Source organism: Triticum aestivum, chromosome 7B, assembly GCF_018294505.1.
Source record: "Triticum aestivum cultivar Chinese Spring chromosome 7B, IWGSC CS RefSeq v2.1, whole genome shotgun sequence".
Classification (NCBI taxonomy): domain Eukaryota; kingdom Viridiplantae; phylum Streptophyta; class Magnoliopsida; order Poales; family Poaceae; genus Triticum; species Triticum aestivum.
In genome coordinates this window covers 185,132,864-185,204,952 of record NC_057813.1, presented here as the reverse complement: position 1 = coordinate 185,204,952, position 72,089 = coordinate 185,132,864, and positions in this window count along the sequence as shown.

Genomic DNA, 72,089 nt, shown 5'->3' with positions numbered 1-72,089 from the left:
CACCTCAAAGAAGAAGGTGATGAAGAAGGAGTATGGCAGTGCTGTAACCACAAAGCCAAGCATGAACAGGAAGGCACCTGCCAGGAGAGTGCCCACATCCAAACCAAGGAAGGTTGCCACAGGTGAAACTATGAAGTTCACCATTGTGTCTGAAGAAGAAGCTGCTGGTGAAGACAAGAAGAAGAAGGGCAGGAACAACTACTGCCAAAGTTCTTGGCAAGCCCTCCATGAGGAGAGATTCTGATGAGGAAGATGAAGAGGAAGAGGATGCTGCTCCAGCACCCAAAGCTCAGAAGCTCATGGTAGATGCAATTAGATCAGGGGCTGCTCCATCTAAGCCCAAAGATGCTCCCAAGGCTGCTGTTCCAGCTCCAAAGCCTAAACCCAATAGGAACACCAGAAGTATACCTTCTGAGGAGAAGAACAAGGCCACAGTGCCTAAAGCTGTAGAGGAAGATGATTCTCATGTTTTGAGAAAGCTGAAATCCAAGATCCCTGACCACAATGATGCTCATCCTATTGCAGAGAACATGAAAATCAGGAAGGATTCAGGACTGAGATTATGGAGATAGTCTGATCCATATGCTGTCAGGAGAAGAACTGCTGCAGACTACAGATTTCAGACTAAGGAACAACAAGACTTTTATGAGACAGTTTTTCTTGACAAGAAGCCTATTGTCTGTGACATGAGATGGGTCAACTGGGAGTACATCAAGGAGAATGAAGATCACTATCCAGGTGTATATGACATCTTCAAAGCATGTGGAGTTGATGCATTTGTTGCCCAGAAGCTCATCAAGTGGAATGATGACCTGATCATGCAGTTTTACTCCATTGCCCACTTCTACCCAGATGGGAAGATCATCTGGATGTCAAAAGGTACTAGGTAAGAATCCTCTGTGGAAGAATGGGCTCAGTTGATCAATGCTCCAAAAGAAACTGAAGATGACTTGGATGTTTATGCTGAAAAGAAGAAAGACCATAACACTATGGCACATATGTACAAAGAGATCCCAGATGATGCTTTGGAGACTCATAAGTTTGGATCTGTCCATTTCTTGTTGTCAGGTCTGCCTACCATCAACTGGATCCTCAGGCACACATTGCTTCCCAAGTCAGGTGATCACAAGATGATCAGAAGACATGCTATCAATCTCCTAAATTTGTTTGATGTGCCCCAGAAGTTTAAAGTCATGAGTCTGATTGTGGAGACAATCAAAAGAACAACAGCTGATCAGAAGAGATCTTGTGGGTATGCCCCAAAAATTCAGGAGCTCATCAACTCCAAGATGGGCACAGCCAAATATTTATTGGATAAGGAGCACCTGCCCATCGACCGTGAATTTGAAGATAACACTGTTGTTATGAATGAGAATGAACCATCATCAGCTCAAGCACATGAGAAGAGAGAGAAGGCAAGGGCAGAGAAAGCTGCAAAAATGCCAACTACTGAAGAGGCATCTCAAGTATTCCTGAAGAGCAAGCAAGATCAGCTTGGCTATCTGATTGCCTCCACCTTGAGGATTGAGAAGGGCTTGGCCACCCTGACTCAAAACCAGGAGAGCTTGGAGAGGATCATTGAGCAGAAATTCTATGCTCTTGATGTCAAGGTAACTGAGATCCAAACTGTAGTTGAGCAACTTCAGGAGGATGTGGAGGAGAAGAAGGGAAAGTCTACTACATATGCATTTGCCACAACGTCTGCACCAGCTGCTACAGCTTTAGTGCCACCAGCTCTAGCAGCCACTCCACCAGCTCCAGCTACATCTAGAGACGCTTTCGTCCTTGGAGTCATCTCTACACCACCTCATGAAGACCAAGCCTGAGAGTCGTTTAGCACTATGCATCTTTTAAACTTTTTCGTAACTTGTTGCCAAAGGGGGAGAAAATGTATAGATCATAGGCTTCGAGAGACAGTCTTGCTTTTGATCTCTCTTGTTTTTGGGGGTTGAACTTCTTTATCGTGTGCTTGCTTGATACATGATGTCTTTTGTGAGATACTTGGATGATCATGTGTTTGATCATATGCTACCCTTAATGCTTGTTGGATGATATTACCTCTTATATCCTCATATAATCATTCACTTTGCTTGGTGATGAGTGCATGTGTTCAACTAATATCATTTTGAGCACTCCACCAAGATGTATGTGTCATGAAAGAGTAACCCATGATCCTAACACATTGTGCATTTAGGGGGAGCTCTTGATTATCACATACTTCTCAAAAGCGACGATGTTTTTCAATCTTATTATCATTTGTCGAAGCTTTGATCTATATGTTGTCATCAATTACCAAAAGTTGGGAGATTGAAAGTGCAACCACCCCTGGGTGGTTTTGGTAATTCCTAACAACATATAGCTCATTGAGATAATGCTATTTCAAGATAAATATTTCAGGAAAGCTCAATGATTGGCATGGCATGGATGAGAAAAGTGGACCCCTCAAAATGCTAAGGACAAAAGGATTGGATCAAGCTCCAAGCACAAGACTCTACATTTTACTTTTAGTGATCCAAGATCACATTGAGTCCATAGGAAAAGCCAATACTATCAAGAGGGGATGAGGTGTTGCTTAATGAGTTTCTTGCTCAAAGTGCTTAGTGATATGCTCCAAAGCCCTCAACTACTTTCTCACGTCCACATATGTCCCAGACCTAAAGTCAAATTCGGCCCCACCGAAACCTTCTATCCGGCGCCACCGAGTTTAATTGACATAGCCATTGCCGGAAACCCTATTCTTTTCGGTCTCACCGATAGGGATCTCGGTCTCACCAAGATGGGATTGTAATCTCTTTGTTTCTCTTCGTAACATTTCGGTCAAACCGAGATGAGAGATCGGTCCCATGGAGACTGCAATGCAAACTCACTGTTTCCATTTCGTAACGCTTCGGTCCAACCGAGATGAGCGAATCGGTCCCACCGAGTTTGCCTGACCAACACTCTATGTGTCTATTACCAAAATTGGTCTCGCCGAGTTTGTGTAATCGGTCTCACCGAGATTATGTTATGCCCTAACCCTAACCATATCGATCCCACCGAGTTGACATATCGGTCCCACCGAAATTCCTAACGGTCACATTATTTACTAAATTGGTCTGACCGAGTTTCACGGTTCGGTCCCACCGAGTTTGGTAAGTTGTGTGTAACCGTTAGATTTTGTGTGGAGGCTATATATACCCCTCCACCCACTCTTCATTCATGGAGAGAGCCATCAGAACAGGCCTACACTTCCAACATACATTTTCGGAGAGAGAACCACCTACACTTGTGTTGAGGTCAAGATATTCCATAGTACAGAAGCTCCTCTGCCTCTGGGCGTTAGATCGGATCATAATCCAGATTCAGCTACTCCCACCCACCCAGACTTAAACCGTCTCTCCCATATTAGACAAGGCCCCAAAGAGACAGTACATCGCTACTGGGCCAGATTCCTCCTTGTGCTAAACAGGGTTAAGGACTGTCGTGAGGAAGACGCAATCTCACTTTTCTGCAAAAATTGCACGGACAAAGGGATCCTTAATGCAATAAGTCACCATGACATTATACGCTTTGCCGACTTAGCAACCATAGTACATAAGTATTGTGCGATGGAGAGGACCTAGACAACCCAAACAGACTTCTGGGATAATCCGGCTCTCACTAAATCCTTTGTCCGAACTAAAAGGGCAAACTCTCGTAAGTTACCTGATCCAATTGCCAAAAAACCAGAGTCCACTCCAAGGCATGGAACCGTATTGGAAGAATGGCTCAATGGGCCATGTAAAATTCACAGCACGCTGGATACTACGCCAACGCACAGCCTTAGAGCATGTTGGATACTTCGGCAGGTGGCAAAAAGTGGCGAGGATCTTCTGGTAAGCCACAAAGAGAAACACCCCGCCGAAGATAGCAATGCGGTACTGACAGTCTTCGAGACTTTCGCCTCAAATAATAGGTGCAAGCGAGCTCATCGAAATTTCGCTGAAATCTGCCACGTGGAAAAAATAAATGCGTGGAACGACATTGCTATAATCTTTAGTGCCAGTGACGAACCTCGATTCCAGACAGTTCGGGCACTAGCGGCTTTGGTCCTTAGCCCGATCGTGGACGGCTTTCGGCTCACTAAAGTACTCATGAACGGCGGAAGCGGATTAAATTTGATCTATGAAGAAACACTCAACAAGATGGAAATTGATAAAAGTCGCATTGAGCAAAGCAGCACAACCTTCAGGGGAATCATCCCTAGTCGGGAGGCACGTGTGCGGGAAAAAACACACTCGATGTGTTATTCGACAGTCCGGAGAATTACAGGTCCGAAGAAATCACATTCCAAGTGGCCGCTTTCAGCAGCGGATACCACACCCTTTTAGGGCGGGACGCATTCACAAGCTTTCAAGCTATACCCCATTACGGGTACATGAAGCTCAAGATGCCCGGGCCCAATGGAATCATCACTCTAGCTAGTGATCCAGACGTCGCACTCCACATCGAAAATAAAACCGCAGCACTAGCCTTGGAAGCATTATCCGAAGCCCTAGCGGCCGAAGAATTAACAACGCTGCGCACCATAGTGGACAGGGACGACATGATAATCGACAAACAACCCATGTCCACCTCATTCAAACTCGCATATGAACTAGTCAAATTCCAGGTCCATCCAACGGACCCCACGAAGACAGCTTCCATCGGGACACAGTTGAGCCCTACAATGGACGCCGCACTACGAGACTTCCTACGCGAGAATTGGGACATTTTCGCCTGGCATCCTTCAGACATGCCGGGCATCCCACGCAGACTAGCCGAACACAGCCTCAATATATTGAAAGGATACAAGCCAGTCAAACAGACTCTTAGGCGCTTCTTAGAGCCTAAACGACAAGCCATGGGAGAAGACCAAGCCAAGCTAGTCGAGGCCGGATTCATCAGAGATATCAAGCATCCGGATTGGCTGGCAAATCTGGTAATGGTACCGAAGAAGGACAAATCCTGGCGCCTATGCGTCGATTTCAAAGACGTCAAGAAGGCTTGCCCCAAGGATCCCTTCCCCCTCCCTCGCATCGACCAAATCATCAACGCCACCGCAGGACACGACTCGCTGTGTTTCCTCGACGCATACTCCGGATACCATCAAATAAAGATGGCAGAATCCGACCAAGCTGCAGCGGCCTTCATAACGCCATACGGTCCTTTCTGCTTCAACACTATGCCTTTCGGGCTTAAAACTTCCGGCGCAACCTATCAACTCATGATTCAAACATGCCTGGAAAAGCAAATCGGCAAAATAGTGGAGGCATATGTGGACGACGTGGTCGTAAAAACAAGACACATCGTAACCCTAATAGATGACCTAAGGCTTACGTTCGATAACCTCCGAACAAACGACATCAAGCTAAACCCAGAAAAGTGTGTTTTCCGCGTACCCTCCGGGAAGGTGCTCGGCTTCATTGTTTCCAATAGAGTAATTGAAGCAAACCCGGCCAAAATTCGAGCTCTGTCACAGTTGCCTATCCCAACAGACCTCAAGCATATCCAGAAACTAGCTGGATGCATGGCTGCCTTAAGCCGCTTTATCTCCCGATTAGGAGAGAAGGCACTACCTCTTTATCGCCTTCTTCGACGCACCGAACACTTCGTGTGGACGGATGCAGCCGCGGCCAGACTGGATGAAATAAAGACCTTACTGGCCAGTAATCCAGTCCTGACAGCGCCAAATATTGGCGAACCTATGCTATTATACATAGCTGCAACACATCAAGTTGTAAGCGCAGTGCTCGTCATCGAACATGAAGCAGACTGTCGGTGTCAAAACCGGCGGATCTCGGGTAGGGGGTCCCGAACTGTGCGTCTAGGCGGATGGTAACAGGAGATAAGGGACATGATGTTTTTACCCAGGTTCAGGACCTCTCAATGGAGGTAAAACCCTACTCCTGCTTGATTAATATTGATGATATGGTTAGTACAAGAGTAGATCTACCACGAGATCAGAGTGGCTAAACCCTAGAAGCTAGCCTATGGTATGATTGTTGTTCGTCCTACGGACTAAAACTCTCCGGTTTATATAGACACCGGAGAGGGCTAGGGTTACACAGAGTCGGTTACAATGGGAGGAGATCTTCATGTCGTATCGCCAAGCTTACCTTCGACGCCAAGGAAAGTCCCATCCGCACACGGGACGAAGTCTTCAATCTTGAATCTTCATAGTTCGGGAGTCCGGCCAAAGGTCTTAGTCCGGCTAGCCGGACACACCCTAATCCAGGACTCCCTCAGTAGCCCCCAAACCAGGCTTCAATGACGACGAGTCCGGCACGCAAGTTGTCTTTGGCATTGCAAGGTGGGTTCTCCTTCAAATTCCCTGTATCCATCGAATAGTGTTCGGCTTCTAATGTGTGTTATCTTCCTCGGCTTCTGTGCCCCATAATGACCATCTTCCACGCGTCAAACGAATGCGAAAAGACAGGGGATTTTCTTTTCACTTACCCCCCTGGTTGCGTTAATGAGCCGCCCATAAAAGAGACGGGGATTTAGATCCAATTCGCACCATCTTCTCTCCGCGAGTCTTCATCAGAGCGCCTCTGACAGAGATCCATTCCATCATGGCCAGTCGGTGCCGCTCCTCCTCTCGCCCCTCCAGCCCTTGGCCTGGAGATTGGGGGCGGTGTTCCGTCCCGCATAGCGAGTTAGTAGTGCTTCAGTCCGAGGGGCTTCTCCCCTCGGCATATATGGTCCCAGTTCGAGCCGGGATTGCCGCCTATAGCGGCGGAGAGCAGGCGGAGGGCGTCCCCAATCCCTCTCAAGGAGAGTGTGTATCCTTAGTCCCTTATTTGATGAGAGGACTAGGATTTCCGATTCATCCATTTCTCCGAGGGTTGCTGGAGTTCTACGGCCTCCAGCTACATAACCTCACGCCTGCCTCCCTTTTGCACATCGCGGGCTTTGTGGCCCTCTGCGAGCTGTTCTTCGATGTGGAGGCCCATTTCATGTTGTGGAAGAGGTTGTTTTGCCTGGTGCCCCGTTCTCAGGAGGCATCTATTTATCAAGTGGGCGGAGCCGAACTATGGCGCATCATCGGGACCGGATATCTATCCGGTACCCCAAAGAGGGCGTCCAAAGACTGGCCCTCGGAGTGGTTTTATATAGATGACGTACCCCTGCTGGACCCTGTACGGATCGGCCTCCCCGTTGAAGAAGCACCTGAGTTGGCACCCGCGGAACCCTCGGAGGGAAGCTGCAGGGACGTCTTGTACCTGATGAGCCGGATAAGGTTGTTGGCTCATTCCGGACTGACCATGATCAAGGTCATGGCCACATGCATTACGCGAGGGGTGCAGCCGCTTCAATACAGAGGCCAACCCATGTGGGATTTCAACGGGGAGGATGACGCTACCCGGTGCGGTTGCAAGGGGACGGATTCGGCCGCCACTTTAACGAGAATCTTATCCGCTTTGTACAAGGGGGAAGAGGAAGAATTCCTCCGTGTCAACCCGGAAGGCGGATTCTCCATGTACAATCCACCTAGTTGGGTGAGCGGACACTGTCACTTGCCTATCCGCTTTTGAAATTCCCGTGGTTGAGTACTTAGTCTAGTAATGTTTAAACGCAGGAGCTGCACCAGGCTGTGAAGGAAATAAACAGCCCTGCTCCACAACCCGAGGACCCGGAATGGTCCCCCGATCCGGACTCTCAAGAAGATCCGGACTTATGTGTGGAGTTGATTGATGGAGTATTTCATCAATTGAGCAAGGATAACTCCTTGGTGGCCATCACGGCCGACTATCCCGGACTAGTTCCAGCCTCCAAGGTAACTAAGGCCGAAGTCCCCGTATTCTCATGCTTTATCTTGCATGTCGTAAACTAGTAGCGTTTTGCAGGGTAAATCCTTGAGGTGGAAGGCTGAGCCCACGGTGAGCAGCCAAAAAGGGCTGCCGAAACCAGGCGGGCCAAAAAGAAGTGCGGACCAGATCGAGATTCCGGCGCAATGGTATGGCGTGCGAATCTGACGCCTAGGGTTTATGCCCTTGAGTCTTACTAATGCTCATGATTTTCTTAGAAAGAAGAGAGCCCGCCGGACTATGTCCGCCGGCCATGGTTCGAGGCCGGGTCTGGAAGCGGAGGTGGACATGGGACGCGCCTCGGGTGCTCCTCCGACAGAGGACGCCGACGGGCTATCTGCCACCAATTCAGAGGTGGAGAGTGCCCTGAACCACAGGCGTCGCCGGACTGTTCTTCGTGACGCGTGTTTTGCCCCAGGAGATGCGTATCTCCATGCCGCTCAAAATGGTCTAGCCAGAGCCACGGAGCAGTATGTGAAAGACATACAGGTGAGTAGAATTGAAGGTTATATATGTCAGTAGCCCCCGAGACTTGAAACAGTGAAGATAACTGTTTGAAGGATCATGTGCTATGCAGTGTCTTACAAAGAAGAATACGCAATTGTCCCAGGAGCTCGAAGGGTGCAAGGCCCAGCTCAAGGCCGCATTGGCCACTTCAGAAAATGTCACGGGGATGCCCGCAGGTAATATATGCTTCGAAAGATACTTCCGTTTTGAAATGCGGCAGGCGTGCAACCCTGACGATAATAATGCAGATGAGGCCGGAGTAAATCCGGACAAGCAACAACTCCTACACCAACTAAAGGCTGGCGAGAGCGTGCTGACGAGGGTGAGACAAGAGAAGAACAAGCTTCAAGACGCCAATACCCAGCTGGGCAAGGAACTGAAAGATGTTCGCATTCAGCTGTCTTCTTCCGTGAAGGAGAATCGGCGACTTCGACGCTGCATTTTTAGTAAGTGCTTGAATGAATCTTCGAAAAAAGAATTCGGCGAGGAAGTCGATTAACAGAGCTATGTTTGTAGGTCTGCTGACGGGTCGCCCTATGGAGGAAATGCCCGGTTCAACGGGAGACCTTCTTCCCGAGCTGTTGCAACTACACGAACGAGTTTGGCAGGCAATGCAAAGCGTCATCCAGGCTATGTGGCCATCCCTCTCCGTGCCCGAAGGCCTTGAGGAGCTTCCAAAGAAGCTTGAGGGAGTGCGGCAGCGCTTCCGGTTGTGGAAGATATCGGATTGCCGTCAAGGTGCCAGGGAGGCCTGGGCCATGGTGAAGACTCGGTACATGAAGGCTGACCCAAACCACATGGCCGAGGTCGGCCCGATAGGTCCGGACGGAAAGGATATCCCAGTCAGCTTAGCATATGGCCAGGTGGAGCTGGCTGCAAAGTATTCCCAAGAGGACTGTAAATTAGACCGCCTGTTGGATGGTATTGAAGAAGAATATGCCGAGTCAGATTGACTCTATAAAAATGACATTAAAAAATGCCTTCTAGCCGGACTGTAGATCGTTTGTCATTGCGAACCTTTTCGCTTCGACCTCTGGACCCTATAGTCCGGAGTGTGTCTGAATACCCTCTCGATTATGTAAGAACCGGGGCATGCATGGAGACAAGGCGTAGGGGTCATAAGTGCTTTAGCAGACAAGTGCCCAACTAGTTATGTTATATTACATGGTTAGTAAGAAACATCTTCCAGGGAGAATAGTTCCATTAGGGGTTCCTTTCCCTGGGAGGCATGCCCTAAAGTGCATGTCCGAACTGCCAGAAAGAGCAGAAAAGCATCTGGGGGCGAATGAATAAATACGAAAGATCATCTTTTAGTTCACCGACCGAATATTCCCTTAAGAACGCTAGCTTTCGGCTTCACCCAGTCTGAGGTACACATCCGGCTGATCCGGCAGTAACAATCGCAGAGGTGCTCCCTTTACCACCTAGCCGAACGAACGGGAACGTAGGGGTAAGCACAGGAGCCAGGCAACCCAGCTTGGCCAAAACTTAAGTCATATCGATGCATATAATGGTGTATAAAAGGTTCATGCGGAAGCATCACACATGTTTTGGGCATGAGGCCCGTTTTATATAAACTTCTTGGTAAAGAAGCCCCCAGGTATTATGAGCGCAGGTAGCGCGTCGGGTATGTGCGAACAATGCACAGGCAAGCCCCTAAGGGCTTGTGAGAAAAAAGGGGGTAGGGCGAAGGAACAAAATCCTGGACTGTCAATAAAAAATAAAAATAGAAAATAAAACAAAAGGGACGGAGGAAGGAAACGAACATGGAGTCCGGCACTGGGCGTAGAATCTTCGTAGGCGTGCTACGTTCCATGGGTTCGGCTCGAGTTGGTTATCCGATGAGTTTCGCAGACGGTACGCTCCGCCGGTCAGTACTTGGTCGATTATGAAGGGGCCCTCCCATTTGGGCTTTAATTTATCCTTTTTCTTATCCGACAGGCGTAGAACGAGTTCGCCAACATTATAGGTTTTGGCCCGTACTTCTCTTCTTTGGTATCTTCGAGCCTGCTATTGATAGAATGCGGAACGGGCTTTTGCCACGTCGCGCTCCTCTTCCAATGCGTCCAAGCTGTCCTCCCGATCGAGCTCGGCTTCTCTTTCTTCGTCCATGCGCACTCGAGGTGAGTCATGGATTATGTCGCATGGCAGTACTGCCTCTGCACCGTATACCATAAAAAATGGTGTGAATCCAGTAGTGCGATTCGGCATGGTCCGCAGCCCCCAGAGTACGGAGTCAAGCTCCTCTACCCAGTGCGTGTTAGATTCCTTGAGGGATCGCACTAGTCTGGGTTTGACGCCGCTCATAATGAGACTGTTAGCCCGTTCGACTTGACCGTTAGTTTGAGGGTGATAGACTGAAGCATAGTCGAGCTTGATGCCCATGTTTTTGCACCAAAGTTTGACTTCATCGGTCGTGAAGTTTGTGCCGTTGTCGGTTATGATGTTGTGGGGGACGCCGTAACGGTGTACGACCCCGGATATGAAGTCTATCACTGGTCCGGATTTGGCCATCTTTACAGGCTTGGCTTCTATCCATTTGGTGAATTGGTCCACCATGACCAGTAGATATTTTTGCTTGTGGGTTCCTCCTTTAAGGGGTCCGACCATGTCAAGCCCCCAGACCGCGAAAGGCCAGGTAATGGGTATAGTTTGTAGGGCGGTAGGCGGCATGTGGCTTTGGTTGGCGAATAACTGGCAACCAACACATCATTGCACTAAGTCCTGAGCATCTGCCCGGGCTGTTGGCCAATAAAATCCGGTACAGAAGGCCTTGCTTACAAGGGCCCGGGCTGCGGCGTGGTGCCCGCCGAGTCCGGCATGAATTTCAGCCAAAAGGTCTCACCCTTCCTCTTCGGAGATACACCTTTGAAGGACTCCGGTTGTGCTTTTCTTGTAAAGTTCTCCCTCGTGGACTTTGTAGGCTTTAGATCGCCGCACTATGCAGCGGGCCTCCTTTTGGTCCTCGGGAAGTTCCTGCCTAGTTAGGTAGGCTAGGAATGGTTCTGTCCAAGGGGCAATGACTTCCATTATTGCGTGGGCTCACGGTGTTGTTTCATTGGCGGAGCCCCCAACTGTGTCAGAATGTTCGGTGGGGGCGGTGTAGTTGTGTCCGGGCTATTGTTACCGGATTCTCCTTCCCATAATACGGATGGCTTAAACAGCCTTTCTAGGAAGATGTTGGGAGGGATAGCCTTGCGCTTGGCGCCAATGCGTGCCAACACGTCTGCTGTCTGGTTATTTTCCTGGGCTATGTGATGAAATTCCAGCCCCTCAAACCGAGCTGACATCTTTAAGATGGCATTGCGGTAAGCTGCCATTTTCGGATCCTTGGCGTCGAAGTCTCCATTTATTTTGGATATTGCGAGGTTTGAATCCCCGCGGACCTCTAGGCGCTGAATGCCCATGGAGACTGCCATCCAGAGGCCATGTAAAAGGGCCTCGTATTCGGCTGCATTGTTGGAATCCGCGTACATTATCTGAAGTACGTATTGGACTGTGTCTTCGGTCGGGGACGTCAGAACGATGCCAGCCCCCAGGCCAGCAAAAATTTTGGAGCCGTCGAAGTGCATGATCCAGTTGGAGTATGCGCCGTACTCTTTAGGGAGTTCGGCTTCAGTCCATTCGGCGATGAAGTCGGCCAAAACCTGTGACTTAATAGCTCGCCTTGGCTTGTAGGTTATGTCGAACGGGAGGAGCTCGATGGCCCATTTGGCAATCCGGCCCGTTGCGTCGCGGTTGCTTATAATATCGTTGAGGGGTACTTCAGATGCCACTGTTATGGAGCACTCTTGAAAGTAGTGCCGCAGCTTCCGGGATGCCATGAACACCGCGTACGCTATCTTTTGATAATGCGGGTACCATGACTTGCATGGAGTTAGTACAGTGGATATGTAGTACACTGGTTTTTGGAGGGGAAACTTGTGTCCGTCCGCTTCTCGTTCGACGACGAGCACCGCGCTTACAACTTGATGGGTTGCCGCGATGTATAATAGCATTGGTTCGCCCGTGTTGGGCGCGGCCAGGACCGGATTTGTTGCCAGTATGGCTTTTATTTCTTCGAGTCCGGCCGTGGCGGCATCCGTCCACTCGAAGTGGTCGGTGCGCCGCAGGAGGCGATAGAGGGGTAATGCCTTTTCTCCTAAGCGGGAGATAAAGCGGCTTAGAGCCGCCACGCATCCTGTCAATTTTTGTATTTGTTTGAGGTCCTTTGGGGTATCCAATTGTGACAGAGCTCGGATCTTGGCTGGGTTTGCTTCAATTCCTCTACCGGATACGATGAAGCCCAAGAGCTTTCCGGCTGGTACGCCGAAAACGCATTTTTCCGGGTTGAGCTTAATGTCATATGTTCGGAGATTGTCGAACGTGAGCCTCAAGTCGTCTACTAGAGTATCGACGTGTTTTGTTTTGACGACCACGTCATCTACGTATGCTTCAACTGTTTTGCCGATCTGGTTGGCCAGACATGTCTGAATCATGCGCTGATATGTTGCGCCGGCGTTTTTGAGCCCGAAGGGCATCGTGTTGAAGCAGAATGGGCCGTATGGGGTGATGAATGTCGTTGCGGCTTGGTCTGACTCTGCCATCTTGATTTGGTGGTAGCCAGAGTATGCATCGAGGAAACACAATGAGTCGTGTCCTGCGGTGGCGTCGATGATTTGATCAATTCGGGGGAGTGGGAAAGGGTCCTTTGGACAGGCCTTGTTTAGGTCTTTGAAATCGACACATAGGAGCCAAGATTTGTCCTTCTTTGGTACCATCACCAGGTTTGCTAGCCAGTCCGGATGTTTTATGTCTCTGATGAATCCGGCTTCCAGCAGTTTTGCTAGCTCCTCTCCAATGGCTTGTCTCTTTCAGAAAAACGTCGTAGAGTCTGCTTGACGGGTTTAAACCCTTTTAGGATGTTCAGGCTGTGCTCAGCCAGCCTGCGTGGGATTCCTGGCATATCTGAGGGGTGCCAGGCGAAAATGTCCCAATTTTCTCGCAGGAAGTCTCGAAGTGTGGCGTCTACATCGGGTTTTAGTTGTCCCCGATGGAGGCCATTCTTGTAGGGTCCATTGGATGGACTTGGAATTTGACTATTTCGTCTGCTGGTTTGAAAGAGGTGGACTTGGATCTCTTGCCTAGTATCACATCGTCCCTGTCCACCGTGGAGCGCAACACAGTTAGTTCCTCGGCCGCTAGGGCCTCGGATAATGCCTCCAGGGCCAGTGCGACTGTCTTGTTTTCGGCGTGGAGCGCTATGTCCGGATCACTTGCGAAAGTGATGATTCCGTTGGGTCTGGGCATTTTGAGATTCATGTATCCATAATGGGGTATGGCTTGGAAAATTGTAAATGCTTCTTGCCCTAGAAGAGCGTGGTATCCGCTGCTGAACGGGGCCACTTGAAACGTGACCTCCTCGGATCTGTAATTATCCGGCGTGCCGAACACCACATCCAATGTGATTTTTCCTGAACAGCACGCTTCCTGGCTTGGAATTATTCCTCGAAAAGTTGTGTTGCTTCGCTCAATGCGGCTCCAGTCAATTTCCATTTTTCGCAGGGTTTCCTCATAGATGAGGTTGAGTCCGCTGCCGCCGTCCATGAGTACCTTTGTGAGTTGGAAGCCGTCCACTGTCGGACTGAGGACCAATGCGGCTGGTGCTCGGGCTGTCCGGAATTTAGGTTCGTCGCTGGCATTAAATATGATAGCCATGTCACTCCATGGGTTTATTGTTGCTACTTGGTAGACTTCGGCAAGGTTGCGGAGCGTTCGTTTCCTTGCATTGTTTGATGTGAAGGTCTCAAAGACTGTCGACACCGTACTGGGGAGGTATTCATCGGGTGGTGGAGTTAAAAGCTCCTCGCCACTTCGGGCCACCTGCCGTAGTATCCAACATGCTCTAAGGTTGTGCGTTGGTGTGGCTTCCCCTGAATTATGAATTTTACAGGGTCCATTGAGCCATCCTTCCAGTACGGTCCCGTACCCTGTAGAGGGTTTTTGTTTTTTGATGTTTGGCTTAGATGCCTGGCGAGAATACGCCCTTTTATTTTGGACTGTTGTTGTATTCGGGGCCGGATTGTCCCAGAATTTATCTTCGGTTTTCCGAACGCTTTCAGTCGCACAATACTTTCATACTATGGATGTCAAGTCGGTGAATCGTGTAATTTTGCGGTGACTTATTGTGTTTAGGATTCCGATGTCCGTGCAGTTGTTACAGAAGAGTGAAATTGCTTCTTTCTCGTGGCAGTCCTTTATCCTATTCATAACCAGGAGGAATCTGGCCCAGTAGTGGTGTACTGTTTCACCGGGCTCTTGCCGTATTAGGGATAAATCCCGCATAGTTGGGTGGGCGGGTGGAATTAAATCCGGAACCCTGCCCGATGTAAGATTCAGGGGCCAAGCGGTTTCCGAATTAAGAAGCTGGCTTTCTTGGACATTATTCAATGAACCGGGCCTACTGCCTGACTTTAGGTTCAGGGTTTGGGCGATATCCTCCCCTCCACGGGTGTCCGGCTTGGAGGGATCTGTAGTCCGGACACATCTAGTCCTTAGGGCGGGCGAAGACTCGCCGCATTGTTCTTCCACCACTTCGACGTGATGGGTGACCTGGGGAGAGTTAATCTTTCTCTGATCGGGTTTAAGCCAATCTGGTCGTAATCAATAGCGACTCCCAGGGCCGCGATGCGATCCAAGAGCTCATTCAGGGAGAGGAGCTCCATCGGATCTAACTTCTCAGCAAGCTCCAAGCTGATGTGAAGATTGCTTTCGATGGCCCGAGAGGTCATCGTCGGCGCGGCGGCCGGACAGGCGGTCATAAAAAACCTGCCTAGCTGGAGAGTTTGGCCGACAGCCAAAGCTCCTTTAGCAACGACGCCGTCTTTAAAGACAGGATGCGGCATCCTTCCTGATGGTGACGACACAACAGAACTCTCAATGAAAGCACCAATGTCGGTGTCAAAACCGGCGGATCTCGGGTAGGGGGTCCCGAACTGTGCGTCTAGGCGGATGGTAACAGGAGACAAGGGACACGATGTTTTTACCCAGGTTCGGGCCCTCTCGATGGAGGTAAAACCCTACTCCTGCTTGATTAATATTGATGATATGGGTAGTACAAGAGTAGATCTACCACGAGATTGGAGTGGCTAAACCCTAGAAGCTAGCCTATGGTATGATTGTTGTTCGTCCTACGGACTAAAACTCTCCGGTCTATATAGACACCGGAAAGGGCTAGGGTTACACAGAGTCGGTTACAATGGGAGGAGATCTTCATGTCGTATCGCCAAGCTTGCCTTCCACGCCAAGGAAAGTCCCATCCGGACACGGGACGAAGTCTTCAATCTTGTATCTTCATAGTCGAGGAGTCCGACCAAAGGTCTTAGTCCGGCCAGCCGGACACCCCCTAATCCAGGACTCCCACATAGACGGATACAAATTCCCGCTCCAAAAGCCGGTATATTACGTGTCGACGGTCCTCACCCCATGCAAATCCCGATACCCACACTATCAAAAGATAGCATACGCGGTCTTCATGGCATCCCGGAAGCTATGAGACTACTTCCAAGAGTGTTCGATTACGGTGGCCTCCGAAGTACCACTTAACGACATAATAAACAACTGCGACGCTATAGGACGGATTGCTAAATGGGCCATCGAGCTCTTCCCGTTCGAAATAACATACATACCACGACGGGCCATTAAGTCGCAAGTATTGGCGGACTTTATCACCGAATGGACAGAAGCCGAACTCCCTAAAGAGTACGACGCGTACTCTAATTGGATCACGCACTTCGATGGCTCTAAAATGCTGGCTGCATTGGGGGCAGGTGTAGTCCTGACTTCCCCCACCGAAGACACGGTCCAGTATGTACTCCAAATATTATACACAGATTCCAACAACGCAGCCGAATACGAGGCTCTGTTGCATGGTCTTCGGATGGCAGTCTCTATGGGCATTCAATGCCTGGAAGTGTGCGGGGATTCAAGCCTAGCAATATCACAAATAAACGGAGACATTGATGCCAAGGATCCGAAAATGGAGGCCCACCGTAATGCCATCCTTAAAATGTCAGCTTGATTCAAGGGGCTCGAATTCCACCATGTGGCTCGAGAAAACAATCAAGAGGCGGATATCCTCGCCTGCATCGGTGCTAAACGTGACCCCGTCCTGCCTAATATATTCCTGGAAAGGTTGTTCAAGCCATCCGTGGTATGGGAAGGGGAGTCCGGCAACACTAGACCGGATCCAAACACATCCCCAGACTCCGAACCATCTGACGTAATCGGCAGCTCCGCCACCAAAATAACACCTTCGGCCCACGAAATCATGGTTGTAATCGCCTCGTGGACCGAGCCTTTCCTGGCCTACCTAAATAGACAGGAGCTCCCCGAGGACCAAAATGAAGCACGTTGTATTGTGCGGCGTTCCAAGGCCTACAAAGTCCATGAGGGAGAACTCTATAAGAAAAGTGTGACCGGAGTGCTCCAAAGATGCATCTCCGAAGAGGAAGGGTGGCAGCTCTGGGATGAAATCCATGCCGGACTCGACGGGCACCACGCTGCGGCTCGCACACTTGTCAGCAAAGCCTTCCGTACATGCTTTTATTGTTCGAAAGCCCGAGCAGACGCACAGTGTCAGGACCCCGATCCTATGCCACATCGATCTAGCATGTAACACCTCATATCACTTTGCGGCCTCACGCACGGTATTCCCATGGGTGTCGCCTTACCAGGCCCGGGACCGTTTGCGCCTTTTGGCTCACGTATATGATAGTGTCGCTAGCATCCATATGACAAAGAACCCGGGCTAACATGGCTAGTCGTGAACCCAAGTGGCACTAACTTACAGGGACAGGCATACATGACCCAGCAATGAACGTGTCGGTCATCAGCGAGTGAATCCGGGCTATAGCACTAGGCTAGCAGGACTCCGGTGAACCGAGCTGTAGCGGGCTAACAGGACTCCGGTATTCACTGTGTGACATTTCCCCGAAGGGAAAGACACAGGAACGAAGAAGGACACATGCCGGCCAGCGTAAGTGTTCTGGAGCAGTAGCAAGCTACCATGGCTCAGTGGAAACACCAGGAGACATTTCCCGGTAAGAGAGGCTACTAAGGATAAACAACAAGATAGTCAGATCCCACACATACCAAGCATTTCAATAACATACACACAATATGCTCAATATGTGCAAATACAACATGGCATCACAACATGACTCTACAACTCAAGTATTTATTCAATAGGCTCCGAGGAGCGAGATATTACAAACATCGGTTTCTCGACCCAGCATTCAGAGCATACAAGTCAAAGCACAAACGGAAGCTTAACATGTCTGAGTACAGACATCTACAAATGAAAAAGGGCTGAGAAGCCTGACTAACTACCAGATCCTGCCGAGGGCACTAGATCGTAGCTGAGGTAACAAGCTAAACGTCGAAGTCCAGGCGGAACTACTAGTGAGACTGAAGTCTCTCTGCAAAAACATAAAATAGGCAAACGTGAGTACAAATGTACCCAGCAAGACTTACATTAGAACTAACTACATATGCATCATTATCAACAAGGGAATGGTGGGGTTTAACTACAGCAAGCTAGCTTTGACTCGGTGGCTATCCTAAACTATGACTGCAAGTAACTCTTTTGAGGTGGTGCACACGAGTCCACATATTCACCATATCAATACACCACTATGGATCTGCTCCCGTCTCCCTACGAGAACGCCATCCATAGCACTCACACTTATCTTGCATATTTTACAGTATCCACTTTCACTTGTCTATGAACTGTACAGGCAACCCAGAAGTCCTTTTCCATGGACACGGCTATTCAAATAGATGATGTTAACCCTGCAGGGGTGTACTTCTTCACACATGCTCTCACCACTTACCGCCGTTTACACGACATGTACTCGGCAACCTTCAAGCGGAAGCCCAGCGAGGGTGTCGGCCACGGCCTACCTAAACACTCAAGTCTCTAGTCCAGGTTTATCGCCTATTCGGGTTCCATCCGCGAGGAGATCCGGCCGGGGTTTCGCTCACAGCCCCAAACGATGTGGGCAGGGTTCCCGAGACACCAAACGGGCGCCCGGTACACCGTGCCACTGTGTATCTACCGCATAATAGCCCACCCCTAGGGTCAGCGCTATGCACGGCCTCCAACACATATCCTACAAACACCAGAAAGTAGTTGCAACTCCTGGACAGAGAACAAGGGTGATTAAGAAGCTGAGAGGGTCCATTGGTTTCGGGCCCAATGCGAGGTAGTAGCTGTTTCATGGATCACAAACACAGAACTCAGTTCCCGAGGACGGTTTCAATGAGACAACCCACCATGTACTCCTACATGGCCTCTCACCGCTACATTTACCAAATCGTGTTCGCACACTTAGCTCACACACAGTAGGACATGTTCACACACCTCTGATTCATCCCCGATGAATCAGAACTGACTCAACTCTAAGCAGTAGTAGGCATGACAAACAAGCATGAATGAGTAGGCACAACAGGGCTCAAACAACTCCTACTCATGCTAGTGGGTTTCATCTATTTACTGTGGCAATGACAGGTCATGCAGAGGATAAAGGGGTTCAACTACCATAGCAAGTAACAGATGAATCGTTGTTGTCCTAGTGCAGTAAAAGAGAGCAGGAGCGAGAGAGTGGGATTGTATCGGAATGAACAAGGGGGTTTTGCTTGCCTGGCACTGCTGAAGATAGCATTGAGTCTTCATCAGTGTCAATGATCACAACGTCGATACAACGTCTACCGAGGGGGAACAACACCGACAAACAGAGAAGAAACACGATCAATGCAATGAAAAATATGATGCATGCTATGACATGGCAATAAGAATGTGTTTTGGCTAATGCAAGCTAGAACAGATTGAGATGAGTCCATTTGAACCAAAGATTCATGTGCAGACCCATTTTAAGAGGTCATAATAGTGCATTAACTTGTTTCACCTAAATAGCAAGGTTAATGTTTTCTAACATGCATGAAACAAGTGCAGATGGATAGATTGGATTTTTTGATCATTTTTTATATATAATTTATTTGATTTGGAGCTACGGTTGATTTTATATGATTTTTGGAAGTTCGCATTATTTTCTGAAATTTCCTGAAGAAGAATAATCCCAATAATTGAATTAATGTGTCAGCATTTCGTCCGGGTGACGTCAGCAGGTCAAAGGCACCAGCCCAGGTCAAACCTGACAGCTGGGACCCACACGTCAGTGTAACAACTAACTAACATAGTTAGTTAGCGTTATGTTAGCACTAACCTAGGTTAATTAGAGCCTGGGCCCACTTGTCAGTGAGTCAACTAATTAACTAAGTTAATTAGTGCTAATTAAACTCGCACCTAAACTAAATAGGGGCATGGCCCATGCGTCAGTGACCCTGGGGGGTCAAACCCCAGGTCAAAATGAGTCAACCTCGCTGGACTTGGTCCACGGCTCGTCGCCGGTGACACCAGAGACGGCGGAGGTGCTCGGATTTTACCCACGGTCGACCAAATCGACCGTGGTTTGGTCCTACAAGTAGCTGGGGCTCACGCGCAGTTGATAGAGCAAACGGGAGGAGCTAGGGTGAAGTGAGCTCACCGGAGACAAGCTCGCGGCGGCGACTGGAGTACGGCGAGCTCGGGTTCGGTGTTAGGGGGCACAGCAGGGCTAGCGGATGGGTGCGCTCGGCTCCTGGGAGCAAGCTGAAAGCGGTGATGCGCTTGGACACATGTGGCAGCAGTTGTGGCCACGGCGACGACATGGCCGGAGGCGGAGTGCTCTCGGGCTCGAAGAGGGCGGCGACTACACGACACAAATGAGCAAGGGGGAGGAGGGGATCGAAGGAGAAGCTCACGGGGAGTGCAGCGGTGGTCTCGGGGAGCTCGGGGAAGCAACGGAGCGGGCGCACGGTCGCCGGCGATCTCGGTGGCCCGAGGTTGAAGAAGATGGCGGTGAGGGTGTTCGGGTGCGTCCGGCGTCACTTGGCTTGGCGAGGAGGTCGAGGACGAGGTAGCCGAGCTACTGGGCAGGCCGAGGGGTCGAGGGGGAGGCTCTGGGTGTGGCAACGGCGAGCGGTGGCGATGAGCTCCGCTCGGGCTGTGAGAGAGAGAGAGTAGAGGAGGGGGAAAGGTCCAGGGAGAGTGAGAGAGGGCCAGAGGGGTTGCGTGGCGCCCTTAGCCAGCTCCAGGCGGTCGGCGGCAAGCAGGAGGTGGCGCACGGCGGTGCGCGCGCGTCGGGCACGCGCCTGTCCTCCTGGCAAAGGAGGAAGACGACAGGGGAGGTGGCGGTAATGGGCTGGGCCGGTCAGCTACAGTGCTGGGCCGGTTGGTGGGCTGCATAGGTGAGGCCAGGTAAGATTCTCTCTCTCTTTTATTTGTTTCTGTTATCTATTTTTCTTCCTCTGTTTTGATTTAGTTTAGCAACTAAATCATTTCAATAAATTCTGTAGGTTATTATATGGCTTGCTAAAATATATACAAAGCCACTCACAAATTTCCAGATTTATTGGAGACATATTTAATATAGATTAAATATAAATCCAAAGCAAGTAGTTATTCTATTAATTCAACTGGCCAAAATAAATATTTATGTGACTCCAAAAATATTGGTTTGAATTTTACCTCTTACCAATATTTCTATAGAATAACAGGAACATTTTCTTGGACTCATTTGAGAAGATTTAAATGTTGGTTATTTTTAGAGGTTTTCTGAGGCTTTTGAAAATTCCTCAATTCAAGTTTCATTTGAATTTAAACATGATACACACATGAAGCTAGCCTGGGTCAGACCAGAATTTGGGATGTGACACACGGGACCTTGTCCAACACTGCGTCGGTTGCCAGCTCTTTGCCAATCAGAGTCATATGCCCCCTACCGCTCTCCAAACAATCCCCATTACTTGGCCCTTTGCGGTCTGGGGGCTGGATATGGTTGGACCTCTTAAAGGGGGAAGCCATAAGAAAAAATACTTATTGGTCATGGTGGACAAATTCACCAAATGGATAGAAGCCAAACCAGTTAAAACGGCAGAATCCAGACCAGTGATAGACTTCATATCCGGGGTCGTACACCGTTATGGCGTCCCCCACAACATCATCACTGACAATGGCTCAAACTTCACAGGCGATGAAGTGAAAACCTGGTGCAGCAACATGGGCATAAAGCTCGATTACGCCTCCGTCTACCATCCCCAAACAAACGGCCAGGTCGAACATGCAAATGGTCTCATCATGAGCGGCATCAAACCAAGACTAGTGCAGTCCTTGAAAGAATTGGACACACACTGGGTCGAGGAGCTCAACTCCGGACCACGCTGAATCGCACCACCAGATACACACCATTTTTTATGGTGTACGGCACAGAAGCAGTACTACCCTGCGATATAATCCATGATTCACCTCGCGTGCGCATGTACAAAGAGAAGGAAGCCGAGTTAGATCGGCAGGACAACTTAGATGCCCTGGAGGAGGAGCGCGACATCGCAAAAGCCCGTCCCGCATTCTATCAGCAGCAGGATTGACGATACCAAAGCAGAGAAGTGCGGGCCAAAACTTATAATATTGGCGACCTTGTTCTACGCCTACCAGAGAAGAAGAAGGACAAGCTCAAACCTAAGTGGGAGGTACCCTTCATTATTGATAGAGTTCTCATCGGAGGAGCGTACTGCCTACGTAATGCATCCGATAACAGACTCGAGCCGAACCCATGGAACGCGGCCAGACTTCGGAGATTCTATGCCTAGTGCCGAACTCAGTGTTCGTCTCCTTACCCCCCCCTCTTTAATTATGTTCCTACCCTTTTTTCCTTTCTCGTCTTTTTTTCCTTCTTCACACAAAGTACTCAATACAGTGCGGATGCTCGGATCACTCTGGCCGCACTATGTGTCTAAACCATACCTGGGGGCTTCCTATACGGAAGCTAAATATAATTACTTTCTTGGATTCTTGCCTATCACATATGCGTTCTTTTTCCATATGTGCCTTTTCTTCACCATTATATGCATCGATATGACTTAAGATGTGGCCATGCTGGGTTGCCTGGCTCTTGTGTTTATGCCCTACGTTCCCGTTAATTCGGCTAGGGCATAAGGGGAGCACCTCTGCGATTGTTACTGCCGGTTCAGCCGGATGTGTACCTCAGACTGGGTGAAGCCGAAAGTGTCAGGACCCCGACTCGATGTCACATCGATCTAGCTGGTAACACCTCATATCACTTTGCGGCCTCACGCACGGTATTCCCACAGGTGTCGTCTTACCCTTTTCCCGGGACCGTTTGCGCCTTTTGGCTCACGTATATGATAGTGTCGCTAGCATCCATATGATAAAGAGCCCGGGCTGACATGACTAGTCGTAAACCCAAAGTGGCACAGACTTACAGGGACAGGCATCCATGACCCAGCTTCGAACGTGTCGGTCATCAGCAAGTGGGTCCGGGCTGTAGCACTGGGCTAGCAGGACTCCGGTAAACCGGGCTGTAGCGGGCTAACAGGACTCCGGTACTCAAAGCGTGACATTTCCCCGAAGGGACAGACACAGGAACGAAGAAGGACACATGCCGGCCAGCCTAAGTGTTCCAGAGCAGTAGCAAGCTACCATGGCTCAGCGGTAACACTAGGAGACATTTCCCGGTAAGAGAGGCTACTAAAGATAAACAACTAGATAGTCAGATCCCACACATACCAAGCATTTCAATCATACACACAATATGCTCGATATGTGCAAATACAACGAAGCATCACAACATGACTCTACGACACAAGTACTTTATTTAAGGCTCAGTGAGCCATACATAACATACACACAAAGGTACGGGTCTCACGACCCAACATACAAGTCATACAATCATACAAGCCAACAGCGGAAGTAACTTGTCTGAGTACAGACAACTAGTAAAATAAAAGAGGCTTGGAAGCCTGACTATACTATGTGGTCCTTCACAAGCTCAGGGTCACCACCTGGGTCTTTAGCCTACTCGTTGATGTCAACGTCTACATAGAACCCATCAGAAGGGGTTGCAGCGTCTTCTGTAAAATGTAGATTATAGCAACATGAGTACAAAGGTACTCAGCAAGACTTACATCAGATCCTACATACATGCATAGTATCAAGAAGGGTTGGTGGAGTTATTGCAGCAAGCCAGCTTTGACTCTTGGCTAGACTATCCTACGATACTCCATTTGAAACAGTTTTGCGCACACGAGTCCACTATTCACCACTTCAATACACTACCGAGGATCCACCTCCGTCTTCCTACGGAAGAGCCATCCTCGGCACTCACACTTATCTTGAGGCTTTTAATAGTTTCCATTTACTTGTCTATGAACTGTATAGGCAACCAAGTAGTCCTTTACCGCGGACGCGGCTATTCGAATAGATCATGTTAACCCTGCAGGGGTGTACTTCTTCATACACGCTCTCACCACTTATCGTCGTTTACACGACATGTACTCGGCAACCTTCAAGCGGAAGCCCAACGTGGGTGTCGGCCACGACCTACCTAATCACCTAAGCTCCAGTCCAGGTTTATCGCCTATTCAGGTTCCATCCGCAGGGAGTCCGGCCGAGGTTTCCCATACGGCCCCGAACGATGTGAACAGGGTTCCCGAGATACCTAACGGGTATTCGGTACACCCGGCCACGTACCTACCGCATCACAGCCCACCCCTACGGTCAGCGCTGTCCACGGCCTCCAGTAGGCTACAAACACCAGAAACTACTTGCAACTCCTGGACGGAGAACTAGGGTGAATAAGAAGTCGAGAGGGTCCATTGGTTTCGGGCCCAATGCATGGTAGTAGCTGATTCTTAAATCACACATACAGATCTCAGTGCTTAAGGTCGGCTTCAATGAAACAACCCACCATGTACTCCTACATGGCCTCTCATCGATACCTTTACCAAATCGTGTTCACCACACCACTCTCATTACCGACATAATCATTTCACTCTAGCCCATCACCCAGATGAACCAGACCTGACACGACTCTAAGCATAGCAGGCATAGCAAGGTAGGAACAACACATACATATGGCTCAATCAACTCCTACACATGCTAGTGGGTTTCATCTAGTTACTGTGGCAATGACAGGTCATGCAGAGGAAATGGGTTCAACTACCGCAGCACACAGCAGTTTGAATCGCGTTGTCTTAATGCAGTAAAATAGAGCAGGAGCGAGAACATGGGATTGTATCGATATGATCAAATGGTTGGTTGCTTGCCTGATGGTTCGTTGCACGGATACGGTTCTTCGTTAGGGTAATCACGGTACTCCTCGGGGACAGATCCTGTCGCAAAGGATAACGATACACAGGCATCACCAAACAATGTGCAACAATATGATGCATGCATGAAACATGGCAATATGAGTGTGTTGGGCTAATGCAACTAAAACCAGAAGTGTTTGAGCAAATTTGAATCAAAGATTCAAATTTCCAAATTCAAATATGGCCTTTTAAAGTGCCTTTTCTTGTTCTGATTGAAACATCAAGTTAACTTGTTTGATCATGCATGAAAATAGTACAGATGGATAGATTGGATTTTTCTGATCATTTTTCATATATTATTTGTCCAATTTGGAGTTACAGAATAAAAGTTATGAATTTTTGAAGTTTAAATAATATTCTGGAATTTCCTGATTTAATTTAAATCCAGAAATATCATTTACTGCGTCAGCCTGACATCACAGTGACATCAGCAGGTCAACAGGGCTGGCTCGGGTCAAACCTGACGTGTGGGGTCCACACGTCAGTGTCACAGGGGCTAATCCCGCGTTGACCCCGGGCTGGTTAGCTTTGACTAAGCCCTGGGGCCCACTTGTCAGCGTCAGGGGGTGGTGGATTAGTGGTTAATCAACTAGGCCACGTCAGCTCGCCGGAGTTCTGGCCGGCGGCGACCAACAGTGCGGCGGCGATAGTGGTTTTGGTCGTTTCGGCCACCAAATGGAACGTGGCGACCACCGGAGTGAAGCTGAGGACGACCCGCGGCTCTTGGCGGAGTCCGTTGGGGTCGGGGTGGCCGGAGTCGACGCCGGCGACGACTTTGGCGGCCACCGAGGTTCGGTCGGAGGTGAACTTGGTGCTAGAGGGTTCGGTGAGGCTCGTGGAGTGGCTAGCTAGGTGCTGTGGAACGCGGTGAGCAAGATGGACACCATCTTGTGGCCGGAGGATGACCGGGAGCACGTCGGCGACGAGGTCCACGGCGGTGGGTGCGGTTGAGCTCCGGGAGGTTGCTACACGGCTCGGGAGCAAGAACGGAAGGGAGGGGAAGATGGCTGAGCTCACAGTGAGTGCGACGGAGTCCTTGGTGCGGTCGGAGATGGACCGGAGCGACGTCGGCGTTGAAGGGGATCTCCGGCGACGGTGAGCTCGGGCGAGGTCGGTGCGGTGGTCTCGGGCGTTGCGAGCGCTCGGGGCTCGGCTGCTCGATGAAGTGGACAGCGGCGAAGCTCCTGGACACGGTGAGACGGCGTGGAGACGACGGGGAGCACGGCTACGACGGTGGTGCGGCGATGGTGGCGTCGGCCATGGCTGGGGCGTGCGAGGGGGAGGAGCTGGAGAGGAGAGGGGGTGTCTGGGGGTTCGGGGAGAGAGGGAGGACGATCCACGTCGTCACCTGGCGAGGGGAGCGGCGAGGCGGCGAGCAGGTGCGTGGCGCACGCCGCGGTCGCCGTCGGGCACCTGCCTGCCTGCCTGGCCGAAGCAGCTCGCTGGAGCGGTGCTGGGCTGGGCCGGCAGGTGGGCTGGCTAGTGGGCTGCGGTGGCGCCAGGTAGGGTTTTCCCTTTTTTTTCTATTTTCTGTTTTATTTAATAATTCTGCAACTTTGTTGAATTAAATAAAATACCTAGGCAACTCCAAAAATCACCAAACTACTCCTGGTCCATAGTTGGAATATTTCCAACATGAAACATTTTAGTTTGGAGATATTTGAGCATTTAAATATTTTATATTATTTTAAATGCCCAAATTCAAATAGTTATGATTTAATTCAAAGACCCTATGATGGCCTAGAAAATGTGCACCACTTTTGTCAGAGGTTCTGAACCAAGGCTAAAATGATGGGCATTTTAGAAGGGCATTTCAGGTTCATTGAAAATTATTTTAGTAACCCTAGTTGGTTTCAGAGGGGACTGGGGGTTCTGTCATCCCCATTTCAAGTTTCTGATGAAAAAGTAAACATGATGCAACACTCTAATGCATGACTAGCTAGGGTGTGACAACTCACCCCCACTCAAAAGAATCTCGTCCCGAGATTTGGGTTCCTCCGAGAAGAAGGCAGGATATTCAAGTCGAAGACGATCCTCCCTTTCCCAAGTTGCTTCATCTTCAGAATGGTGCGACCATTGAACCTTGAGAAACTTGATATTATGACGTCGCGTGGTACGTTCGGCTTGATCGAGGATACGAATGGGGTACTCTCGATATGTAAGATTATCTTGGAGATCAAGCGTTTCGTGGTCCACTTCACGGATAGGATCCGAGAAGCAACGCCTGAGTTGAGAAACGTGGAAGACATCGTGAACTCTGGAGAGGTGCGGAGGTAGTTCCAATTGGTAGGCAACTTCTCCTCGTTTGGCAAGAATGCGAAAAGGTCCAATGTAACGAGGAGCCAATTTGCCTTTGATACCGAAGCGATGGGTTCCCTTCAGAGGGGTGACCCGAAGATAAGCCTTCTCGTCAACCTCGAAAGTCATAGCCTTATGTTTTCGGTCATATTGACTCTTTTGACGGGATTGGGCTGTTTTCAACTTTTCACGAACGATACGAACTTGTTCTTCTGCTTCCTGAATCATATCCGGGCCAAAGAATTGTCTTTCCCCGGTCTCTGACCAGTTAAGGGGTGTTCGACATCGTCGTCCATAGAGAACTTCAAAAGGGGCTTTACCCAAGCTAGATTGATAGCTGTTGTTGTAAGCGAATTCGGCAAATGGAAGGCACTTCTCCCAGTCCATTCCGAAAGAGATAACAGAGGCTCGAAGCATGTCTTCTAGAATTTGGTTGACGCGTTCCACTTGACCACTTGACTGAGGGTGGAAAGCGGTGCTAAAGGAGAGACGGGTTCCCATAGCATTTTGGAAACTTTCCCAAAATCGAGAGGTGAAAAGACTTCCTCGATCCGAATTGATTTCCAAAGGAACACCATGGAGGGACACTATTCGGGAGATGTATAAGTCTGCCAGCTGACTAGCGGTTATACTCTCACGAACAGGTAAGAAATGAGCTACTTTGGAAAGACGATCGACCACGACGAAAATAGCATTATTCCCTCTCTTGGTCCTGGGAAAACCGGTAATGAAATCCATACCAATTTTATCCCATTTCCATTCAGGAATAGCTAAGGGTTGAAGGGTGCCAGCAGGCCGTTGATGCTCTGCTTTTACACGACGACAGACGTCGCAATTGGCAATATACTGAGCAATTTCTCTCTTCATCCTAGTCCACCAGAACCTCTGGCGTAGGTCCTGATACATTTTAGTACTACCGGGATGAATGGTGAGAGGAGATTCATGAGCTTCCTTAAGGATTAATCGCCTTAGGTTGCGCACCTTGGGAACTACTAATCGATCCCCGAAGTACACGACTCCTTGATCATTAACGGAGAAACAATTCGCAATTCCTTTCTGAATGTTCCTCTTGATGCGGGAGATTCCCGGATCTACCTTCTGTGCCTTGATAATTTGATCCGTAAGGGTAGGTTTTGCCACCAAGGTGGAGAGAAAACCTTGAGGTACAATGTGAAGGTTAAGCTTCCGAAATTCCTCATGGAGAAGCGGTTGACTTTGTTGTAACATCAGGTTGTTACAATAAGATTTACGACTTAGCGCATCAGCCATGACGTTGGCTTTCCCTGGGGTGTAGGTTATTCCTAAGTCGAAGTCAGTGATCAATTCAACCCAACGTCTTTGCCTGAGATTCAAATCCGGTTGGGTGAAAATGTACTTCAGACTTTGGTGATCAGTGAATATTTCGCAACGATTACCGAGGAGGTAATGTCGCCAGGTCTTAAGTGCATAGACTACGGCTGCAAGTTCTAGATCATGAGTAGGATAATTCTCCTCATGTGGGTGCAATTGCCGTGAAGCGTAAGCAATTACGTGTCGATCTTGCATGAGAATGCAACCTAGTCCTTGTCGCGAGGCGTCGCAGTAGATAACAAAGTCCTTGGAGAAGTCTGGCGGTACCAGCACAGGAGCAGAAGTCAGGCGTCTTTTCAGTTCCTGAAAACTGTGCTCACATTGTGGAGTCCATTCGAACTTCTTATCTTTCTTGAGGAGTTCGGTTAGAGGTTTAGCAACTTTGGAGAAGTTCTCGACAAAGCGACGGCAATAGCTCGCTAAGCCTAGAAAACTCCGAACTTGCTTGACCGATTCGGGTGGAGTCCAATCAAGGACGGCTTGAACTCGCTCAGGGTTAACCGCAATACCTTTACCAGATATTACATGACCCAGATAGGTCACTTCTGGCAACCAGAATTCACATTTAGAAAATTTGGCATAAAGGCGATGCTCTCGAAGTTTCTGCAACACTAGTCTTAGATGTTCGGCATGTTCTTCCTCGTTCTTGGAGTATATGAGTATATCATCGAGATAAACTACGACGAATTTATCCAAATACTCCATGAAGATTGAGTTCATTAACCGAGAAAAGGTGGCTGGAGCGTTGGTTAAACCGAAGGACATGACGGTGTACTCGTATTGGCCATAACGAGTAACAAAGGCCGTTTTAGGAATGTCCCCGTTTCTGATTTTGATTTGATGGTAGCCCAACCTCAAATCCATCTTGGAGAAGACTGAGGATCCAGCGAGCTGATCATACAGATCGTTGATCCTGGGAAGTGGATATTTGTTCTTGATTGTGACCAAATTGACAGGTCGGTAATCTACAACCATCCGGTCCGTACCATCCTTCTTCTTAACGAATAGGACGGGGCAAGCCCACGGAGATGAACTAGGGCGGATGAAACCCTTTTTCAAGGATTCATCGAGTTGTTTCTTAAGCTCGGCTAGTTCTAGGGGTGCCATCTTATAAGGCCTTCTAGCAATCGGAACGGTTCCGGGGATGAGGTCTATTACGAACTCAACATCCCTGTCAGGTGGAACACCTGGCAATTCCTCTGGAAAGACATCCGGAAAGTCACGGACTACCGGAACGTCCTCAAGGTCTGGCAAAGGGCTGGCGTTAAGAGAATATAATTGTCGCTTGGCTATTCGAGTCAAAACATTGACTATCTTCCCCGAAGGATGGGTGAGTTGAACGGTCCTAGAGAAGCAATCAATTTTGGCTTGATGAGCTGACATCCAGTCCATACCCAAAATGATATTAATATCTGAAGATTTAAGGGCTATCAAAGATGCGAGAAAAACAAGTCTGTCGACTTGGATTTCATTCCATAACTTACCCTAGAGGTCTGCCATCTAGACCCAGGGGTAGAGATTTCCATAGTGGATGGCAAGTCACAGAATGCAACGTTATGCAAACGAGCATAATTTTCAGATATAAAGGAATGAGAGGCTCCTGTATCGAAAAGAACAGATGCCGGGTGGCAATTAACAAGAAGCGTACCGAGAACGACGTTGGGATCTTCTTGAGCTTCTTCGGCAGAGACACAGTTGACATGGCCACGTGAAGCGGTGACCGGTTTAGCATGAAACACTTTTCCTGTCGGCTTGCCACGGCCAACAGCTTTAGCAGATTGATTGGGGTTGGTCTGGGGACACTCACGCATATAATGACCAGATTCCCCACACTTGAAACAAGTCACGGAACTGGTACGTGGAGGAGCATTATTGGATGGACCCCCATAGGGCTTGGCTGGAGCAGACTGTTGAGCGGGGCGAGGCGCCTGGAAAGATGGCCTCGGTGTGAACCTGGGTGGCAAGGCGGTGTTGGGTACCCACACGCGGCGCTTCTGAGGACCAGCACCGGATGAGGAACCCATGTCACGTCCATGCTTGCGTGTTGCGTCATAGTCAGTCTGACCAGTTTCAGCACTGATGGCTTTGTTGACAAGTTTCGAAAAGATGTGCACTCATGCAGACGGAGGTCGCGGCGAAGCTCAGGACTAAGGCCCTTGCGGAACCTTGCTTGCTTCTTGGCGTCAGTAGAAACTTCCTCAGTTGCATATCGTGCAAGATTACCAAACTCCCTGCTATAGACATCCACAGAAAGTCGGCCTTGGGTGAAATTGCAAAATTCTTCACGCTTACGGTCCATGAGACCCTCCGGAATGTGATGTTCACGGAAAGCTCGCTGAATTCAGCCCAAGTTGTGACATGGCCCGCTGGGCGCATAGCTCCATAATTCTCCCACCATAGACTGGCGGGGCCTTCAAGATGATATGCGGCAAAGGTGACCTTGTCAGCCTCAGCTACCAGCGCGGAACGCAGCTTGTGAGAAATACTGCGAAGCCAGTCATCAGCGTCGAGAGGCTCGACGGAGTGGTGGAACGTGGGTGGATGCAATTTGATAAAATCGCTGAGTGACACCACGTTAGCCCTCTGATGGTGTGCTGTATTCTGTTCAATACGCTCCAACAAACGGTTTGTCTCCCGCTTGTTTCTCTCAGCTTCCATCATCACCTCGGCTAGTGAAGGAGGATGAGGCAGATTTTCATTCCTGGCTTCACTGCCTTCGGCCTGCTCTTGAGAAGCAGGGTTGGCGCGCGTGTTGACCATCCTAGGTAACAAGACAATGATTTAGTCAGAATGATAAAATTCCGACATAGGATACATAATGCAAGGAATAACTCGGAATGCAAGATGATCATCCGTATGACATGGTAGATACAGAAACTGCTTCTTTATTCCATCGTCATACACACCATACAAGGTTTAGTACAAGACCAAACAAAGTACTATTACGGTGAAAAGGGATTACATCTCATCGGAGGCATTCCAAACTCCTATACATTATTTTTCTACAACTCCGGAAAGAGTACAAACTAGGTCATATCCCACGAGTCACGCGGGACGACAGACGACACAGCTAGTGCGAACTAGTGATACTACTACTAACTCAGACCGATCCGTAGTAGTCCTCGTAGAAGTCACCTCCATAGCCTGGAAGTTCAACATGATCATCCGGAAACAGACGGTCTCGCGGAGCTTGTGGACCATAGGGGCTAGGATGAGGCCTTGGACCAACAAACGGTGGCCTGCGGGGACCGCGAGGTGGGGTGATGCCTCCTACATCACGCCAAACCATCACGTCTGGCAGAGCAGATCTCACAGGATAGAGATCGCGCATATCTGAATATCCAGCTTGCACCGCCGGTGCGAACCGAGTCAAAGTGGCCCAGTGGTCAGCACGGGTATTGAAGAGCTCTAACCTTAAGGCCCGATTTTCACGGTCCTTATCCTCGAGCATCTCAGCAGTGGTGCGAGTCCGTGAATCCTCCTGAGTGGAGTCAGCATAAATAGCCTGGAGATATCCTTGTGCTCCCGGAAGTGATCCTGGCATATACCGGAAGTCAGAGTCCCGAAATAACCCAGATCTGACTCGCATAATGGTCATCATAGAGTAGGCGGCATCCTGCACAGCCATCTCGATAGTAACCCCGAGTCCATAGGAGCAGTGAAGAGGCTCAGTGGATCCAGGATAAGATGGAAATATCCTGACAGTGCAGAGATACTGGCTTTGATTAAAATCTCGGAATTGCTCTTCGACCGTGTACTCAGGATACCAGCGGTATCCAGCCTCAGTCATTACCCTGACCAACTTAGCAGTATGGCCGGGTACATCTAGGCATCGAGTCAGGCGAACCACTTGATTGAGGTCGCGAGTGGCCATCTGAAAGCACAATTATAATGCAAAGGCATTAGAATTTCTAGCAAAATTTCGGCAGCATAACAGCTGTAAATGCTCAAAAAGGATATTGAGACATTTGACAAAGGATTTCGTACACACTCAACATCATCATATCAAGTTCTGAAACCATTCTAACAACATAATGTGGTAGTAGAACTGAACTAGGCTTGTAACCATCAAACTTATAAGGTACTACTGATTAGTAACACGTGATCCTGATAGAGAGAACAGATCCTAATTCCTTAACCCCCGGTGGAAGAATGGACTGACTCAGATCAGAATGTCATAAGGTATAAGGAGTAAAAAGAGCCTTACGTTCCATCCCACAAACAATTCCCCTACATATAACTAAAGAATTTCTAGACTCAACATCGACCAGTTTGGCTTGGAGAACCTACAGGCAGTCCGGCTCTGATGCCAACGCTGTCAGGACCCCGACTCGATGTCACATCGATCTAGCTGGTAACACCTCATATCACTTTGCGGCCTCACGCACGGTATCCCCACGGGTGTCGTCTTACCTTTTCCCGGGACCGTTTGCGCCTTTTGGCTCACGTATATGATAGTGTCGCTAGCATCCATATGATAAAGAGCCCGGGCTGACATGACTAGTCGTAAACCCAAAGTGGCACAGACTTACAGGGACAGGCATCCATGACCCAGCTTCGAACGTGTCGGTCATCAGCAAGTGGGTCCGGGCTGTAGCACTGGGCTAGCAGGACTCCGGTAAACCGGGCTGTAGCGGGCTAACAGGACTCCGGTACTCAAAGCGTGACATTTCCCCGAAGGGACAGACACAGGAACGAAGAAGGACACATGCCGGCCAGCCTAAGTGTTCCAGAGCAGTAGCAAGCTACCATGGCTCAGCGGTAACACTAGGAGACATTTCCCGGTAAGAGAGGCTACTAAAGATAAACAACTAGATAGTCAGATCCCACACATACCAAGCATTTCAATCATACACACAATATGCTCGATATGTGCAAATACAACGAAGCATCACAACATGACTCTACGACACAAGTACTTTATTTAAGGCTCAGTGAGCCATACATAACATACACACAAAGGTACGGGTCTCACGACCCAACATACAAGTCATACAGTCATACAAGCCAACAGCGGAAGTAACTTGTCTGAGTACAGACAACTAGTAAAATAAAAGAGGCTTGGAAGCCTGACTATACTATGTGGTCCTTCACAAGCTCAGGGTCACCACCTGGGTCTTTAGCCTACTCGTTGATGTCAACGTCTACATAGAACCCATCAGAAGGGGTTGCAGCGTCTTCTGTAAAAATGTAGATTATAGCAACATGAGTACAAAGGTACTCAGCAAGACTTACATCAGATCCTACATACATGCATAGTATCAAGAAGGGTTGGTGGAGTTATTGCAGCAAGCCAGCTTTGACTCTTGGCTAGACTATCCTACGATACTCCATTTGAAATAGTTTTGCGCACACGAGTCCACTATTCACCACTTCAATACACTACCGAGGATCCACCTCCGTCTTCCTACGGAAGAGCCATCCTCGGCACTCACACTTATCTTGAGGCTTTTAATAGTTTCCATTTACTTGTCTATGAACTGTATAGGCAACCAAGTAGTCCTTTACCGCGGACGCGGCTATTCGAATAGATCATGTTAACCCTGCAGGGGTGTACTTCTTCATACACGCTCTCACCACTTATCGTCGTTTACACGACATGTACTCGGCAACCTTCAAGCGGAAGCCCAACGTGGGTGTCGGCCACGACCTACCTAATCACCTAAGCCTCCAGTCCAGGTTTATCGCCTATTCAGGTTCCATCCGCAGGGAGTCCGGCCGAGGTTTCCCATACGGCCCCGAACGATGTGAACAGGGTTCCCGAGATACCTAACGGGTATTCGGTACACCCGGCCACGTACCTACCGCATCACAGCCCACCCCTACGGTCAGCGCTGTCCACGGCCTCCAGTAGGCTACAAACACCAGAAACTACTTGCAACTCCTGGACGGAGAACTAGGGTGAATAAGAAGTCGAGAGGGTCCATTGGTTTCGGGCCCAATGCATGGTAGTAGCTGATTCTTAAATCACACATACAGATCTCAGTGCTTAAGGTCGGCTTCAATGAAACAACCCACCATGTACTCCTACATGGCCTCTCATCGATACCTTTACCAAATCGTGTTCACCACACCACTCTCATTACCGACATAATCATTTCACTCTAGCCCATCACCCAGATGAACCAGACCTGACACGACTCTAAGCATAGCAGGCATAGCAAGGTAGGAACAACACATACATATGGCTCAATCAACTCCTACACATGCTAGTGGGTTTCATCTAGTTACTGTGGCAATGACAGGTCATGCAGAGGAAATGGGTTCAACTACCGTAGCACACAGCAGTTTGAATCGCGTTGTCTTAATGCAGTAAAAGAGAGCAGGAGCGAGAACATGGGATTGTATCGATATGATCAAATGGTTGGTTGCTTGCCTGATGGTTCGTTGCACGGATACGGTTCTTCGTTAGGGTAATCACGGTACTCCTCGGGAACAGATCCTGTCGCAAAGGATACCGATACACAACATTACCAAACAATATGCAACAATATGATGCATGCATGAAACATGGCAATATGAGTGTGTTGGGCTAATGCAACTAAAACCAGAAGTGTTTGAGCAAATTTGAATCAAAGATTCAAATTTCAAATTCAAATATGGCCTTTTAAAGTGCCTTTTCTTGTTCTGTTTAAAACATCAATTTAACTTGTTTGATCATGCATGAAAATAGTACAGATGGATAGATTGGATTTTTCTGATCATTTTTCATATATAATTTGTCCAATTTGGAGTTACAGAATAAAAGTTATGAATTTTTGAAGTTTAAATAATATTCTGGAATTTCCTGATTTAATTTAAATCCAGAAATATCATTTACTGCGTCAGCCTGACATCACAGTGACATCAGCAGGTCAACAGAGCTGGCTCGGGTCAAACCTGACGTGTGGGGTCCACACGTCAGTGTCACAGGGGCTAATCCCGCGTTGACCCCGGGCTGGTTAGCTTTGACTAACCCCTGGGGCCCACTTGTCAGCGTCAGTAGGTGGTGGATTAGTGGTTAATCAACTAGGCCACGTCAGCTCGCCGGAGTTCTGGCCGGCGGCGACCAACAGTGCGGCGGCGATAGTGGTTTTGGTCGTTTCGGCCACCAAATGGAACGTGGCGACCACCGGAGTGAAGCTGAGGACGACCCGCGGCTCTTGGCGGAGTCCGTTGGGGTCGGGGTGGCCGGAGTCGACGCCGGCGACGACTTTGGCGGCCACCGAGGTTCGGTCGGAGGTGAACTTGGTGCTAGAGGGTTCGGTGAGGCTCGTGGAGTGGCTAGCTAGGTGCTGTGGAACGCGGTGAGCAAGATGGACACCATCTTGTGGCCGGAGGATGACCGGGAGCACGTCGGCGACGAGGTCCACGGCGGTGGGTGCGGTTGAGCTCCGGGAGGTTGCTACACGGCTCGGGAGCAAGAACGGAAGGAGGGGAAGATGGCTAAGCTCACAGTGAGTGCGACGGAGTCCTTGGTGCGGTCGGAGATGGACCGGAGCGACGTCGGCGTTGAAGGGGATCTCCGGCGACGGTGAGCTCGGGCGAGGTCGGTGCGGTGGTCTCGGGCGTTGCGAGCGCTCGGGGCTCGGCTGCTCGATGAAGTGGACAGCGGCGAAGCTCCTGGACACGGTGAGACGGCGTGGAGACGACGGGGAGCACGGCTACGACGGTGGTGCGGCGATGGTGGCGTCGGCCATGGCTGGGGCGTGCGAGGGGGAGGAGCTGGAGAGGAGAGGGGGTGTCTGGGGGGTTCGGGGGAGAGAGGGAGGACGATCCACGTCGTCACCTGGCGAGGGGAGCGGCGAGGCGGCGAGCAGGTGCGTGGCGCACGCCGCGGTCGCCGTCGGGCACCTGCCTGCCTGCCTGGCCGAAGCAGCTCGCTGGAGCGGTGCTGGGCTGGGCCGGCAGGTGGGCTGGCTAGTGGGCTGCGGTGGCGCCAGGTAGGGTTTTCCCTTTTTTTTCTATTTTCTGTTTTATTTAATAATTCTGCAACTTTGTTGATTAAATAAAATACCTAGGCAACTCCAAAAATCACCAAACTACTCCTGGTCCATAGTTGGAATATTTCCAACATGAAACATTTTAGTTTGGAGATATTTGAGCATTTAAATATTTTATATTATTTTAAATGCCCAAATTCAAATAGTTATGATTTAATTCAAAGACCCTATGATGGCCTAGAAAATGTGCACCACTTTTGTCAGAGGTTCTGAACCAAGGCTAAAATGATGGGCATTTTAGAAGGGCATTTCAGGTTCATTGAAAATTTATTTTAGTAACCCTAGTTGGTTTCAGAGGGGACTGGGGGTTCTGTCATCCCCATTTCAAGTTTCTGATGAAAAAGTAAACATGATGCAACACTCTAATGCATGACTAGCTAGGGTGTGACAGAAAGCTAGCGTTCTTAAGGGAATATTCGGTCGGTGAACAAAAGATGTTTTTTTCGTTTATTACAACGTGAATCCCCAGAAGTTTTGTATCCTGCGTCTTTGTTCGCAGTCCGGACATGTACATTGATGCATGCGTACCCAGGGAAAGGAACCCCTAACGGAACTATTCTCCATGGAAGATGTTTCTTACTATCCATGTAATATAACATAACTAGTTGGGTACTTGCCTGTTCAAGCTCTTATGAACCCTACACCTGGTTTCCATGCATACCTCGGTTTTGCATAACTGAGCGGGTATTCGGATACACCCCGGACTGTCGGATCCGGGGGCTGAAGCGAAAAGGTTAGCCATGACAAATGATTTTTAATCTGGCTAGGGACTACATATGTCCATTAAATTACATAGTCACTTGGACCGACTATATTCTTCTTCTATACCGTCCAACAGGCTACCTAGCTTGCAATCCTGTTGGGAATACTTTGCGGCTAACGCTACCTGGTCATACACCAGACTCACTTGAATTTCTTGCCCATCTAGCCCCGCCGGTCCAACTTCGGCCATATGGTTTGGGTCAAGCTTGGTGTAGCGCGTCTTCACCATGGCCTAGGCTTCTGTTGCACCTTGTCGGCAGGCTGATATCTTCCACAGTTGGAAGCACCGCCGTGCTCCTTGGAGCATATCCACGAGCTCCCCCATGCCTTTTGGCAGGAAGGTGGATGGCCACAAGGCCTGGGAAATACCCTGCATCACCTGTCGAGCTCGCTCGTGCAGCCGTGAGAGGTCTTGCAGTAAATCACCTGCGGACGCGGGCATCTCCTCCTCAGGGCGGCCCGTCAACATACCTACAGATATAAACTCTTTGAATATGCTTCCTCGCCGAGCTGTACTACAGTTCGTCTAGGCACTTACCAAAAATGTCGCGACGAAGCCTCATGTTCTCCTTATGATCGCGAATATCTCCTAATTCGATGCCCAGCCGGACATTGGCATCTTGAAGACCGTTCTTCTCCTGCCTAACTTGCGTAAGAACACGCTTGCCAGCTTTTAGCTGCCTTTGGAGATGTGACTCACTCTCTCTTATGATCTTCGGATTCTCCCTGGGATTGTCTGCAGAATTTTCTGTTAGACTTATCAAACAAGCCAATTACTAACTTGTACATTTCCATAAAATTTCTTTATTCAGACAAATATTACCAGATGAGGCCTTCTGGGATTCCTCTAGTTTGGCAACCGCGACCCTCAGCTGGGTCTTGCACTCCTCCAGCTCTTGAGACAATTGGGTATTCTTATCTACAAGGACATGTACATAAAATGATCCTTCAAATAGTTGCTCCAACCGTTTCAAGTCTCAGGGGCTACTGCTATACATGCTTATCAAATTTTCTTACCTGTATATCTTTGGCATACTGGTCCGTCGCCCGGGCGAGCCCGCCTTGAGCAGCTCGGATGTATGCGTCTCCCGAATTGAAAGCATTAAATGCCTCTTCGGAAAAGATATTATTGCGAAGTACGGACCACCGGCGCCGATGATTCATGGCACTCTCTACTTCTGAATTCGTGGCGGAAAGCATATCTGCATCCTCCGTCGGAGGATAATCTGGCATCGGCCCTACATTGACCTCCTCTCTTGAAGCCAGTTCTGGAATCCGGCTGGTGGAGGCGTGATCGGCAGGATCCCCGGATATAGTTTGGCAACTCCTCTTTCTGCTAGAACACAAAGGACGTTGTTACATTTCAAACATAATAATCACAGAGCAGGTTTTTACCATACCTCTGTAACGGCGCTTCGGCCCTAACCGCCTTCCTCTTGAGCCTGCCCAATCCGGACGCCCTTTGCCGACGAGCCCCCAGGGGCTCGGCACCGCGTTCCGATGGTCGTCTATACAAATATGATACTTTAGGCCTAAGGCATGGTGTCAAAAAGGAGTCCTCTTCAGAGGACAAGGTTTTGGCTTTGCTTACACGCGATGCAGGTAGCAGTCCGGGATAGTCGGCGACAATAGCCACCGAGGCGCCATCACAGCTGGCCTGATAAAATGTCCCGTTGACGAGCTCCACAGTAATATCCGGATCTTCTTCAAGTCCTGGATGGAAGGCCCTTATGGGGTCCTCTGGCTACGGGGAGGGGCTATTGAATCCTTCCACGGCCCTCCTCAGTTCCTGCTCAGAAATATCGAGGTAAACAATCATGACGAAGGATGCCAGAATGAATGGAGCAGAGGAAAGGGTGACGACTTACCCAGCTTGGGGGGTTGTACATAGAAAATCCATCCCGCGGTTTAATATGAAGAAATTCTTCTTCTTCTCCTTTATACAAATCGGACAATATCCTCGCCAGAGCAGTGGCGGAGTACGGACCTTTACGACCACAGCGGGTGGCATCGTCTTCCCCATTGTAATGCCACATGGGCTTCCCCCGATATTGAAGCGTCTGCACTCCCCGAATTATGCATATTGCTATAACCTCGACTATTGTCAGCCCTGATTTGGTCAGTATCTTTATCTTGCTCATCAGGAAGTGTACTTCTCTGGTATCCTCCTCTTGAGGGCCCTGAGGGCGCCAACTTCGACGTGCCTTCGACAGAGCATTACTGAACTCAGGGAGACCCGTCCGGACTGGATCCGGAAGGGGAACATCATCAACATAAAACCACTCTGAGGGCCAGTTTTCAGGTGCCTTCTTGGGAGTACCGGACAGGTATCCGGTCGCCATACTTCGGTTCCGCCCACTTGACATATGGATTCCCCCTGGTTGCGAGGGACGAGGCAGAACAACTTCTTCCATAACCTGAAGTGAGCCTCACAGCCCAGAAATAGTTCACAGAGGGCAACATATCCCACTATGTGCAGTACGGAGGCAGGGGTGAAGTCTTGCAGCTAGAGGCCGTAGAACTCCAGGAGCCCGTGAAGGAATGGGTGGATTGGAAACCCGACGCCTCTTAACATGCGGGATGAGGCATATTCGCTCGCCCGGGGATGGATTAGGAGATCTCTCCGCTTTCTCCCCGCCATTATAGGTGGCTAGTCCGGCTCGGACGGGAACCATGAATGCCGGTGGAAGAAACCCTTGGGTATGTAACTCTATCAAACGGGTTTGAGGAACTGAACACTCTTCCCAGTCGCCTGGCTTGGACCGAAGGGAACGAGAAGAAGAGCTACGACGACCGGCCATGTTGGAATGATTTTTTCCGGAGCGCTTTGTTGGATGCTTGCTCAAGGGAAGAAGGTGAGGTTTGGATCTGAGGATCCCCGTCCCTTCAAATAGACGGTTTGCTTGCAGGGACGGGGTGGCAACTGCAAAAATGCCCCGGCTCCTCGTATTCGCTCGACACGTGGAGATGGCCATTATTGAAGCACAGAAGCCAAGGAGTACAACATTGATGGGAAGCCGGACACTGTTTGTCTCGATAATTACTTTGGAGTATTCAGATATGGAACCTGCCTTGCAATGCCGAAGATAATCTGCACGCCGGACTCATCATCATTGAAGCCTGGTTCAGGGGCTACTGAGGGAGTCCTGGATTAGGGGGTATCCAGACAGCCGGACTATACACATTGTCCGGACTATTGGAGCGTGAAGATACAAGACTCAAGACTTCGTCCCGTGTCCGGATGGGACTCTCCTTTGCATGGAGACAAGCTTGTCGATCCGGATAATAGATTTCCTTCTTTGTAACCGACTCTGTGTAAACCCTAGCCCCCTCCGGTGTCTATATAAACCGGAAGGTTTAGTCCTTAGAGACACAATCATAATCATCATAGGCTAGCTTCTAGGGTTTAGCCTCTACGATCTCGTGGTAGATCAACTCGTGTACTACTCATATCATCAATATCAATCAAGCAGGAAGTAGGGTTTTACCTCCATCGAGAGGGCTCGAACCTGGGTAAAACATCATGTCCCTTGCCTCCTATTACCATTAGCCTTAGACGCACAGATCATGACCCCCTACCCGAGATCCGCCGGTTTTGACACCGAAAGTGGGCGACGGCCATGATGGGATAGACAAGGTTGCTTCTTCGTGGACCCTTCGTGGGTGGAGCCCTCCGTGGACTCAAGCACCATGGTGGGATGTATGATAGCACCACCTATCGGAACCACGGAGGAAAAATCTCCGTGTCAACATTGCGTTTGCCTCGTCAAACTCCTCCATTTACCTTCATATGCAATTGTCTTACATTCCGCTGCTATACTCGTAGAATTGCATGTGTAGGTTGATTGCTTGACTTGTGCTAAGTTGCTAAAATCTGCCAAGAACTAAAATTGGGAAAGGGCTAGATTTTTATTTGGTCAAGTAGTCTAATCAACCCCCATCTAGACATACTTTTGATCCTACAACCTATATGCGGTATTATTTTGCCGTCCTAAGCAAATTTGCATGTGCCATCTCTAATTTTCAAAATAAACTTCTATTTTGTTTCACTCATAGAACGGTAACGGGTGGCTAATATTTTCCATGTTGGATGTGTTATTCTCAATATGAGTGTGAATTCTTACCCTTCCAATTTGGATTTGTTCTACTATGTAAATAAATTGCGAATATCGTCCAAGTAATAAATTCCCAAGTTTCCTTAGGATCCCAATTCCAATAGGATCCCTAGGCCTCATTAGCCCATACTGCTCCACAAAGAATACCTACGGTTAAAAGGGTAAATCCTAGGCTAATGACACGATAACTCCAAGAATCCAAACGCTCCGTTAATTGTTATTTGTAATAATTTCGAAATGAAGGGACAGAGGTTCTTTTTAAAGCACTTCTTTTTGCATAAAAATATTTAATATCACTAAAGAGAAATGTTTTATTTAAAACATTTTTTTTCTTATTCACTTGTCATTGCACAAGAGTAAGGCAAATGTTTTAGGGATGCCCACTCCTGAAATGCAAAAATGAATTTACTCCATGTTGTCAAATAATAAATTCCTTGGAAGTGTTGGTATGGAGGGCAACCGTGGATACGGTTAGCCATGGAAAGTGAAAGAATGGTGGAAAAAGGAATAAACTTTATTTTCTGTTTGGGAACCGCCTATGGCATATCCAGCATGGAAAGTGTTCGTAACTCTGAGTCGTTTTCGTTGGTGGGATGGATACACCTCCCAAAATGTTTTTATCTCTAATTTTTTCTGAGCTCTGGCACCTCTACAAATCTCTACTTCCCTCTCCGAAGGGCCCTTCTTTTACTTTATGCAATTTTATTTGAGTGTCCATCTTCTCTCATAAAAAGCACCAACTAGGAGGCAATATGATCGTCCTTAAGTATTGGGTGTAGCTAATATTCGAGTGTGTTTCATGAGTGGATCAATGTCTGAGCATGATGGGCTAGGGATAACTTATTTTAGCATTGATATTTTGAACGACATGGTTGCTTGTTGATATGCTTGAGTATCTAAATTATTATGTCAAAACTAGACTATTTCTTTGAATCACATAAAAGTCCAAATGTCCATGCTATAAAGAAAAGAATATGATACGACTTGATGAACATCACTCCACATAAAAAATTCTGTTTTTCACTTACCTACTCAAGGACGAGTTGGAGTTAAGCTTGGGGATGCTGATACGTCTCCAACGTATCTATAATTTTTGATTGTTCCATGCTGTTTTATTATCAATCTTGGATGTTTTATAATCATTTTGTATTAGCTTTTGGTACTAACCTATTGACATACTGCCAAGTGCTAGTTGCTATTTTTTCCATGTTTTTTTACATCACAGGAAATCAATATCAGACGAAGTCCAAATGCAACAAACCTTCACAGTGATTTTTTATGGACCAAAAGGAAGAAGTTGGGCCCTGGTTGCACCTGGGGGAGTCCCGAGGAGGGGACAACTTACCAGGGCGCGCCAGGAGGCCCAGCCGTGCCCTAGTGGGTTGTGCCCACCTCGGGTGCCCCCCGGACCACCTCTTTGCTCTATAAATACCCCAAAAGTCACAGAACACTAGGGGAGTCGATGAAATATTCATCCAGCCACCGCAGTGTCCAGAACCACCAGATCCAATCTAGACACCATCTCGGATGGGGTTCAGCACCTCCATTGGTGCCTCTCCGATGATGCGTGAGTAGTTCCTTGTAGACCTTCGGGTCCGTAGTTAGTAGCTAGATGGCCTCCTCTCTCTTGCTGAATTCTCAATACAATGGTCTCTTGGAGATCCATATGATGTAACTCTTTTGCGGTGTGTTTGTTGGGATCTGATGAACTTCGAGTTTATGATCAGTTATGTCTTTTTATATCCATGAAAGTTATTTGAGTTTCTTTGATCTCTTATATGCATGATCTCTTATAGCCTTGTATTTCTTCTTCGATATTTGGGTTTTGTTTGGCCAACTTGATCTATTTATCTTGCAATAGGAAGAGGTGCCCTGTAGTGGGTTCAATCTTATGGTGCTTGATCCCAGTGACAGAAAGGGAACTGACACGTATGTATCGTTGCTACTAAGGATAAAAAGATGGGATCTATATCCACTGCTGTAGATAAACGGATCTTGTCTACATCATGTCATCGTTCTTATTGCATTACTCCGTTTTTCCATGAACTTAACCAAATAGATGCATGCTGGATAGCGGTCGATGTGTGGAGTAATAGTAGTAGATGCAGGCAGGAGTCAGTCTGCTAATCTTGGACATGATGCCTATGTAATGATCATTGCCTGGATATCATCATAATTATTTGAAGTTCTATCAATTGCCCAACAGTAATTTTTTTACCCACCATTTGTTATTTTTCTCGACAGAAGCCATGATGTCTACTACACAACCTTCTTCTTGTAGACATTGTTGGGCCTCCAAGTGCAGAGGTTTGTAGGACAGTAGCAAATTTCCCTCAAGTGGATGACCTAAGGTTTATCAATCCATGGGAGGCGTAGGATGAAGATGGTCTCTCTCAAACAACCCTGCAACCAAATAAAAAAGAGTCTCTTGTGTCCCCAACACAACCAATACAATGGTAAATTGTATAGGTGCACTAGTTTGGCGAAGAGATGGTGGTACAAGTGCAATATGGATGGTAGATATAGGTTTTTGTAATCTAAAAATATAAAAACAGCCAGGTAACTAATGATAAAAGTGAGCATAAACGGTATTGTAATGCTAGGAAAAAAGGCCTATGATTCAGACTTTCACTAGTGCAAGTTCTCTCAACAATAATAACATAACTGGATCATATAACTATCCCTCAACATGCAACAAAGAGTCACTCCAAAGTCACTAATAGCGGAGAACAAACGAAGATATTATGGTAGGGTACGAAACCACCTCAAAGTTATACTTTTTGTTCTATCTATTCAAGAGTCCTTAGTAAAATAACACGAAGCTATTCTTTCCGTTCAATCTATCATAGAGTTTGTACTAGAATAACACCTTAAGACACAAATCAACCAAAACCCTAATGTAACCTAGATACTCCATTGTCACCTCAATTATCCATGGGCATGACCATACGATATGCATCACACAATCTCAGATTCATCTATTCAACCAACACATAGAACTTCAAAGAGTGCCCCAAAGTTTCTACCGGAGAGTCAAGACGAAAACGTGTGCCAACCCCTATGCATCAGTTCATTGAACCCGCAAGTTGATCACCAAAACATACATCAAGTGAATCACGTGAATATCCCATTATCACCACAAATAAGCACGGCAAGACATACATCAAGTGTTCTCAAATCCTTAACTCAATCCGATCAGATAACTTCAAAGGGAAAACTCAATCCATTACAAGAGAGTAGAGGGGGAGAAACATCATAAGATCCAACTATAATAGCAAAGCTCGCAATACATCAAGATCGTGCGAAGTCAAGAACACGAGAGAGAGAGAGAGAGATCAAACACATAGCTACTGGTACATACCCTCAGCCGCGAGGGTGAACTACTCCATCCTCATCCTGGATAGCACCGGGATGATGAAGATGGCCACCGGTGAGGGATCCCCCCTTCGGCAGGGTGCCGGAACAGGGCCCTGATTGGTTTTTGGTGGCTACAGAGGCTTGCGGCGGCAGAACTTCCGATCTATTATGTTCCCCGATGTTTTTAGGGTATATGGAGATATATAGGCGAAAGAAGTCGGTCAGGGGAGCCACGAGGGGCCCACGAGGGTGGAGGGCATGCCCAGAGGGGTGGGCGCACCCCCTGCCTCATGGCCTCCTCGAAGCTTCCCTGACTTCAGCTCTACGTCTCCTGGATCACGTTCGTTCCAAATATCACGCTCCCGAAGGTTTCATTCAGTTTGGACTCTGTTTGATATTCTTTTTCTTCAAAACACTGAAATAGGCAAGATAACAACAATATGGGTTGGGCCTCCGGTTAATAGGTTAGTCCAAAAAATAATATAAAAGTGTATAATAAAGCCCGTAAACATCCAAAACATATAATATAATAGCATGAATGCTTCATAAATTATAGATACATTGGAGACGTATCAGCATCCCCAAGATTAATTCCTGCTCGTCCTCGAGTAGGTAAATGATAAAAGAAAGAATTTATGAAGTGTGAATGCTAGCAGGTGCACAAGTTTGATCAATGATAATTTCAATCACCTTTTCTAGCATGATTATATGTGATAACAGTAGTTCATCTCATAAAACTTCTCAAGATCAAGTAAGAAGCTATTCACATGTTAAAGCATAGACCATAAACTTTCTTGAAAACTAGCAAACTTCATTCTCAGTCATCAAACAATTACAATTCATCTTATTTTCAGGAAGGGTCTATGTCAGAGCTTTGATTTAGCAAACTCCACATACTCAACAATCATATAGTCCTCCATGATTGCTACCACTCAAAGCATATTCTTAGAACAAATAGCATTCATCGAACACAGAGAAAGATAGGGGCTTAGTGTTTTGCCTCCCAACTCACTTATCATGTAGATAATTGTCAACAATAATAATTCATGATCAAATATATTTGCATGGCCATATATGCTTAGATCTTTCCCCAACACACAATGCTTGCGAACTAAAGAGTAGGTAGGAATGGGAAGGAATACTACTGACTCTTGCATCAAAGTAAAAGATAGGCCTTTCACAGAGGGAAGCAGGGATTTGCAGAGGTGCTAGAGCTTGATTTTGAAATAGAGATAAATAATTTTGAGAGGTATGATCTCATTGTCAACATAACAACCAAGAGTTCCCAATATCTTCCATACTACATACATTATAGGCGGTTCCCAAGCAGAATGGTAAAGTTTTTACTCCCCCTCCACCAACAATCACACTCCACGGCTTGTCTGGAACAACGGGTGCCGTCCAACTAACATCAATCCAGGGGGAGTTTTGTTTGCAATTATTTTTGATTTGATTTTGATCTTATTATCATGGGACTGGGCATCCCGGTTACCAGCCATTTTTCTCGTGAATGATGAGCGGAGTCGACTCATCTTTAGAATAACCCACCTAGCATGGAAGATACTGACAGCCCCTAGTCGCTACATGAGCGATTCGGGCATACAAAACAGATTATTATTTGAAGGTTTAGAGTTTGGCACATGCAAATTTACTTGGAATGACAGGTAAATACCGCATATAGGTAGGTATGGTGGACACTCATGGAAGAAACTTGGTTCAAGGAATTGGATGCACAAGCAGTATTCCTGCTTAGTACAGAAATTTTGGCTAGCAAAGCATTCTAAAAACAAGCACCACATGTTGGAGGATCTATAACAATATAGCTTCTATACAAATATACCCAAGCATAACTCATTACGTTGTCTTCCTTGTCCAAATTCAACTAATTTTCTCAGGTTTGAAAATAATTAATGGGGCTCACAATCATAGAAGGTGTCTAAGATAGTATATTTATATGTGAAATCTCTCTTCCTTCAATATTCTTTCATGAATTGTTCAAGTGACCAATACAATGCTTGCTAACCTTGAATAAATTTACTACCTCTACTTCTTAGATGTGAAGTCATTACTCCCAACGGGGTAAGCATATAAAACATATATGATTTCAGATTTATGACATTCAACTCATTCAACCATTTACTCATAGGATATAAGTGAAGCACACAAGTAAATGACAAACTACTCGAAAAAGATATAAGTGAAGATCAATGAGTAGTTAAATAATTATGTAACTATGTGAAGACTCTCTCTCATTTAAGAATTTCAGATCTTGGTATTTAATTCAAACAGCAAGCAAAGCAAAATAAAATGACATTGCAAGGATAGCACAACTCATGTGAAGAAGCAAAAACTTAGGTTCAACCGATACTAACCGATAGTTGTTGAAGAAGAAAGGTGGGATGCCTACCGGGGCATCCCCAAGCTTAGATGCTTGAGACTTCTTCAAATATTATCTTGGGGTGCCTTGAGCATCCCCAAGCTTGAGCTTTTGTGTCTCCTTAATTCCTTTTATATCTCGGTTTCCTAAATCTTGAAAGCTTCATCCACACCAAACTCAACAAGAACTCGTGAGATAAGTTAGTATAAACCAATGCAAAAACCTTATCATTTTCTACTGTAACAAATCACAAAAATTATTATTCAACATTGCATACTAAATGCCTCTGCATATTTAATACTCCTATCCTCAAATAGAATCATTAAACAAGAAAACATATGCAAACAATGCTACCATAACAGCAATCTGCCAAAACAGTATAGTCTGTAAAGAATGCAAGATTCATCATACTTCCCTAACTCCAAAAATTATGAGAAAAATACCTCACTGTAGAAGATTTATCATATCTCAATATGCAAAAAGTTTCAACATTATACCATTCTCTGTCTTTTCTAGGGAATTTTTGCAACAGCGGTAAACTTTCTGCTTTCAAACAGCAACATGTATACTAGCAGAATAAGCATGGTAAAGGCTATCCTTGACATTTTTATTGAAAATATAGATGCAAAAAATTATTCTAAATAACAGCAAGCAAATACTAAAAATAGAAAATGACGCCCCAAGCAAAACACATATCATGTGGTGAATAAAAATATAGCTCCAAGTGAAGTTACCGATGAACGAAGACGAAAGAGGGGATGCCATCTGAGGCATCCCAAAGCTTAGGCTCTTGGTTGTCCATTAATATTACCTTGGGGTGCCTTGGGCATCCCCAAGCTTAGGATATTTCCACTCCTTATTCCCTAGTCCATCGAATCTTTACCCAAAACTTGAAAACTTCACAACAGAAAACTCAACAGAAAACTTGTAAGCTCCGTTAGTATAAGAAAATAAAACCACCACTTAGGTACTGTAATAAACTCATTCTAAATTCATAGTGGTGTAATATCTACTGTATTCCAACTTATCTATGGTTCATACCCTCCGATACTACTCATAGATTCATCAAAATAAGCAAACAACACATAGAAAAAAGAATCTATCAAAAACAGAACAGTCTGTAGTAATCTGTAACAAATGTATACTTATGGAACTCGAAATATCCTACCAAATTAGGAAAGCCAAAAAATTTGTGTACCAATCCAGAGAAAAAAAATCAGATCAAAAGAACATTTCTATGAATTATCAAAACTAATTTAATGGGTGCAAAAGTTTCTGATTTTCAGCAGGATCAACACAACTATCACCATAAGTTATCCTAAATGTCTTACTTGGCACTTTATTGAAACAAAAGCTATAAAACATGATTACTACAGTAGCATAATCATGAGGGGACACAGAAACAGTAAGGATAAAATATTGGGTTGTCTCCCAACAAGTGCTTTTCTTTAATGCCTTTCTAGCTAGGCATGATGATGACAATGATACTCACATAAAAGATAAGAATTGAAACATAACGTGAGCATCATGAAGCATATGACTAGCACATTTAAGCCTAACCCACTTCCTATGCATAGGTATTTTGTGATCAAACAACTTATTGGAACAATAATCAACTTGCATAGGAAGGTAAAACAAGCAAATCTTCAAGATTTTAAGCACATAGAGAGGAAACTTGATATTATTGCAATTCCTACAAGCATATGTTCCCCCCTCATAATAATTTTCAGTAGCATCATGAATGAATTCAACAATATAACCAGCACCTAAAGCATTGTTTCCATGATCTACTTGCAAGGAAAAGTTACTACTCTCCACATAGCAAAATTATTCTCATCAATAGTAGTGGGAGCAAACTCAACAGAATAACTATCATGTGAAGCATTATCCAATTGAAAAATAAAATCGTGATGACAAGTTTCATCGTTATCATTATTCTTAATAGCATACAAGTCATTTCAATAATCATCATAGATATCAAGTTTGTTCTCATAATCAGTTGGAACCTCTTCCGAAATAGTGGATTCATCACTAAATAAAGTCACGACCTCTCCAAATCCACTTTCATAATTATCACAATAATATTCAACATCCTCCAAAATAGTGGGATCATTACTTCCTAAAGTTGACACTCTTCCAAACCCACTTTCATCAATATAATCATCATAAATAGGAGGCATGCTTTCATCATAATAAATTTGCTCATCAAAACTTGGGGGACAAAAAATATCATCTTCATCAAACATAGCTTCCCCAAGCTTGTGGCTTTGCATATCATTAGCATCATGGATATTAAAGGAATTCATACTAACAACATTGCAATGATGCTCATCATACAAAGATCTAGTACCAAACATTTTAATGCATTCTTCTTCTAGCACTTGAGCACAATTTTCCTTTCCATCATTCTCACGAAAGATATTAAAAAGATGAAGCGTACGAGGCAAACTCAATTCCATTTTTTTGTAGTTTTATTTAACTAGTGATAAAACAAGAAATAAAAAGATTCGATTGCAAGATATAAAGATATACCTTCAAGCACTCACCTCCCCGGCAACTACGCCAGAAAAGAGCTTGATGTCTACAACACAACCTTCTTCTTGTAGACGTTGTTGGGCCTCCAAGTGTAGAGGTTTGTAGGACAGTAGAAAATTTCCCTCAAGTGGATGACCTAAGGTTTATCAATCCGTGGGAGGCGTAGGATGAAGATGGTCTCTCTCAAACAACCCTGCAACCAAATAACAAAGAGTCTCTTGTGTTCCCAACACACCCAATACAATGGTAAATGTATAGGTGCACTAGTTCGGCGAAGAGATGGTGATACAAGTGCAATATGGATGGTAGGTATAGGTTTTTGTCATCTGCAAAATATGAAAACAACAAGGTAACTAATGATAAAAGTGAGCGTAAACAGTATTGCAATGCTAGGAAACAAGGCCTAGGGTTTAGACTTTCACTAGTGCAAGTTCTCTCAACAATAATAACATATCTGGATCATATAACTATCCCTCAACATGCAACAAAGAGTCACTCCAAAGTCACTAATAGCGGAGAACGAACGAAGAGATTATGGTAGGGTACGAAACCACCTCAAAGTTATCCTTTATGTTCTATCTACTCAAGAGTCCATAGTAAAATAACACGAAGCTATTATTTCCGTTCAATCTATCATAGAGTTCATACTAGAATAACACCTTAAAACACAAATCAACCAAAACCCTAATGTCACCTAGATACTCCATTGTCACCTCAAGTATCCATGGGCATGATCATACGATATGCATCACACAATCTCAGATTGATCTATTCAACCAACACATAGAACTTCAAAGAGTGACCCAAAGTTTGTACCGGAGAGTCAAGACGAAAACGTGTGCCAACCCCTATGCATAAGTTCATTGAACCCACAAGTTGATTACGAAAACATACATCAAGTGAATCACGTGAATATCCCATTGTCACCACAGATAAGCACGGCAAGACATACATCAAGTGTTCTCAAATCCTTAAAGACTCAATCCGATAAGATAACTTCAAAGGGAAAACTCAATCCATTACAAGAGAGTAGAGGGGGAGAAACATCATAAGATCCAACTATAATAGCAAAGCTCGCGATACCTCAAGATCGTGCGAAGTCAAGAACATGAGAGAGAGATCAAACACATAGCTACTGCTACATAACCTCGGCCTTGAGGGTGAACTACTCCCTCCTCATCATGGATAGCGCCGGGATGATGAAGATGGCCACCAGTGAGGGATCCCCTCTGGCAGGGTGCCGGAACAGGGCCCCGATTGGTTTTTGGTGGCTACAGAGGCTTGCGGTGGCAGAACTCCCGATCTATTATGTTCCCCGATGTTTTTAGGGTATATGGAGGTATTTAGGCGAAATAAGTCGGTTAGGGGAGCCACAAGGGGCCCACGAGGGAGGAGGGCACGCCCAGGGGGGTCGGCGCGCCCCCCTGCCTCGTGGCCTCCTCGAAGCTTCGCTGACTTCAGCTCCACGTCTCCTGGATCATGTTCGTTCCAAAAATCACGCCCCGGAAGGTTTCATTCTGTTTGGACTCCGTTTGATATTCCTTTTCTTCGAAACACTGAAATAGGCAAGAAAACAACAATATGGGTTGGGCCTCTGGTTAATACGTTAGTCCCAAAAATAATATAAAAGTGTATAATAAAGCTCGTAAACATCCAAAACAGATAATATAATAGCGTGAATGCTTCATAAATTATAGATACGTTGGTGACGTATCAAGCCACTAGTGAAACCTACGGCCCCGGGTCTTCTTTCTCATATATTTGCTTGTGATTTATTTTTCCTTTGCACTTTTATTCAGATATATTAAACCAAAAATACAAAAATACTTTGCTGCACTTTATTTTATTTGCGATCTATTATTTCAATGTATTACAACTTTCTCTCGTCCACGCACCATTTCTGACACTGTACCACGAAAGGGATTGACAACCCCTTTAAAACGTCGGTCGTGAGTGGTTGTTATTTGTGTGCAGGGGCTGTTTACATTGTGTTGCTTGGTTCTCCTACTGGTTCGATAACCTTGGTTTCATATGTGATGGAAATACCTACCGTCACTATGTTGCAGCATCCCTTCCTCTTTGGGGAAATACCGACGTAGCTTCAAGCGACATCAGCGCGCCCTACCCCCCTAGGCGCGCCCTCCACCCTTGCCGCCGCCTCCTAGCTGTTCTGACTTGAACTCCAAGACTTCTGGGTGTCTTCTGGTCCAAGAAAATCATCATGAAAGTTTTATTCTTTTTGGTATTCCTTTGCTGTGGAGCTCAAAAACAAGGAAAAAACAGAAACTGACATTGGGCTCTAGGTTAATAAGTTAGTCCCAAAAATAATATAAAATAGCATATTAATTCATATAAAACATCCAAAACAGATAATATAATAGCATGGAATAATAATAAAATATAGATACGTTGGAGACGTATCACACACCGCTGTTTAAACCAAATAATCCCATAAATTCCAAGAAAATCACTCTGATACTATCGTTTGTCACTAATGACTAATGACTGTGAGAGATTATGAAATCCTTCGTTTATTATGTTTCATAGAAAAAGGGCCTAAACATGGAAGGATATCATCATGTATAGGGAAGTACGAAGTTGGGTGGGAGAGCCAAGTCAGCAAGAGGCACAAACAGGCTTAAGAGAGTGCAAGATGGCGCACGGTACAAGCGTGCTCGTGATATGTCTCCGACGTATCTACAATTTCTAATTTTTTTTCATGCTACATTTATATCTTTATTACATATTTTTGGCACCAATTTATACCATTTTTATTTGGACTAACCTACTAATCCGTTGCCAGAGGCCAGTTCTTGTTTTCTAGTGCTTTTTGCTTTTTAGGTGGAAAATTTAAAAAACTGGAAAAAAATCAGAAAAACTTTTAAGCTAGATGGCTCCCCCCCCCGAGAATGCGTGGTTGGGCACGTGGGTCCTATGAAGGTCGGTTCGGGCTCTACTTGTACCGCAAGAAAGGTCCTAAAATGACAAAAATCCCCTTAAAATTTCATCCCAATTAGCGTTATGAATCTCTGGATATTTAAGAAATGCTGATTTGCCACGGAAAAGTATCAGAAAGATAGAGAAAAGGGGAGAAGAGAGATCTAATCTTGGAGGGGCTTTAGCCCTTCAGGAGCTAGTGAGGCCAAGGACCAAAGAGGGAAACCTCTTCCCGTCTAGGGGGAGGTTGAGGAATAATAAGTGGGGCCCTCTCCTGCTCACTTCCTGTGGCGTCGGAGTGCCTCCAGAGGAACCATCATCACCGCCATTGTCTCCATCAACATCATCGTCTTCATCAACATATCCATCACCTTCCTTCTTTATTATTCAGCGAACCACTCTCTCGCAACCCGTTGTAATCCCTCTCTTGAATATGGTGCTTGATGTTATAGATATTTACCCAATGATTTGTTGCATCTTCTAGGTTGACGGGTGAAAAAAAACTTTTGACTATGGGGTATGTGTTGTGGCATTGTTAGAAATTAGCGTAGGCGTGTACGGCGGCCTTATGTCAAAGGCCGTCGTACACTTCACAAAGTGGCACAACAATGTTTTATAAAATATGTTTAGTCGCCTCATGGGAGCATGATCTATGTCCTATGGGAGGCTCATCGAGAGTAGTGCCTGTCGTGGTTCTATGACTGACAGTAGAATACGAGGGTAGGAATGGAGAGGCAAGATCCTAGCTATGGAGTAGTTGTATACGCAAGATGTTTACGAGTTCAGGCCCTTCTCGGAGGAAGTAACAGCCCTACGTCTCGGAGCCCGGAGGCGGTCGACTGGATTATATGAGTATGAGTTACAGGGGTGCGAACCCTTTACACTGAGGAGGGGGTGGCTTATATAGAGTTCGCCAGACCCCTCCAGCCCTCAGTTATGCAGGGTTTAAAGTACATTAAGATTGGGGGTTACTGGTAATGCCCCACATAAAGTGCTATGATGATCATAAAAGCTACTTAATGACCGGACATTTGTGTGCAGAGTGACTTTAGATCTCCTGGTGGTCGAGTGGTTGGCTTCATGGTCAAGTGTCTTCAAGTCCGTCGAGTGGAATACTTCTGAGTCGACTGACAGGTGGTTTCTTCTAGAGATGTCCTTGGGGAGGGTATCTTGGACAGGTCCATGACCCTACCCTAGGTACATGGCTTCATCATTAGCCCCTGAATGGATCAAGGTTTGATTGGGGAAGGAGTTGAGAACTCTTCCGACCCATTTTTCGTGCTATGAGTATGTCTTGTTCTGGATCAATGAACTTAGGTGACGGCACCAACTTCTTTTTCAGTCGCCTTGATCCATTCTTTGTATCCGTCGAGTGAATTTTTTGTACTTGGAGATCTCCGAACGATAGAGCGGAGGAAATCTCATGTCTGACAAGTTGCTCTGCAGTTCGCGGACTTAGCGGGATTCGAATTTCAGGAAGCGCGCGGGATGGAGGAGGCCGCGGTAATCGGATGGGATAAGGCAGGAACGCCTCTATCTCTGCGCCACCTTTTTCGCCATGTATCACGCGCGCGACTGTTGTGGGATTTTACAGGATCGCCCGGGCCTACAAGTCAGTCAATCGGAAGGAACCTCATATAAGGCGCCGGACGGGGGTTTTTGAATAGTGCGCTCTCATTTCCTCCCCCTCTTCCTCAGACTTATCCGCCGCTCTTGCTTCCATCTCAGCACCGCTGCTCCGTGCGTGTCTCATCGGCGACAATGGTGAAGGAGAAGACGGGGGCTTTGGAGTGGGCAAAGAAAGTGACGGCGAAGGTGAAGGGAAGGGCGACCAGTCGGGGCGGATCTTCATCAAGGGCCGGCCTGCTGCAGGGCTGGATCCAGGGCGACTAGATCCGCTCGACGATTCATCAAAAAGATCTTGACAACCTGGCCAATGAAGGACTGACCCCCCATGGATCAGCGCAGCTCCCGGGGAAGGAGTCGGAGCCGCAGCCTCAGGAGGGTGAGTGTGTCCTCTTGGCCACCATGTTGACCGCGGGTTTTCTTTGCCGCCTCACCCTTTCTTTCGGGGATTTCTGAACTTCTTTGGGGCGCAACTCCACCACTTCACACCCAACTCCATCGTGTATCTCGCTGCTTTCGTGTCTTTGTGCGAGAATTTCTTGGGTTGTCAGCCTCATTGGGATATTTTCAAGCACATTTTCACCTGTCGCTCCCAGACGGTGAAAAAGGCCAATCTGAGTGACGAGAGAACACAAGTGATTCAGATGTGTGGGGGTCTTGGGGTTCAAATGAGGGGAAAAAGCTCTTTTCTGGCCGTGATCCTTCCTGTGTCTGTCCATGGATGGCAGTCGACCTAGTTCTACTGCAAAGACCAGCCGATGCCAGGGCAGTCGACTGGACTCCCTCCTTTTTCCATGGACAGGGTGAGGAAGCCGTCCTCTTTGAAGGTGATCCTGGAAGAGAAGGCACAGGTTAAGGTGCTAGTTGAATGCGTTGTCCACCTCATCCGTGATGGAGTGACCGGCATGGATCTCTTGGAGGTCTTCCTTCGACGACGCATCCAGCCGCTTCAAGCTCGAGACCATCCGATGTGGCTGTACTCTGGCACTGAGGACACCACTCGGATCCACCCGGAGGAAGTCGAGGATGCCATGCTGGAGAGGTGGCTGGCAAGCATCACAGGGAACAAGGACAACCCTTGAGGAGCCAGGAGGATTCCCCCACTCGACCAATCATACGAAGTAGACAAGGTCCAATCCTGCATCTCTGACTGTGATCCTGCTTTCTTCATTCTGTTTGCTTAAAATCAGTCGACTGACTTTTGTCTTGTTTGTTGTCTTCCAGGCCACCACTGAGATGTATTCGATGCCCAACAGGGCGCAAGAACAGGTCGAGGAGGAGGAGGCGAGCGAAGGTGAAAGTCAGGAGGAGTGGCAATCTGATGGTGAGGGGGATGAAGATGACGACAGCTCCAGTGAAGAGGAGGAGGAGGAAGTCGATCCTCCTCGCACGGAAAGGAGATCCAAGCTCATCCACGACCCCGCGGTCGAGCATGACAAAAGGACTGCGCCTGTTGGGCAGTCGTCGAAGCGCCCTCGGACTACCTCTCCAGCACCGACTGAAAAAGCGCCGAAGCATCCCCGAGCGGCATCATCAAAGCCGCCGAAGGCCTTGCCCAAGATGAGAATGGTCATTCCCACTATTTCCGGGTAACAGCAGAACTTGCGTTTTCTCATTTATCATGGACAAACTCTTGGTCGACTCGTTGGCTAACCGACTGGTTTCTGAACTCCGCAGTGCTGCTACCTCCGAGACCTCCGCCAGGAATGAGGACCAAGAAATGGAAGACGCTGCCACCACCAACCTTGGTATGATCCCTGAACTTTCACTTTTGGTCGATTGGATTTTCGTTTTTAACTTTGGACTTCTCCTAAAGCTCCTCCTCATGTCCTTGATCTCCCTGATGATGACGACGAGGCGCCACTGAGGCCGAGGAGGAACAGAAAGGCGCCGGCCGGCAAAACCACTCAGACTGCATCAGAGCCTGAGACACTGGTTCAGGTGGGTGGCAACATCACTCGGACTTCCGTGTCTTTCGCTGTGCTGCCGACGAGTGCTCGACCTTCGTCGTCGACTACTGATCGGCCTTCCGTTTTCGCCACCCACCACGTCCCAGAGGACCAAGCGGGTGCTGCTAAGGAGGCTATACGCCAGGCGGGGATCATGATGGAGCAGGTGAAGGCGATCTGAGAAGCCAACCAGGAGGCTTATGACGCTAGCTCAGCCCTTTAGAGCAACGTCCAGGTTAGTTGTTCACCGCCTGTTCTGTTAGGATATGCTATCTGAAGATTTTCTTTCTAAAGATCTTTGTATCTGTACACCCACTTGGTGTGTCGATTGAATTTTTTGGATTAGTGGGGGCACGCTGAGTGCACCCACTGGGTGTAGTCCCCGAGACTATGGTGGACTGTTGGCAGTCGACTATAGTCTTCAAACTTTAAATTTCTTCATTCTAGCTTCTTCACTCAGTCTGGTCAGACCATGTCGAGTGGAATCTTGGAACCAGTGGGGGCACACTGAGTGCACCCACTGGGTGTAGTCCCCGAGACCATGGTCAACTGCTGGCAGTTGACTAACGTCTGAAGAACCTGTTTTTTAAATACCGTGGCTGACTGCTGGCAGTTAGCTATGGTTTAGGATGAGAACCTTTTTGTCTATTTTGGTCGACTGATCGGACCGAGTCGGTAGAACCAGTGGGGGCACGCTGAGTGCACCCACTGGGTGTAGTCCCCGAGACTACTGTTGAATATTTTGATTCGACTGTAGTCTTAGAAATGTTACTGTTTTTCTCTTAGTCACTCGGAAGCAACCCATCTTTGACGTCTGTCGACTGACCCTTGGCAGAAATCTTTCGAGCTTGTGGCTCGTTACACTGAATTGGAAAACAAGCATATCCAGCTCGACCTTGACTTGAAGCTTGTTCAGGATAACTTTCAGAAGGCGAAGGATGAAGCAAAAGGTATGTTTGGTGAGGATCTTGACGTCTGTCTTTGTCTTTCTGTCCATTTCTGATTCTGATCTCGTTGTCACTTTGCAGATAAACTGAAGGAGGCTCTGAAGAAGAAGTACCATGACCTCGCCGAGGCGCAGAAGGCAACTTTGGACAAAATGAAGCTTGCGGAAGAAAAACTGGGTTCAGTCAGGAAACTTGAAGAGGAGAACACCAATCTGAAAGCTGCTCTCGACGCAGCCAACAAGGAGGTCAGACGTCTGAAGAATGACAAGATAGCTCTGAGTGACAAGGCTAGCGAACTGGCGGGGAAGAAGCACGATCTGGAGGCTTATCTGGGAGGGCTCGCCAAGAAGCTATTCCTCATGCTTTAAGGTAATCTCTTCTATCCGACTGACTTGTTATCATCGACTCAACGTAGAACTGTTGGCTTAACTTCGAATTGTGCTTACAGAATTCTGCCTGAACTTTGAGGAGGAGACCAGTCGAGTGGAGACAAGCTTGGACCCCATCAACTCTCCTGTGAAGGATGAAGCCACTATGAACGTGCTCCGATTGGAGTCCCGTGTTGCCGGTGTGGTTGACTACCTCGCTCGACTGAAGATTGCGGTGTCGCGGATCGACATGACACTCTGGCCAAGAGAGACACTTCAAAATGACCTCGAATCTTTCATGACTCGACTGAATGACATTTCAGGTCGAGTGCAGGAATGGAAGAAGTCTTTTGCCAGGTGTGGTGCTGATGTTGCTCTGTCCCTGGTCCGTGTTCACTGCAAGGATGCGCGAGAGGACAAGCTGGCGTCCATCAAGGTGGCCAATACCAAGAAGCACGACTTCCAATCTTTCATGGAGACCTTAATCGCTGCTGCCACTCGGATTGCTGACGAAATCGACCAGGATCAGTTTGTCGTGCCTTCCAGTCCTCCACCTGAGGAGTAAGAAAAACTTCTACGCCTTGCCTTAAATTTGCCTCGGAATGCCGAGTGGTTTTGTAACCGATAAACTTTTATAGGCTTGACGCCTGAGCACTTCTGAATCTGTAGGATGTTATTTGAACTTGTCTTATCGTTGAATAAGCTTGCATTTGCCTTCTAGCGAACTTGGTTCTTCACTCGCAATATACTTTAATGCTTGAGACGCAGCTCTGAGGTGGAAAGTCCAGTCGACTTGCACTTCATCGCTCTTGCAGGTTGGGATGGAGCACAGATTGTAGTCGACCTGCGTCCTTCCGGATCAGGATGGAGCGCACATTGTATTTGTGGTGTAGCTCAGAAGGAGAAGGTAGCAGTCGACCTACACCTCGTCATCCTTGCAGAGCGCATGTTGTATTTGTGGCGTAGCTCCGAAGGAGAAGGTAGCAGTCGACATGCACCTCGTCGTCCTTGCAGAGCACACATTGTATTTGTGGTGTAGCTCCAAAGGAGAAGGTAGCAGTCGACCTGCACCTCGTCGTCCTTGCAGATTGGAATGGATTAAATACTTAGGCGAGTACTGGACTGCAGCTAAGCCCCCGAGTGGGAGGATTGCTCTCCACTCGGTAGGATTTTTAAATACTTAGGCGAGTATTGGACTGCAGCTAAGCCTCCGAGTGAGAGGATTGCTCTCCACTTGGTAGGATTTTTAAATACTTAGGCGAGTACTGGACCGTACCTAAGCCTCCGAGTGGGAGGATTGCTCTCCACTCGGTAGGATTTTTCAAACTTAGGCGAGTACTTGGACTACAGCTAAGCCCTCGAGTGGGAGGATTGCTCTCCACTCGGTAGGATTTTTAAATACTTAGGCGAGTACTGGACTGCAGCTAAGCCTCCGAGTGGGAGGATTGCTCTCCACTCGGTAGGATCTTTAAATACTTAGGCGAGTACTGGACTGCAGCTAAGCCCACGAGTGGGAGGATTGCTCTCCACTCGGTAGGATTTTTAAATACTTTGGCGAGTACTGGATTGCAGCTAAGCCCACGAGTGGGAGGATTGCTCTCCACTCGGTAGGATTTTTAAATACTTAGGCGAGTACTGGACTGCAGCTAAGCCCCCAAGTGGGAGGATTGCTCTCCACTCGGTACGATTTTTAAATACTTTGGCGAGTACTGGACTGCAGCTAAGCCCCCGAGTGGGAGGATTGCTCTCCACTCGCTACGATTTTTCAAACTTAGGCGAGTACTTGGACTGCAGCTAAGCCCCCGAGTGGGAGGATTGCTCTCCACTCGGTAGGATTTTTAAACTTAGGCGAGTACTGGACTACAGCTAAGCCTCCGAGTGGGAGGCTGGCTCACCACTCGGTAGGATTTTTTTAAACTTAGGCGAGTACTTGGACTGCAGCTAAGCCCCCGAGTGGGAGGATTGCTCTCCACTCGGTAGGATTTTTAAATACTTAGGCGAGTACTGGACTGCAGCTAAGCCCCCAAGTGGGAGGATTGCTCTCCACTCGGTAGGATTTTTAAGTACTTAGGCGAGTACTGGACTGCAGCTAAGCCCCCGAGTGGGAGGATTGGTCTCCACTCGGTAAGATTTTTCAAACTTAAGCGAGTACTTGGATTGCAGCTAAGCCCCCGAGTGGGAGATTGCTCTCCACTCGGTAGGATATTTAAACTTAGGCGAGTACTGGACTGCAGCTAAGCCTCCGAGTGGGAGGCTGGCTCACGACTCGGTAGGATTTTTTTAAACTTAGGCAAGTACTTGGACTGCAGCTAAGCCCCCGAGTGGGAGGATTGCTCTCCACTTGGTAGGATTTTTAAATACTTAGGCGAGTACTGGACTGCAGCTAAGCCCCTGAGTGGGAGGATTGCTGTCCACTCGGTAAGATTTTTCAAACTTAGGCGAGTACTTGGACTGCAGCTAAGCCCCCGAGTGGGAGGATTGCTCTCCACTCGGTAGGATTTTTAAACTTAGGCGAGTACTGGACTGCAGCTAAGCATCCAAGTGGGAGGCTGGCTCACCACTCGGTAGGATTTTTTGAAACTTAGGCGAGTACTTGGACTGCAGCTAAGCCCCCGAGTGGGAGGATTGCTCTCCACTTGGTAGGATTTTTAAATACTTAGGCGAGTACTGGACTGCAGCTAAGCCCCCGAGTGGGAGGATTGCTCTCCACTCGGTAGGATTTTTAAGTACTTAGGCGAAACGGATTCGTAGCTAAGCCACCCACTCGGGGATTTCTCACGTAAACAAAAGTAGCAACAATCACTGGGAAAATTATAACACTCTTGTCTTTGATAAACAAACTACAAAGGTACTTTTATTACATCTCATCCGAGTGAGTACTTAAGTATAAAAGGGGTGGAGCAGCTCCGCATTCCAAGCTCGTGGCTCGTCAATCTGGCGATCGACATTGTAAAGACGGTACGCTCCATTGTGGAGAACTTTGGTGACGACAAAGGGACCCTCCCAAGTAGGAGAAAGCTTGTGTGGCTTCTGTTGATCCACTCGGAGGACCAAATCTCCTTCTTGGAAGGCTCGACTCTTCACGTTTCTGGCATGGAATCGACGCAAGTCCTGCTGATAGATAGTCGATCGGATCATGGCCATTTCTCGTTCTTCTTCTAGAAGGTCGACTGCGTCCTGCCGGGCTTGTTCTGCTTCATCTTCAGTGCAGAGCTCGACTCGGGGTGCATTGTGAAGCAGGTCACTCGGCAGAACTGCTTCAGCTCCATAGACCAGAAAGAATGGAGTTCGTCCAGTCGACCGATTAGGAGTGGTCCTTAATCCCCAAAGAACTGATGGAAGTTCGTCGACCCATGCTCCTGCCATGTGCTTGAGGTCACGCATCAACCGGGGTTTCAGTCCTTTGAGAATTTCACCGTTTGCTCTTTCTTCTTGTCCATTCGACTGGGGGTGAGCGACAGAAGCGTAGTCGACTTGCGTGCCTTGAGAAGCACATAAAGCTCTGAATTCTTCGGAATCGAAGTTTGACCCATTATCAGTGATGATGTTGTGCAGAACTCCATATCTGAATATCAACTCTCTGATGAAGCTGATAGCGGTGCCGGCATCAAGATTCTTGAGAGGCTTAGCTTCAATCCACTTAGTGAACTTGTCGACTACCACCAGTACATGGGTGAAGCTGCTCCTACCAGTTCTTAGTGGTCCAACCATATCCAATCCCCAAACAGCGAAGGGCCAGACGAGTGGAATGGTCTTCAAGGCTGAGGCGGGTTTGTGTGAAATATTGGAATAGAACTGACATCCTTCACACTTGTCAACTATTTCCTTTGCCATTTCATTTGCCCTTGGCCAGTAAAACCCTGTTCGGTATGCTTTAGCCACAATCATGCGAGAAGACGCATGATGACCACAGGTCCCTGAGTGGATATCGTCAAGAATTATCTGACCTTCTTCTGGTGTTATACATTTCTGATCGACTCCAGTCACGCTTTCTCTATACAACTGCCCCTTTATCACGGTAAAGGCCTTGGATCAACGGACAATCTGTCGAGCCTCTTCCTCATTCTCTGGGAGCTCTTTCATTAGGATATACGCGATGTATGGCACTGTCCAGTCGGGAGTGATGACCAAAACTTCCATGATCAGGTCGACCACAGCTGGAATCTCAACTTCAGTCGGATCCGTGACACTCTTTGGCTGTGGGGCTTCCTCAGTGAAAGGATCCTCTTGAACTGATGGTGTGTGGATATGCTCCAAAAACACATTACTGGGAATGGCTTCTCTCTTGGAACCTATTTTTGCCAAATCATCAGCCGCTTGATTTTTCAGTCGGGTATATGATGAAGCTCTAACCCCTCGAATTTCTTCTCTAGCTTTCTCACTGCATTGCAGTAACCAGTCATGGCTGAACTTCTGACGTCCCACTCCTTCATCACCTGATTAACCACCAAATCTGAGTCGCCATGGACCATGAGGCGACGGACGCCGAGTGAAATGGGCATACACAACCCATACAAAAGTGCTTCGTATTCTGCTTCGTTATTGGAGGAATCAAAGTGAATCTGGAGCACATATCTGAGCTTATCTCCTCGGGGGGAAACCAAAATTACCCCAGCACCGGAACCATTCAGCATCTTAGAGCCATCAAAGAACATGGTCCAGTGCTCCGAGTGAACTTGAGTCGGCAGTTGCTGTTCAATCCACTCGGCGATGAAATCTGCTATTGCTTGGGACTTAATGGCTTTCATTGCCTCAAACTTGATATCAACGGGAAGGACTTCAATCGCCCATTTTGCCACTTGACCAGTTGCATCTCTGTTGTGCAGAATCTCTGACAATGGGGCGTCGCTGACAACTGTAATGGAATGGTCAGAGAAGTAATGAGCAACCTTCTTCGTGGTCATATAAATCCCCTATACAAGCTTCTGATAATGGGGGTATCTTTGCTTTGATGGGGTCAAAACTTCAGAAAGATAATATACTGGGCGCTGAACTTTAAAGGCTTTTCCATCTTCTTCCTGCTCGACCGTAAGTACTGTACTAACGACTTGTCCTGAGGCTGCAATGTAAATTAGCAAAGGCTCTTTGCTGATTGGGGCAGCAAGCACGGGCTGGGTGGAGAGCAGGGCTTTTAGCTCTGCAAACGCTGCATCAGCTTCGGGAGTCCACTCGAACTTGTCTAACTTCTTCATCAGTCGGTAAAGAGGCAATGCCTTTTCACCAAGGTGAGAGATGAATCGACTTAAAGCAGCCAAGCATCGAGTAAGCTTCTGGACATCGTGCACACGCACAAGGCGTTTCATTCGGAGTATAGTACCAACTTTTTCTGGGTTGGCGTCGATCCAACGTTCGGAAACGAGAAAACCGAGTAACTTTCCACCAGGAACTCCGAATGTGCACTTTGATGGATTAAGCTTGATATCATACCTCCTGAGGTTGGCAAATGTTTCACCAAGGTCAGTCAACAGGTCGGAACCCTTCCGTGATTTGACCACAATATCATCCATCTATGCTTCCACATTCCGGTTGATTTGAACGTGGCTCCGGCATTCTTGAGGCCGAATGGCATGGTGACATAGCAAAAGCACCCGAATGGAGTGATGAAAGCTGTTTTAATCTCATCGGGTCCATACAGACAGATATGATGGTAACCGGAATAGGGGTCTAAAAAAGACAGGCTCTCACATCCCGCAGTCGAGTCAACTATTTAGTCGATGGGGGGGAGAGGAAAATGATCTTTCAGGCAGGCCCGATTGATATGTTTGAAGTTAATGCGCATGCGAAGTGACTTGTCCTTCTTGGGGACCATGACAACATTGGAGAGCCACTCGGAGTGGTAAATCTCTTGGATAAAATCTGCTGCTAAGAGCCGAGCCACCTCCTCGCCAATGGCCTTTCTCTTCTTGACGGCGGACCGTCGAAGATGTTCCTTGACAGGTTTCACTTGTGAGTCGACTCGTAGACGGTGCTCAGCCAGCCCCCTGGGAACACCCGACATGTCAGAAGGCTTCCATGCGAAGATGTCCCAGTTCTCACGGAGGAACTGGACGAGCGCTTCTTCCTATTTGGAGTCGAGTGTTGTTGAGATATGAGTCGGTGCAGCACTAGGGTCGTTCGGAAGAATGTGAATCGGCTTTTTCTCACCAGACGACTGAAACGCTGATTCCGTAGCAGGCTTCTTGGCTCACAACAAATCACTCGGATCTGCAGTTTTCTGGTATTCCTGCAGCTCTACCACTGCCATCTGAGCATCGGCGATCTTTGAGCCTTTCTGAAAGCACTATTCTGCCTTCTTTCGATTGTCAATAATAGTGATCACACCTTTGGGACCAGGCATCTTCATTTTGAGGTACACATAGCATGGTCGAGCCATGAAACGCGCATAAGCTGGCCTGCCCAAAATAGCGTGATAAGCACTCTGGAAATCCACATCTTCAAATGTCAACTTTTCTTTGCGGTAATTCTTGGAATCACCAAAAACCACATCAAGAGCGATTTGGCCGAGTGACTCAGCCTTCTTTCCAGGAATGACTAAATGAAAACTCATGTTGCTGGTACTGAGTGTGGACATCGGAATGCCCATCCCTTTCAACGTCTCTCCATACAAAATATTCAGGCCACTGCCAGCATCCATCAAGACTTTAGTCAGTCGAGTGCCTTCGACAACTGGGTCGACCACCAAAGCTTGCTTCCTAGGGGTGGCTATGTGTGTCGGATGATCGGACTGGTAGAATGTGATGGCAGTCTGAGACCATTTCAGATAACTGGGCGTCACCAGAGCAACATTATTCACCTCTCAGTTGATAACTTTCAATCGACTTTGCTTTCAACATTAGAAAAAATCATCAGGGTGGAATTGACCTGGGGATATCCATCATCACTATCTTCTTTGTCTTCAACTTTGTCCGACTCCTTTTCCTTATCTTTGGGCTGTTTCCCCTGGAATTGCTGGATCAAGAGCCAACACTGTCGAGTGGTATGTTTCGGATAAATGAATTTACCCTCCTCATCTTTCTTCGTGTGGATGTGGAACGACAAATCCATCACGTCATTCCCTTCCTTGTCCTTCACCTTCTTAGGGTTCCAAGACCCTTTGGGCTTCCCTTTAAATTTTCCTTGAGTCACGGCCAAGGCTTCTCCAGGAGCAGCTGGCTCGGCTTTCCGCTTCTACTTCCGACTGGAGTTCCCTCCTCCGGTTTCATGGGCGGCTGACTTGTACTTGCCACTCCAGAGCCGATCCTCTTCTTCACCATTGGCATACTTGGTGGCAATCTCCATCATTCGACTTAGAGACATGTCTCCAGTTCGACCGAATTTCAGACTCAGCTCACTGTTCTTAACACCTTCCTTGAAGGCACAGACTGACTGGTGATCAGATACATTCTCTACCGTGTGATGCAACGTGATCCATCTCTGGATGTAATCCCTCAGAGTTTCATTCAACTTCTGCACACAGGATTGCAGCTCTGTCAACCCTGCTAGTCGCTTGCAAGTTCCCTCAAATGTTCTGACAAACACTCGGGCAAGATATTCCCAAGTGTAAATGCTACTGGGTGCTAACTGATTCAACCATGCTCTGGCCGAACCCTCCAACATAAGGGGCAGATGTTTCATGGCCACCTCATCGTTGCCGCCTCCAATCTGAACAGCCACTCGGTAGTCTTCAAGCCAAGTATCAGGCTTGGACTCACCAGTGAACTTACTGACTCCAGTCGCCAACCTGAAGTTGGGAGGAATCACCGCGGCCCTGATGGCTCTGCTGAAACACTCTGGTCCTGAGACGTGTACTCTGCTATTGGTGGGTATATCTCTGTCATGACCTTCTCGGTGAGCTCTGTTCCTATCGACCAAACCTTGAACAATAATGGATCTTGCATCAAAGCCTGGTTCTCCGTGGTCGACTAGAATCCTTCGCCCAACACTATGATGGCGTCTGTCATCCTACTGCCCATGTGCGTACGATCCACCCCTTGGGGGAGGGGTGGGCACTCGACGCCAATCATCATGATCGAGTCGGTCATCATACTGCTCACGGTTCTTATACTGATCACGCCGGTCTCCACGTCCCTCACGCCTCGGGGGCGATCTTGGGCTATGGGCCGACTGGACTGTATTTGCAGCGATGGATCTACTGTGAATCCTGTTCCGCGACTGCGATACAGCTGAATTTTGATCTCCTGCTTCCCGGAGTAAATCTTTGATCTGTAGCAAGCCTCTACCAGCCTCTGACTGGGAAGGCTGAATCGACTCCGCTATACGGACTGCAGCTGCTAGATTTTGAATCGGAGTTCGATCTACCTGGGTCGGTGGTGGAAAGAGTTGACGTCGACTGGAGTCTGGAACCCGTTGCCGCGCGTGCTCGTCGAGTGCTCACTGGAGGTTCTCCAGTCGAGTGCGCTCAGCCAAGTTGGCCAAGCGCGCGTCCTCTAAGGCATGAGCCTCGGGGGTTTCTCCAACGATAGGAGTGTGTATCGCATCCATGTTCCGGCGGCGAAGTTCTTCCCTCTGCAGTGAAGTGAGGGGCTCGGGTTGATACTCTTCGTGAACCTGCACCGGATCACCTCCGCCGCCGCCTCCGTCAGCGCGGGGAAAGCCAGGAGGACTGCGTGGTGCATTGACCATCAGAACCTCTGCCGCTGGATCACTGGTGTCGCACTCCGATGCATTCTCTGCGGAGCCAGTCGACAGATCGAACAGGCCGTAGAGAGATTCGTCAGGCTCGATTGCCGCGACTTGGGGAGTGGCCGACTGGCGGGCCACTGTGTGTCTCACCCACCGCTGAAGCCTCGACCGACCGGAGCGCTTGCGCCGGCCGGAAACAGGGAGGGAGGACGACAAAGGGGTCGACCGATACTAGGTCGACGGTTATCACAGGAGGACGCCGCGGACGCACGCGCGAAAGTGCGTCGTCCCGTGGACGGGGAGCGCGTCGACATCGAGTGGAGCCTCCTGAAGCGAAGCGGAGTCGTCGGCGATGAACGTGAGCGCGCAGAGACGGATCTCGCGGCCCTCAACCAAAACTCCTCCTGAAACCATGATGAAGGAGATCGAAAAAATCCCAACTTCTCCAATAAATCGCTAAGACACCTGTCCCACGGTGGGCGCCAACTGTCATGGTTCTAAGTCTGACAGTAGAATAGGGGGGTAGGAATGGACAGGCAAGATCTTATCTATGGAGTAGTTGTATACGCAAGTGTTGGGGAACGTAGTAATTTCAAAAAAAATTCCTACGCACACGCAAGATCATGATGATGATATAGCAACGAGGGGAGAGTGTTGTCTATGTACCCTCGTAGACCGAAGCGGAAGCGTTGACGCAACGTAGAGGAAGTAGTCGTACGTCCTCCGGTTCAACCGATCCAAGTACCGTTACTCCGGCACCTCCGAGTTCTTGACACGCGTACAGCTCGATGACGCACCCTCGATCTCCGATCCAGCAGAGGCGCCGAGGGGGAGTTCCGTCAGCACGACGGCGTGGTGACGATCTTGATGTTCTCCTGTTGCAGGGCTTGGCCTAAGCACCGCTACAATATGACCGAGGTGTAATATCGTGGAGGGGGGCACCGCACACGGCTAAGGAACGATCAATGATCAACTTGTGTGTCCTAGGGTGCCCCCCTACCCCCGTATATAAAGGAGGGAGGGAGGAGGTGGCCGGCCCTAGGGGGGCGCGCCATGAGGAGGGGGAAACCTACTCCAAGTAGGTTTCCCTCTCTTTTCCTTATCTTATTTGGAGGGGGAAGGAAAGAGTACTAGTATTAGGAAGTAGTACTAGTAGTAGTAATAGGAAGAGGGGGAAGGAGAAAGGAAAGGGGGGGCCGGCCCCCCTCCCCAATTCGGATTGGGCTTGGGGGGGCGCGCCCCCTTCCCTTGCTCCTTCTCTCTTCCTCCTACATGGGCCCAATAAGGCCCATATACCTCCCGGGGGGTTCCGGTAACCTCCCGGGGCTCCAAACTTCTCCGGAACCTTTCCGGTGTCCAAATATATCCGTCCAATATATCAATCTTTATGTCTCGACCATTTCGAGACTCCTCGTCATGTCCGTAATCATATCCGGGACTCCGAACAACCTTCGGTACATCAAAATACATAAACTCATAATATAACTGTCATCGAAACCTTAAGCGTGCGGACCCTACGGTTCGAGAACGATGTAGACATGACTGAGACACATCTCTGGTCAATAACCAATAGCGGGACCTGGATGCCCATATTGGTTCCTACATATTCTACGAAGATCTTTATCGGTCAAACCGCATAACAACATACGTTGTTCCCTTTGTCATCGGTATGTTACTTGTCCGAGATTCGATCGTCGGTATCCAATACCTAGTTCAATCTCGTTATCGACAAGTCTCTTTACTCGTTCTGTAATACTTCATCTTATAACTAACTCATTAGTTACATGCTTGCAAGGCTTAGGTGATGAGCATTGCCGAGAGGGCCCAGAGATACCTCTCCGACAATCGGAGTGACAAAACCTAATCTCGAATTATGCTAACTCAACATGTACCTTCGGAGACACCTGTAGTACTCCTTTATAATCACCCAGTTACGTTGTGACGTTTGGTAGTACCCAAAGTGTTCCTCCGGTAAACGGGAGTTACACAATTCTCATAGTTACAGGAACATGTATAAGTCATGAAGGAAGCAATAGCAGAATACTAAACGATCAAGTGCTAAGCTAACGGGATGGGTCATGTCAATCACCTCATTCTCCTAATGATGTGATCCCATTAATCAAATGACAACACATGTCAATGGTTAGGAAACATAACCATCTTTGATTAATGAGCTAGTCAAGTAGAGGCATACTAGTGACTATATGTTTGTCTATGTATTCACACATGTATCATGTTTCCGGTTAATACAATTCTAGCATGAATAATAAACATTTATCATGATATGAGGAAATAAATAATAACTTTATTATTGCCTCTAGGGCATATTTCCTTCAGTCTCCCACTTGCACTAGAGTCAATAATCTAGATTACATAGTAATGATTCTAACACCCATGGAGTCTTGGTGCTGATCATGTTTTGCTCGTGAGAGAGGCTTAGTCAACGGGTCTGCAACATTCAGATCCGTATGTATCTTGCAAATCTCTATGTCTCCCACTTGGACTTGGTCCCGAATGGAATTGAAGCGTCTCTTGATGTGCTTGGTCCTCTTGTGAAATCTGGATTCCTTTGCCAAGGCAATTGCACCAGTATTGTCACAGAAGATCTTCATTGGTCCCGATGCACTAGGTATGACACCTAGATCGGAAATGAACTCCTTCATCCAGACTCCTTCATTTGCTGCTTCAGAAGCAGCTATGTACTCCGCTTCACATGTAGATCCCGCCACGACGCTTTGTTTAGAACTGCACCAACTTACAGCTCCACCGTTTAATAAAAACACGTATCCGGTCTGCGATTTAGAATCGTCCGGATCAGTGTCAAAGCTTGCATCGACGTAACCATTTACGACTAGCTCTTTGTCACCTCCATATACGAGAAACATATCCTTAGTCCTTTTCAGGTATTTCAGGATGTTCTTGACCGCTGTCCAGTGATCCACTCCTGGATTACTTTGGTACCTACCTGCCAAGCTTATTGCTAAGCATACGTCAGGTCTGGTACACAGCATTGCATACATGATAGAGCCTATGGCTGAAGCATAGGGAACATCTTTCATTTTCTCTCTATCTTCTGCTGTGGTCGGGCATTGAGTTTGACTCAACTTTACACCTTGTAGCACAGGCAAGAATCCTTTCTTTGCCTGATCCATTTTGAACTTTTTCAAAATTTTGTCAAGGTATGTACTTTGTGAAAGTCCTATTAAGCGTCTTGATCTATCTCTATAGATCTTGATGCCCAATATGTAAGCAGCTTCACCGAGGTCTTTCATAGAAAAACTTTTATTCAAGTATCCCTTTATGCTATCCAGAAATTCTATATCATTTCCAATTAATAATATGTCATCAACATATAAAACTAGAAATGCTACAGAGCTCCCACTCACTTTCTTGTAAATACAGGCTTCTCCAAAAGTCTGTATAAAACCATATGCTTTGATCACACTATCAAAACGTTTATTCCAACTCCGAGATGCTTGCACCAGTCCATAAATGGAACGTTGGAGCTTGCACACTTTGTCAGCACTTTTTGGATCAACAAAACCTTCAGGTTGCATCATATACAACTCTTCTTCTAGAAATCCATTCAAGAATGCAGTCTTGACATCCATTTGCCAAATTTCATAATCATGAAATGCAGCAATAGCCAACATGATTCGGACAGACTTAAGCATCGCTACGGGTGAGAAAGTCTCATCGTAGTCAACCCCTTGAACTTGTCGAAAACCTTTTGCAACAAGTCGAGCTTTGTAGACAGTAACATTACCATCAGCGTCAGTCTTCTTCTTAAAGATCCATTTATTCTCAATGGCTTGCCGATCATCGGGCAAGTCAACCAAAGTCCATACTTTGTTTTCATACATGGATCCTATCTCAGATTTCATGGCCTCTAGCCATTTTGCGGAATCTGGGCTCATCATCGCTTCCTCATAGTTCGTAGGTTCATCATGGTCTAGTAACATGACTTCCAGAATAGGATTTCCGTACCACTCTGGTGCGGATCTTACTCTGGTAGACCTACGAGGTTCAGTAGAAACTTGATCTGAAGTTTCATGATCAATATCATTAGCTTCCTCACTAATTGGTGTAGTTGTCACAGGAACCGGTTCTTGTGATGAACTACTTTCCAATAAGGGAGTAGATACAGTTATCTCATCAAGTTCTACTTTCCTCCCACTCACTTCTTTCGAGAGAAACTCCTTCTCTAGAAAGGATCCGATTTTAGCAACGAAAATCTTGCCTTCAGATCTGTGATAGAAGGTGTACCCAATTGTCTCCTTTGGGTATCCTATGAAGACACATTTCTCCGATTTGGGTTCGAGCTTATCTGGTTGAAGTTTCTTCACATAAGCATCGCAGCCCCAAACTTTGAGAAACGACAACTTTGGTTTCTTGCCAAACCACAGTTCATAAGGCGTCGTCTCAACGGATTTTGATGGTGCCCTATTTAACGTGAATGCGGCCGTCTCTAAAGCATAACCCCAAAACGATAGCGGTAAATCGGTAAGAGACATCATAGATCGCACCATATCAAGTAAAGTACGATTACGACGTTCGGACACACCATTTCGCTGTGGTGTTCCAGGTGGCGTGAGTTGCGAAACTATTCCACATTGTTTCAAATGTAAACCAAACTCGTAACTCAAATATTCTCCTCCACGATCAGATCGTAGAAACTTTATTTTCTTGTTACGATGATTTTCTACTTCACTCTGAAATTCTTTGAACTTTTCAAATGTTTCAGACTTGTGCTTCATCAAGTAGATATACCCATATCTGCTCAAATCATCTGTGAAGGTGAGGAAATAACGATATCCGCCACGAGCCTCAACATTCATCGGACCACATACATCTGTATGTATGATTTCCAACAAATCTGTTGCTCTCTCCATAGATCCGGAGAACGGTGTTTTGGTCATCTTGCCCATGAGGCACGGTTCGCAAGTACCAAGTGATTCATAATCAAGTGATTCCAGAAGTCCATCAGTATGGAGTTTCTTCATGCGTTTTACACCGATATGACCTAAACGGCAGTGCCACAAATATGTTGCACTATCATTATCAACTCTGCATCTTTTGGCTTCAACATTATGAATATGTGTATCACTACTATCGAGATTTAATAAAAATAGACCACTCTTCAAGGGTGCATGACCATAAAAGATATTACTCATATAAATAGAACAACCATTATTCTCTGATTTAAATGAATAACCGTCTCGCATCAAACAAGATCCAGATATAATGTTCATGCTCAACGCAGGCACCAAATAACAATTATTCAGGTCTAAAACTAATCCCGATGGTAGATGTAGAGGTAGCGTGCCGACCGCGATCACATCGACTTTGGAACCATTTCCCACGCGCATCGTCACCTCGTCCTTAGCTAATCTTCGCTTAATCCGTAGTCCCTGTTTCGAGTTGCAAATGTTAGCAACAGAACCAGTATCAAATACCCAGGTGCTACTGCGAGCATTAGTAAGGTACACATCAATAACATGTATATCACATATACCTTTGTTCACTTTGCCATCCTTCTTATCCGCCAAATACTTGGGGCAGTTCCGCTTCCAGTGTCCAGTCTGCTTGCAGTAGAAGCACTCAGTTTCAGGCTTAGGTCCAGACTTGGGTTTCTTCACTTGAGCAGCAACTTGTTTGCCGTTCCTTTTGAAGTTCCCCTTCTTCTTCCCTTTGCCCCTTTTCTTGAAACCAGTGGTCTTGTTGACCATCAACACTTGATGCTCCTTTTTGATTTCTACCTCCGCGGCTTTCAGCATCGCGAAGAGCTCGGGAATAGTCTTGTTCATCCCTTGCATATTATAGTTCATCACAAAGCTCTTGTAGCTTGGTGGCAGTGATTGGAGAATTCTGTCAATGACGCTATCATCCGGAAGATTAACTCCCAGTTGAATCAAGTGATTATTATACCCAGACATTTTGAGTATATGCTCACTGACAGAACTGTTCTCCTCCATCTTGCAGCTGTAGAACTTATTGGAGACTTCATATCTCTCAATCCGGGCATTTGCTTGAAATATTAACTTCAACTCCTGGAACATCTCATATGCCCCATGACGTTCAAAACGTCGTTGAAGACCCGGTTCTAAGCCGTAAAGCATGGCACACTGAACTATAGAGTAGTCATCAGCTTTGCTCTGCCAGACGTTCTTAACGTCGTCAGTTGCATCAGCAGCAGGCCTGGCACCCAGCGGTGCTTCCAGGACGTAACTCTTCTGTGCAGCAATGAGGATAATCCTCAGGTTACGGACCCAGTCCGTGTAATTGCTACCATCATCTTTCA